Raw genomic sequence first — 72,089 nt, 5'->3', positions numbered from 1 at the left:
GTGTAGCAATTGAATAGCTCTTCAATCCCTGGTTAGATTTACCAATGCAGTGTTATATAGAGGAAAGTCAACCCTACGTTATTGACACTTTTTGTGAAGCTTGTTTAGTCCTTGGCATCCCCGCTGTTTACATGCTGAAAATAATGTTTTACCATTAACAAGTTTATAATTTATTCCAATGGGTTAGCTCTGGCTATTAGCATGGTCTCAGCATAGATTCAGGTGCAACTGGAAGAGCCCAAACAACAGTGCTATATATATGCTATTGTATTTTTTTTATGTTTTTAAAGCACTGCTTCAGTCAGTGACCATGTGCCCCTACTCTGCTAGTGCCACAAGCACAAGACAGGAACACGCACGGAGAGATTAAACGTGACAGCAGATCACTGCTGCAGTTTTGGAATTCCAATAAAATGTGTTACTCTAACTTGCAATGGTTGACACTTTGACTGCCTAACTGTGACTTTTAAATTGCCCTCTGCTACCTGTGAAGGTGGCGTGCTGCAGCAATGTCGGTTTGATCCCTGACCCTGTGCATGTACTGATATGTATTCTTTAATCTGGTCTGGAGCATTTGAGTCGCTTACCCAGCTCCGCTGAAAACAGGGCTATACATCACATTATCTGGTCACATGTGCACCCCACCCCATCATCGACAAATACATTCCCCCCAAACCTCTACACACCTTATTGTTTAGGCCAATAATAGCTCACCCACAGGCGAGACCTATTGGCATGGCCAATGCTTGTTATTAATTGCTTTCTTTCTTTGACTCCGTTTCCTACTGTTTCTTCCTCTCTCCTGCTATGGGTCCAAATCCCGAATAAATCTGTGTTGGTGCCCACGACCTGCGCACACCGACAAAAAGTAAGCACAGGGCAGATTTACGATGACTGGCGCATCCCTGCATATCAGCAGGGATGCGCATGTAAAGATGCAACACGCAGGAATACCCTTGGGCCACCACTGATTTTTCGCATTTACAATGCAACGCACTGTGGCGCAAGGATAGCCATATGCATGTCACATCTTCTGGCGTAAGGGCAGTGCATTGCTAAAGTCGTGTTGCAAGCGCAACGTGACTCCAGAAATGCTCGTGGGCGCCCTATGCTTAACATGCTGCATCACTCCTGACGCCTGCTTAAAGCAGGCGCAGGGTTTTGACGCAGCATGGATGTAAAAGTGACTCCGTGACATCCACTGTGTCACTTTTAAGGGGCTTCCTTGCGACGGAACGCCCACCCTGCACACATTATACCTGATGCAGGCATAATGTAGCACAGGGCTTTACAACATGACTCATCTCGCTAGGTGCGCCACATTGTAAATCTGTCGCATAGAGGTGCATTGTTTACGACGCCGTTGCGTCACAGAAGTGACACAGCAGTGACATGAGCATGTCGCAAGGGGCTTGTAAATTTGCCCGTGGATTTCTATTTAAAATATATTTAAAGTGGCCTTTTTCAGCAGCTTCCCCACTACTTGCAGAGCACAGTGTAACCAACAGCACTGCCTTTGGTTGGTTTTAAAGTGTGTGTAACCTTTATTGTTTTCAGTGCTTTCAGGCGGAGACGTCAGGTAAAAATAGAGCAACGTTTATGCCAAAGAACAAATTGGAGCTTTAAAACTGTCATTTTCTTTCATCAACAGCCCCCGAAAAGAGATCCATCAACATCAATCAGATCAGACTAAACCATGCAGTCGGGAAAAGTGCAAGGTGTGCTTTCCTCATCTCCAGATACTGCGCCTTGGCATTTGGACTGCTTCCAGGAGGCAATTGCCTATGTAGGTGAATAATGCAAGTCTGCTGCTACGAAGGTGACTAACTTTGCTGCTAAGGTTACAGCCATAGTATTTGTGACACAAGGTCACGCAGGCGTTATTTAGATTTGATTAAGGAAGCAAAGGATTTAAGATTGAGACACTCGTAACAGAGAACGAATTAATCGGTGGAAATTGAATTAAGAGATCAAAAAGCAGATAGAAGGCAGAGGTTATTGTGGAGGCTAGAGCTGCATTTTAAATAGGAGAAGGAGAAGCTCTGTTTAAAGGGACCATAGCTGCCTGACGTCTTATGCACAAAGGCGGCTGTGTCACTGCTTCATTATGCTGATACATGGACATGCGACGTAGTGAAGGGAACATGAGTCTGCATGTTCACATGCAGTTGGAAGTCCATGTTTGTGTAAGTAAGCAGAAACTCTTTTCTTTTAAAATCCCGTGCGTCACATCAGACGTTAGATTATTCAGATGACATTTGGTTGCATGCTACGTAAAATGCAAATCATCCATATAGAAAAGCAATGTATTTCTTTCAAAAACTGTTTAATTACCGTCATTAAATTTTGACATATATCATGGTATGTAGGGAGATCGATGATCCCAACTTTGTCAGTTTATCAACCGGTGTTCTATGTACAACCCGATGATCTGGGCAAAAGTGTTTGTGCCCGTTACATGCAAGGATGTAGTAATAAAAGGTCCAGGGTCTAGACCTTATGGTTCCCAGAGCAGCACTTGTGTCACGTCAGTTATCTGCGCAAGCATGACCAGGGCAAGGTATACGTGGGGCCTATGAGCAGGTCCATGTGCAGAGAAGCTGAGGCTGAGCACACATCAATTGGAGACATAGGGGAGTGAATACGATCCTGTGGCTGCTTCCAGCTCCCCTCCCCTCACGTTTCTGCTCTCTCTGCCGTGGTCCCTCTCACCTACCGCCAAAGCGGGCCATCTTGCATCTTCTGGTCTGAAGTCATGGAGTTTTTCGCATCGCTCCCAGCGGCATTGCCCACTGCCCATTGCAGCTGGGCGTGTTGACTCTCCCTCTCCTGCCCGGCCACCCGGCAGCTGGCTTCGCTCCCAGCTGTGTCGCAGCGGCTTTGAAGTTCTCTGGCCGGCAGTCCCACTGGGACCCTGACTGCATGGCCTTGCCACCGGAGATATTTATTCATTTATTTATTTATGCATTTTTATATAGCGCGGACTTTACCCGAAGGCGTCAGAGCGCTTCACATTCGTAACAGAAATGAAACATAATGAGAAACATTACAAAAGAGCAGATTACTAAAACATACGTTACTTACATAAGGTAATAGTGACAATTGTGAGCAAACAAAAAACATGAGGTAGTAAAAATTGTGAGCAACCAAAAATACATGAGGTAGTAAGGGTAATAATGACAATTGTGAGCAAACAAAATACTTGAGGTAGTAAAAATTGTGAGCAACCAAAAATACATGAGGTAGTAAGGGTAATAATGACAATTGTGAGCAAACAAAATACTTGAGGTAGTAAAAATTGTGAGCAACCAAAAATACAGGAGGTAGTAAAGGTAATAGTGACTATTGTGAGCAAACAAAATACTTGAGGTAGTAAAAAATGATGAACAACCAAAAATACATGAGGTAGTCAAAAGTGCACAAGAGGAAAAGTGACAAGTGTGCAGTTATAAGAGAAAACAGAGTATAATTTGAGGTATAATACTGCAATAAGTGCTCGGCACAAGAACAGGCGTTACGTAGGCAAGGTGGCACTTGTGCAAGTATCAGAGGTAAAAACATGTGAGATGTAGCAACCGTGTGTTACAAGGGCAAAGTGTTGTGTGCATGTTACAAAAGGGCACCGAACACAAGTACATGGAGAATACTGCAAAAAGGCAGACACTCCCATCACAGGAGAACACTGGGAAGGCACTCCCATGGTCATGGAAAGTAGTAAATATCAGTAGTGGGAAGCCTTCCTCCAAATAGCAAGAGGACGTGAATTACTATTGGAGGTGTCTCTGGAGGAGGAGAACTTTGAGGTCCCTTTTGAAGGCCTGGGAGGAGGTGGTGGTCCGGAGCTCAGGCGGAAACGAGTTCCAGATTCTCACTGCGTTGCCTGAAAAGGATTGGGCCATTGTTCTTTCCTTCTTGAAAGTGGGAGGTTCAAGCAGTAGATTCTCGGCATTGCGTGAAGGTCTAGAGCCTCCAGAGAGTTTCAGTTTATTCGCCAGGTAGCGGGGAGAGGAGGAGTGCAAGGCTTTGTGAGTGATACAAGCGGTCTTGTAGATAGCTCTAGCCTCGAAGGGAAGCCAGCGGAGGGTGGATAACATCGGTGTGATGTGATCGCTTCTTTTGGCCCCATAGATGAAACGAGCTGCTGAATGGAAGACAGACTTAAGTGGGGACAGGTGAGATTTGGGGAGGCCAGTAAGAAGAGAATTGCAGTAGTCTAGTCTGGAGAGGACCAGCGCTTGCACCAGGGTTATAAGGTCCTGCTCCGGGAAGAAGCGACGGATTCCCCAAAGAAGGCGCAGTTGGTAGCGAGCAGATTTTGCAATAGAATTGATGTGGGGAGTTAGATTGAGTTTTTTGTCTAGAATGACACCAAGAGATTTTGCGCTGTCGACAATGATGGGTTTGTTGTTTTGTAGATTCATCTGATCCATCCATGATTGAACCGGGGGAGGAGAGAGTGAGGAGGAGGAGAGGAGGAATAGAGGAGGAGGAGGAGAGATATGGCAAATGCCTTGGCTGGCTGCTCCAGGCCCATGCTCCCGCCTATGCTGCGAACAGCATCTGGTCCGCTCACAAGTGAAGGTATCAATGGAAAGGACCCCGCGTTATGCCTCAGCACCTGGCACTGGTTTGGACTTGATCGCTCAGGGAGGCGCACATTACTCGTGTTTCTTGTCTGCTGCGGACCGCTCACAGTCATGTCTCCTGCCAAGCTACACTGACGGTGAAGCCTGTGCGTGAGTTTCCCCCTATGCTGAGGGCTGTATGCTTTCTCTCTATTGACGCTGCAAGTGAGTGTGTATTTTTCATCACTCTGGCCCATTCCTACCCATGCCGCGTCTGCCTGGTGGGTTTCGCCGTGGGTGACCTTCTGCCCGGATGTGCTGTGCTGCCTGTAGGGCTGTCCCAGGCGGATCGTCACCTGCTGGGAGGTGCAGTGTGCGCTCTCCGAGGAACTGTGTGCTAACTTGTTTCTGAACCCCGCCTCAGCACAACTGTTGCCCAAGCATACGGTCCCCATGGGGTCTGTACCTGCCCTTGAACCATTTGTGGTTGATGGCTATCCGTCTTCAGAGGCGGCAAGGTGGAAGGATTGGGTTGAACGTTTGGAAACCTACTTTGCTGCAGTGGCGTTGGACAAAGCAGGTGCTCCATGCCCCTACATTTGGGGTGTGCCACCATTCACAAACTTTGAAAGTCAGTGGTAGAAGCGGGCACACCTTTCATGTATAATACCCTAAAACATGCACTAACTTTGAGTCACTCACAAATCCCGATTATGAGAGGGTCCTGTTACCATAGGCCAGGCAGCAATCTGAAGAATCCCTGGACACTCTTTATGCTTGCCTAAAAGACCTGGCCAGCACATGCACACTGTTGACTTTGATGCACACTGTTGGACTTTGATGATGAGATTACGGCCCAATTTACTCAAGGTTGTTTTTTCGCCAAGATAAGGGAGCATCTTCCAGGTCCTGGGACTGACCATGGCCAGCAGGCTCCAGATGGGTCATTCTAAAGAACTCTCTAAAGTATGTGCTGTGCACTTGGAGGCTGCCTTACAACAACAGGTAAAGACGGAGCCAGTCAAAGCAGTAGCAGCAGCTAGTTCTGAAAAACAGAAAATATGCCTAAAATCAGCCAGGGCTCCCAAGGTGTGTCACTGGTGTGGATGACCCTATACACATTAAGGAACATGCCCTGTGCCCTGCCCATTAAATAAGCTAAGGTATGCTGATCCTCTGCCACCCAGAAGAAACAAAAGCCCAAGTCAGTGAATTCCATGGACACCTTATGAGTCTCGGATGACAAAGGAAACATGGACGATGATGAGTTGGATCGCACAGTACATGTCATACATGCCATGCAACCTGGAGTGTGCCACAGGAGACGTATACCAAACTGCAGAGTCCTCATTGTGGGCCATCAAATCCCAGCTCTGATTGGCATGACCACCTTGGTTAACATATTGACGGTTTTTGTCCAACAGACTCTCCACAACAACCTGTTCTGCACCTCATCTTGACCCAAGTGTTTGCTTTTGTCTCATTAAAAACCGTCCCGCTAAAGGTAGTCATCACAAATGAGATCACTTGTGAAGCACGTACAACATGAGCCAGAGTATACTCCACCAAAGAAGGCCAGAATGCTTCTGAGCTTTTGGATGGTGGAGCGTCTCCACTTAGTTTCATTTGTATTTAGTGTGCATTCATGGAGTGTGGACTATTTGTTGACTTAATTTGCGCAGCTGTTTGAGGGCATTGGATGTCTGAAAGACCGCATGATACATCTTCACATAGATGATTTGGTTCACCCAGTTGCTTTGACACATCACTGAGTGGCGTTCCATCTCTGTCTAAAGGTAGAGGACGAACTCCGAAAAACTCGACCAAGCTGACATCTTTGAGAGAGTGGAGGGCCGACCCCCTGGGTATCTCCAATCATTTTGGCTTGAAAACCCAAGCAGCTCAGAGAGGTCCAGATTTGCATTGATATGTGCTTTCCCAACATGGCCATGTGACGTGAAAGACATTTGACACCCACTGTCAATGAAACCATAGCAGAAGTAAGCAGTTTGAGCTGGCTCTCCAAAATTGACCTGTAAGCTGGTATCATCAGCTGAAGCTGGCTCCAGAATCCAGAGCAATCGCAATGTTCGCCACCTGAGTGGGTTAGAGTAGATAGAAACGCCTCAGTTTCGAGGTGTCCAGTGTGGCTAAAGTGTATCAGGAAACAATCAGAGAGGTGTTGGCAGGACTGGATTTGATGACATTCTGGTGCACGCACCCTCACTCAAAGAACATCTCGACAGACAGGAAAGGATATCTGTTTTTTTGGATACAGCTGCTCTGAGAATGGAGTTCACCAGATCCGGTGATGATCCAGGACATTCAATCCGGCCCTGCTCCAACCAGTGTCACGGGAGTACGTAGTTTTCTAAGGATGGTCACATATTGTGGTTGGTTCTTTCAGCTTTTAACTTACCTCACTGCCTCATTTCGAGAACTGACAAAGGAGAATGCTGTCTGGGGATTTCCCCTCCCCATTGATAAGCCTTTCAAGTGACCAAGTAAACTCTCTCTGAACACACTACACTGGCCTAGTTTGACTCTGAACAAACTCTCGGGGGATGTCAGCCCCACTGGCCTTGGGGTAGACCTGTCCTAAAAACAGAACAATGGTGAATGAGCTCCCATAACATATGCCAGTCATCCTTTGATGGACACAGAGCAGTGATACTCTTACATTGAGAAGGAGGCCATTGCTATTCATAGGAGATGCTGCCATTTTCACATCTATCACTATGGTCACTAATTCACAGTTCACACCGACCACAAACCAGTGATTTCTTCTCGCTAGAACTTCCTCACAACTACCACTGAGAATTAGGAAGTGGATTCTCCAGCTGAAGGAGTTACATTTCTCTGATATGTACCAGACTAATCCTGCAGACTATCTCCCTAGGCATGCGAGACCAGCCACAGTTTATGAGGTGTCAGATGCTGATGAAGTGGAGGAGTATATGAAAATTGTGGTTGAGAGGTCTACCCCATTGCCTATTTCATTGGGGGAGATTGTTTAGGTTATCTCAATAGATGAGGGACTGCAGCCAGCGTTATCAGCTGTGGCATCAGGAAACTGTAAAATGCTAACTCACAGTTTGTCCCATAGCACTGAGGAGGCACAGCAGACCCCTCTGTCTCTGCATACTGTCTGTCATGAACTAGCTCTGTCTCCAGAAGGAAATTTAATGAGGGCTCTCAGGTTAGTTATACTGGATGACAACATCAGCAAGTGAGGGACCTAGATGATACTGCTCACCAAGAGGTTGTCAAAACAAAATCTAGGCCAAGGTGTAAGGTCTGTTTCCCTGGGCTTGAAAACGAGGTGTAACAAACAGTGCACTAATGCCTTCTGTGTCAATGTGCCAGCCCAGTAGAGCCATATGCACCTCTTACCTCTTACAATGGAGACCATTCCTCCATTTCTCTGGCACTGAGCTGCCATATTCGATATTGGTACCATAATATAAATCTAGGGAACGTTGAGCACTTTCCCTACATCAGCTCCCGTCATTTCATATGAACAAGCCTTATAAGGACATAACTCCAAATAAGGTAAGAGTGCCTTGTATGGACATAACGCCTTACAAGGTTTGCAGCCTTTTATGGACTTAACCTTTCACCGAGTTCATGACGAGTGTGGGTTCTGCCCGATCGATACTGCTAAGACTTCATCCTTAGCACATATGAATAATTAATGAGTGCACTCTCCAGGAGGTACATGTCACCTCTCCCATCGACGAACAAGGTTTAATCCCCAAACGTCATCCTCATCAATGGGTAACACACATACATAGACTGTATAAATACAGCACCTCTTGCTATCAGTAAGCAAGGAGGGAACCAAGACTTCAAGGCGGACACACTGACTAGAGACGCTGCGGCTCCGGCATGACTACGCTCCAGCTGACAGTGGTCTAACCATCCCTTGCGGGGTGTCCAACTCGAGACCAGGACGGAGTCCCACACTCTCACTATTCAGGTATGGGAGTTGGACAAAATCCTAGCGGGATTATTGTCTCTTAGATTCTAGGCTCTTAGGCTCTTAAGCTCATTAGCTCTTTCACACCTACTCACATGCTAGGTACACATAGATAAATCGAGTCAGACATCCTAGGAGTACACACTTTATTTTATAAATGCATTCTATATTCATGTATAGGTTCATGACTGTTGCAAAATGGTAGAACAATACTATTCCCTCTTATTCACTGTACTGCTGGCTCTATATCTCTGTTACTGTGTTACAGTCGTAACAGAGCACTTATTCTACATGAGAAGAACTACTGTACAGTAAATTCCTATAGTAAACACGTTCAACTGTTTTTTCTCTGTATCTTCCCGAGAGAAAAAAAAGCAAGCACGAATGACTGGGTGAAAAGTAATATATTGTTTCCATGAGTCTGAGATTTCTGTGTTCTAAAGTTGCACAAAATATTCTCTCTACTAACAGGGGATTCTAGTGGCACTGCAAGCTAACTAATGTGAACCGTAGGCTCATATATGCGGCGGGGTGTACACAGAGTCAGTCTGGCACCAGTCCCACAGTATATGTTATTCGTAATCGCCATAGGTCCTGCATGACAGCGTACTTTTTGGGACTACACTACATGTGGCCCAACTTGGTCTAATGGCACACAACGTGTCAAACATGTTTTGCCCAGCATGGTAAATACATGGCGCACATACTCAACAGTATAATCTGAGTAGCTCAGTCATGCTTATTCTCAGAGACCTTACTTACAAAACCCAGAGACGTCTGGAGTAGGTGGAAAAAAAACTCTGCCACAGCTGAGGAGGCGAGATATCCTATGTATTGGCTGTTGGCTAATCAAGCTTGAAAGGAAATATTCCAAAATTGTACTTAAAACCTGTAGAGTAATTCCTATTTCCCTTATAGGCTCTGGGAATTGGAATAATATACACTATAGTTTTAGCATAGGACTGAGGTCAATGTGCTCCTATTGAGTACATTAAACTTCGTTACTTGTGTGTGCCAGCTAACTCAGAGGTCACTAGAAACTTCTTGAATGAACAAGAAGGGATTAGTTTCTGACAACCGCATAAACATGACAACTTTGTTTCTCTTTAGAATCGGAACATGTCTCAGAATCGTGGAAACAATAGATACAATTTTCACTCAGTCAATCATGCATGCTTAGTTTCTTCAGAAAGAATAGACAGGCGTTTCAACAAAAGGATTTATTGAACAGTCTTATTTCTCATGCAAGAGATATGAGCTGTTACGATTGTTAGACTGTATGCAAGATATAAAATGTACAGCGTGAGAAGTAAGAAGAAACAATACTGTAAAACCAGTGTCTTTTACCTATGACATATATTCATATCAACATACATAAATAACACAGGCTAAAATGTGGATACTCATCTGAAGCTTCTAAATAGTTCTACCCCAGTGTACCTAACCTAAGTGTAGTAAGAGGTAAGAAGTAGGTGCTGTTTTCTATAGTATGGTAATACTAAGTTTAAGATCTTAAGTTTACTTAGTGCCAAGAGTCCCTCTAGGTTCTAGTCAGCTCCACACCTTAGAATGAGAGAGGTGGGAATCTCTTTCCGGATCTTAAACTCCAACACCCAGCGAAGGGAGTCAGAACACTGGAATCTGGAATCTCTGCGAGCAGGGAGGACAGCGTCTGGCCAGTGCGTCAGGCTGGAACTCGAATTCCTTCTGAACATGCTGAGGCAAGCTGCGTTGTGCAAGCATGCAGCCCGTAGGTAGCCAAGCCGTGGTTTGCCATGGTAAGTGAAGGCATATTTAGACCTGGAAGGTACTTAGGAATGCTAGCAATGACGTAAAGTTGGGCAGAGGAAGTCATCATAAATGAAGCCTTAGGGTATAGTGGTTCATGCATAATAAATGAGTTCTTGGAGAAATCAAAAATCCAAGCAGGTAATGTCCCAATGGCTTAAGGGTCTGGTTTCTAAGTACTCGTTGTGACATGAGATGGACGGATGTAGGTGACTATGCCTGTATTTGGATTGCATAGCCAATGCCTAAATAAGGACTAGGATTCTATGCCTTAATAAGGGCAATGCGAATTGTGCCTATATAAGGACAAGATTCAGTAAACCTAGGTACGGGCATCTAAATCGACACACAACAAACCTTTGTATGAAACCTTTGGGCAGTTATTCTGTGTCTTAAACACGATGTCTGTCGAGAACGGAAATTTAAATCCACTAGAGCAACCACTTTCCTATGATGAGGAAGATGCGGAAGCAATCACCCAAAGTAAGACAAATACTTACATATAAACTACTCAAAGATGGGTTACACCCCAGAGGAGGTGTAGTAATATTCGTGATAGAGGCACACAAAGATTTCAAAACAGAGGTATTTGACTCTTAGTTTACATTCCCAGAAGCAGATGCTGTAACAAATACCTTTCATTACTACACACATGAAGAAGGGCTTACTTTCCAGGAACATATTTTCTGGATAAATGGTGGCCTACCCCAGACAAGAACAAGAGCAAGGCTTGGTCCTTTAGGAGGACCAGGAGCAACATGGCGCCGATATTTGTAAGCATGGGCGAATTTTGCGAATTCGTGGTTCGCAAAGTGACACAAATTCACAAAAAAATCCGCGAATTCGCGGATTTTCTCGCTAAATGGTGGATTTTTGGGCAATTGCACTATACTCAACTGGAGTAATTTCTACTGGCTAATCAGTAAGTGCTACCTCGTTGGGTAAATGTACCATGCTTTTCCTACACTACAGCTGCGTAAAGGCCCAGAAGAGTTGTCTCCAGTGACCACGTGTATCTGTAACTTTGCCCCCGCGCCCATAGGCGCCGAGGTCCCTCGAGTGAGCTGTCCATCACAGTGGGGGAAAAGGCTGGAAGAGGTTGCACAGCCTGGTGTTTGTGGGGCCGGGCTTCTGTGCGAGTTCACATGTCTCTTGTTTATAAAGGTCAGAGACCGATAAGAGCAGCAGATAAGGAGAAAGCAGTAAGTGCTACCTTGTTGGGTAAATGTTCATGCTTTTCCTACACTACAGCAGCGTAAAGGCCCGGAAGAGTTGTCTTCAGTGACCTCGTGTGTCTGTAACTTTGCCACCGTGCCCATAGGCGCTGAGGTCCCTCGAGTGAGCTGTCCATCACAGTGGGGGAAAGGGCGGGAAGAAGTTGCATAGCCTAGTGTGTGTGGGGCCGGGCTTCTGTGCGAGTTCACATGTCTCTTGTTTTTAAAGGTCAGAGTAGAGACCGATAAGAGCAGCAGATAAGGAGAAAGCAGTAAGTGCTACCTCGTTGGGTAAATGTTCGTGCTTTACCTACACTACAGCAGCGTAAAGGCCCGGAAGAGTTGTCTTCAGTGACCCCGTGTGTCTGTAACTTTTCCACCGCGCCCATAGGCGCGGAGGTCCCTCGAGCGAGCTGTCCATCACAGTGGGGGAAAGGGAGGGAAGAGGTTGCATAGCCTAGTGCATGTGGGGAGTTCACATGCCTCTCGTTTATAAAGGGTCAGAGACCGATCAACGCAGCAGATGAGGAGAAAGCAGCCTCCTGGTCACCGGAAGTACAGGGGATTGCACTTAAGAAACTCGTGGATGCCTAGAGACCCCTGTCATGGATTGCAGCTAATTGTAGACGGTAGATCTGGGGAGAAAGCACACCTGCTTAGCATCGACCGTGCTCACTAGATTCTTTGGCTGATTATAATGCGTTACTGAATTTGAGCTTCAACTCGGGAACCTGCTTTATTTATATCTGTAAGTGCTTCCTGCTGAGGTTTAATTTTTGTGACAGGAGCCTCGTTGCCTAATTGTAACTATTCTCTGACTCTGCTTCGAGGGTCAAAGCAGGGTCAGAGAATAGTTGCAAGTAGGCAACGAGGCGACGCTCAGGAAGCACTTACAGAGTTACAGCAGGTGCCCAAGTTGAAGTTAATTTCTTTGTAACCATTTTTTAAATGGTTACAAAGAAATTAGCTTCAACTTGGGCACCTGCTGTAACCCTGTAAGTGCTTCCTGAGCAAAATTTGTCCCGCCTGCAGATTCGCAGATTTTGCTGTGATTTTGCGCAATTCGCGGATCGTGAAATTGCGGAAAATCCGCAAATTCGCGAACGGAACGAATTTTCCGCCCGTACTTAGATATTAGCGACCTATGCACCACATCCAGACATTGACACAATGCCAAGTGTTGAACTACTTGTTCAACTCAAAGAGTTAATAAACCTCTACAGAAACATGACACATTTTGTCCTCTGGACACTTGCAGTGCAACCTACAGTAATTACAACTACTGCAACTCCTACACAGAGCTCAGGCACTAAAATTACTCCACAAACATTACACGAGGTAATGGGCAAAGTGCCCACAAAATGTGAACAAATTCCATTCGGGGTAGCTCAGAAAAGAACCCAGTTAGAAGCAGTTTTTCCAAATACAACACCATTTAAAAAACAAAGAATGTTAACAATTTGTTTGCCCATGGGGATTACACCACAGTTAGATTTTTTGCTGCCATATATTGTATTCCTTCATTAGTAGTAGTACCAGATGTATTTAGACAATACAAAATGACTATGGAGCAGAACCTGCCCTAAACTTAGGGATTAAGTTAATAAATAACTACAACGAGGTGTCAGCCATAATACTAGCTAATATTAAAGGGGAAGCAGCAACAGTGGCAATCCGCCAATGCCTAAGGGAGTTCTCTCCATTAGAACAGGAGAATGAACTACCCAAAATAATTGACACTGCATATGTAGAATTAGGCAGGGATAGTTTGGGGGGGGAAAGCTTTAAAACCTCAACTACAGGGCAGTCCTTAGAAGGGCCATTTTAAACAAGCACCTACTTCTTCCAAAAATATGTGGGATAATAAAAAAGAAAACTCAAAAGACAAGAGATCTCAGTCCAGAAGTAGGCCTTTTAACTGGAGCCCTCTGAAAAGAGGTATAACCTCAGGAATAGGGATACTATTAGGAAACCTGACAGGTATCAGGATACTGATATACGTTCCTATAGTTCCTTTCAGGGCTCGAAGAAAATCTCCAAAAGGGAAGGACGGTCAGAAAATAGAGAGGAGCGCACACAGTCCAGAGACAAGAAGCACGCTCAAAACTTTACTTCTAAAAAAAAAGATAAGAAAAATCCCAAACCTCATTTTAAGAAAAAGAAAGTTGTTGGTCTGAAAATCAGACATGCCCAGAATTCTGAGGACACAACTTCTGAACGAGAAATGGGCTCTGACGATGCTGGACAGCGCAACAGAAGTAATAACAGCTTGCCCAAACCTGAAGGAATTTCTGGTGACAGTGGAGTTGAATGATTACATCACGGTGGAAACACCACATACCAGGGTGAGCTTCCCACATAGGTTATACGAAGTAACACTCTGCCTGAAGGGGAACAGGCCCAGGAAAGTGAAAGCTTTTTTTCGGAAGAACTTATCATCTGGTTATGACATCCTGTTAGCAGAACTAGATTGGCCACGTGCATTCGTTATGGAGTGCCCCATTGGAGAAAGTACAATTGTTCCTGCATTTTCCAACTATGTTCCTGTTTCACTTAAAACATGCTTATGCCCAGGAGTGGGCAGTAGCCTAAGCTCCAGCCCTGTACCACGACTGGCTTGGCTGCTAGCCAGAAACCAGTCCTACGATGCTTGATTCTGGTCCAAGGATGACATGGCTCGGCAGTTCGGTCTGGACTGTTCCCATGAGGCACAGGGTCAAGACTGATTTGCATATGGCTATGTCTGAACTGGTGTGGCTTGGTGAGCAAAATAACGATGGATTAAACCCAGATCTGTGACTGGGGTGAATGTCTTGCCATTGTGCAACATTCCGTCCATCATCTTGTGTGTTTTGCAGGTGTATTTTCAGCAAGAGTAACAGAATTACTTCACAAATTTCATGAAGAAGCGTTGTCCTATGTGGATGATATTTATCTGACAGACAACAACTTAGAGAGACATTTGACCAGGGTAAACACCATTACTATGGGATTTGCCGCAGAGGGCTACAAGTTCAACTTTAAAAAGTCAAAAATCGCCCACCTCAATGTCCTATTTTTGAGATATGAGTTGTTAAGTGAAGGCAAAAGTCTAGCAGCTAACTTTTTAGAAAAGTGTGTGCTGCTCCAGCCTCCAAAATCTTAAAAAAAGTGTACAATCATTTCTAGGATTCCTAAATTTCATCAGGACATACATTTTAGATTACGCACAAAGGGTAAAACCTTTCTATGATTTAATAAAACTTGACTTTTCGGTCAAAGATTGGACACAAGAACATTCTAATATTCTTCCTTTACTCCAGGAAGACATGATTGCTTCCAAACACTTACAAGTACTCGTAAACGTATGCCACTTGGTGATACGAATAATTGCGGGTCAATGCGGGTACACTTATTCAATAATGAATGAGAAACTATGCCAATCGCATACAAATCACACGTGTACACAAATGCAGAAATGGGTTTCACTTCAACAGAAAAAAATCCTGACAGCAGTTCAGACTGCCGTAGAAAGAGAAAGATTCAGAAAAGGGGGTGGTGATAAACAGAGTGTCTGAATTAAGCAGACCACTCTTACCCAGTCCAAAGATCAGGGCTTTATCCATCACCGTTTTTTAGCTCACTGCACCATCCCAGCTCAGAACTTGGCTATATGCAAATTAGTCTGACCCTGGCCCAGTGCATCATGGGAACAGGGCAGACCAAACTACCAAGCCAATTCTTATACTGGGAAGGAAACAAGCTACCGGGGACCGGTTTCTGGCATTTCAGCCGTCTTCGGCCCGGCTTGCTTGAATCCTGATGGTGCAATGAGCTAGGGTCTCACATCTGAGTATACCCTTCCACGCTTATGGTGGACAAAAAGAAAGGGCACTGGCTCAGGGGAAACACATTATTTTCATAACTCCAGTGCCAGCTTTAGAAGCTGTTACAAAAGCCAGCATCATTAATGGGAAAGTCTTCCATCCCAGGTGGATACAATGGGCTAATTCTCTTACTGCAACAGATGTTTAATACAGATTTGATCCCAGTTTAAAAGCACAGGCATTCCCGCAATATGAACAAGAATATCCTCTACCAAATGAAATCTTGCCTCTAGATCAGTATGAATATATAATTTACAATGACGGATCTGCTCAACCAGCGATAGGAAGTAGGCAGCAATATTTTTTCAGTGTATGCAATCGTAAAAGGTTGCATGCTTGATGGCAAGTTCCATCCTACTTGCAAAAAGATGCAATGGCTAGGAGACTGCATGGCTCAGTTGGCAGAATTAAAAGCACTGATACTGGCATTTGTAAATAGAGATCATGAACTCCCCACACTAATCATGTGTGATTCCTTTTACTGTGTACAGTCGTACAATGTGTACTTACACAATTGGGAGCAAAAGGGGTTTAAATATGCAAAAGGTGGCACAATAAAGCACAAAATGCTATAGGAACATAAATCCTAGCTACCAAGGACTCACGTGATCCACACACTGAGTCATCAACCTGACGGCATGCACATTGAAGGGAATTCATTGGCTAATGAAACTGCAAGGGGGGCTGTGTTGACTCGTTCAAAAACGAAGTTAGACAGAGATATAATGATAGCTGTCATCGCATCATGCAAAGGCAGCACAGCAGTGCCTAAAAGATTTCCACTCAAATACTCCTACAAGTTAGATGCACAAACATTCCATATGCTCAGATTCCTCGAGTGGGGGATAGAGTAATACCAAATATGGATCGTAGGCAAGTGTTAATATTAGCTGAACACGAGGGTTTGGGCTCTGCGCACCCAGGCAATACATCAACTATTTCTTTACTGAAACAGATCTATTGGTGGCAAGGGTTAACTAAGCAAACTAAAGACTATGTCTTGAAATGTGACATCTGCCAGCAAAAGAAAGGCTCCACCGTTGCACGCCTGGCACAGACGCCATTACTGAAGTCAGACAAACCTCTCGCATGTTTGTACTTGGACCACAGGGGCCCCTTACAAACGGAGGGGGTTTACAGATATATCATGGTGGCAGTGGATTCCTGCTCAATATTCCAATGGGTTTGGCCCCAGCGTTCTGCTGACGCTTGAACTGTTATAAAAGATTTGCGAGTCTTTATCGGTACATACGCAATTTGCACATTACACTCTGACCACGGCCCTGCGTTTAGCTCTCAGGCTTACAAAGAGGCTAGGGAAGGAATGGGCATAGCATTGCGGTTCTCATCTACATATCATCCTGAGGACAATTCTGTTGTGGAGAGAAAAACTGGAACTAATAATAGTAAACCACATTTGTAAAGTGCAAACAATCACCGTAAGGGTCTCTAAGTGCTGGGGGCCATCAGGAAGATTAAGCAAGCATTTGCCCAGAGTCACATGGTGCTGGGCTAATCTGCCACCGGAGCCGGGGATCGAACCGTGAGCCCCCGGGTTCCGGAGTCAGTCAACCTGGCCGCTGCACCACACTTCTTCCCTCTAGTCTTAACGCAGTCTTTAACAGCTAGGGTATTAGGCAATGGCGGTACTTGGTTCATTCACCTTTATGGGGTCCAGCGTGCATTAAACAACCAGCCAAGAAACTCACTAGGACATGTCACTCCATATGAGGTCCTCTTTGGGACAAGAATGTGGGTACCTGATCTTGACTGTGAAGGTGCAGTGGAAATGTAAAACCATTTGATATCCATAATCGTTTAGCTATTTTACAGGATCTAAAAGAATCCAGGACTAAACAAAGCAATGCCCATCTAAAACAGACTGCCACAGAAGAAGTCACGGTAAGACCTGTCTGGATCCCAAAAGTTGGGGATCTGGTCAGAGAGAAAATTGTGGACAAAAAGGAATTTGGACCTTCTTACAGAAACTTGCACCAGTCCTTGTACCACACAGAACAAGAAATGTGCTGCTCCCGCCTCTTGCCGGAAAAAAGGAGAAAAGATTTGTCTCAATTGACTTACTCAAACCACACTATGTGGCTGATACTAAATAGTAGGCCCAGTGAAGTCCGATGTAGCAGACATCCTCTTTTAGCTGCAATCATAGAAGTTCAAACAGAAAGACTCATCATGTTTGAAGAGCCACCTGTAAGGAATGAAGGACTGAGCAACAATGCCATGGAACTTGTTCCACTTGAACCGAACATTCAAATTCAAGATGAAAATGGGAATAGTTCACAAGTTGCAATTCGACCAAACACAGACCTCTACATCAACTTGCCTGATCAAGAGGATAATAACATTTGAACCAATCCCGATGCAATTCCTACAATTGATCAAACAGCATCTGGATATTTCATTAACTTTGATACGTTTTCACTGGATCCAAGCGAGCCGGAAACGACGCCAGCCAAAACACCATTCAAGCAAGAATGCAAAAACTTTCTTCTCTTTCTTCAAAAGATATACCTGGTATCACCTTGGATTGAACTCTGGGTAATTTCTGGGATAACGTTTTTCTTTTATGGCTAGGTTTAGTATTGACTTTTAGCATGCTTAATAATGGACTTTATCTTCAACAAGATTCCACAGCCCGAAAGGCCAACATCCTCCTGAAGCCACACTTTGTCACATCGTGAACAAAGAGACTTGTCATCAGTTAACATCACAGCTGTTCCTATACCTCATGATATAGTATGGAACAAAGTTGATTTTAACATTTTCGGACCGACAAACTTTTAAAAATTAATCATGTCTTTAAAATCTCATTAAGCGATTTCATTACTTCCAGTACATTTTCTGATGACTGGGACACTGAAACAGTTAATAACATGTAATCTGATCCAGAAAAGAACTGCTGCATTTTCTAATACTGAAATGTTGGAGGGTTCATCAGACTATGACATATTGTACTGTTATCAGCTACTAAAGTACAATAGATCAGACCCCAATTGGAAGGAGTGGGTGGTTTGGCCCTTGGCACAAACACATGTCATAAACAGTACCTGCACATCACCGAAGGACTTAGTTTACATAGGCCAGACCCACAATATGTACAGAGAGAACATGAAGGGGTAGTGACATCCAACAGGGTTGAAAATTTGTGTCTAGATTGGCTAGAAACTGTAACACATACAGAGGTAAAACAACACTTAGTTTTACTTTAAGAAATCTTGGGATTTATCATATAAATATTGAGGCCGGAATGGAGATAGAGAAGTGTTTCTTAGTGGTAAAAACTGCAAGATCGCTTTAAGCGGTTCTCTCATACGCCAAGACATTGTTTTACACAGAGCCTGTAATGGTTCAGTTTAGAATCTGTCTTGCCACATGAAAGGAACACCAGCTGCCATGATAATGCCAGCGTTTGAGCTACTTTCGAATGGAAGTTGCTTGATGCTGGGTGATCAAGGTTGTTGTGGCATGCTTCAAGGCATTGCATATATTGTCACTGTGAACACCAGAGTGACTTGCTGTATGCAAGAATTGTTTTATCCAACAAATACAGCCAGGGAGGCGCTAGTATGGCCTTCGCTGAATGTTTCATTGATACAGTTTGATGCTTTGAGCAGAATGAAAGCCATGCTTTTACAGAAAACCGTGCCGTTAGCTTCCGCTCAAGAAACCTTTGAAATGCACATTGCAAGGACCACGACAGAGATACAGGCACTAATCTGCACCAACTGCCCCCTACATTTCGTAGAAATGGTGGTACATATATTTAACATGTCTGATACGAGTAGCATTATACACCTATTTAAGACCATAGGGTCTGGATTCCTTAGCACTTTCCAAAAAATCCTCTGAGTTATTCCTAACTTCATACACTCTGTGTTTGAGAGCATTTTCGGGGTCCACCTCTGATACTACTTGCTGTAGCTGGCATCCTGATTGTCGTTTACCTGCTTCACAATGGACAGACCATCCGACAACGAGATTGCGAGAGCTCTCCTGGAAAGCTATTACCGCAAGCTCAATGTACAGCATCTGGGTGTACCTCACCTACGGGAACTAAGTGCTTCTTGGTTTCTATCCTTCAGACCAGTCTTTGAGAACTGCGTCGTACCTGTTTTCCGATGCCTGTTCTGCGGAAGCGAATGCGAGTTGGACATCTGTCTGACACTTCTGATTGAGATGCCAGCTGACTTAAACTTCAGGTTGGAGCCACTGTGGTCCCATGCTCGACTCCGTCCCCAGCGTATTCCCATCTTGATGCATGCCTTCCTTGAGGAAACACAGGTGCCTTTTTCGACTGAATTAAATTTAAGCTCCAACATTGACACTGAGGTTTCGAATTCGGCAGCCGAAGCCCACATGCAAGCTTTTGCCAAAAAGGAGTTACATTGATGCACACTTCATGTGCTATGCGAGGTACTACAATGTTTTTCCCCTATGACAGCAGGCAGCGGCAATGTTATGTTTCCCAGCTAGGACATTTAATCAAATCTGGCTCACCATGTGGTAGGAACAAATATTGAACTTTTCCTTTCTCTTCCTTTACTCTCGAATTTTTTTTTTTTCTTCAAATTGACAATTTCTATCTCAGCGCATGGTCTTACGTTTACAGCAGTTCAACTTGTATGATCAATCTCATTTAAAACTGTGATTTGCGGAACTTTACCACAATATCAAACACTACCAAAGAAACTTTTTCCTGTTTTTTTAAACTGTTTTTTAAATGAAAATTCGATTTTTTTTAAAAACATTTTAAATGACTGCTTGATAATTTTATGCACTGACACTCTTATCAATGTGTATTTCGACCCTGTTTATTGTTATTGTTAGGTATTAGGTGGAGTGGGTGTTATATTCAATATCGGTACCCTAATATAGGTCCAGGAAACATCGTACACTTTCGCTACATCAGCTCCCGTCATTTCATATGAACAAGTCTTATAAGGACATAACTCCAAATAAGGAGAGACTACCTTGTATGGACATAACAGCTTATAAGGTCTGCAGCCTTTCATGGCCTAAACCTTTCACCTAGTTCATGACCAGGGTGGATTCTGCCCGATCAATACTGCTAAGACGTCATCCCTAGCACATATGAATAATTAATTAGTACACTCTCCAGGAGGTACACTTCCCCTCGCACATCGACGCACAAGGTTTAATACCCAAACGTCATCCTCATACTGAACTATAGGTAACACACGTACATAGACTATATAAATACAGCACTTCTTGCTATCAGTAAGCAGGAGGGAACCGAGACTTCAAGGCTGACACACTGACCAGAGACACTGCGGCTCCGGCATGACATCGCTCCAGCTGATAGTGGTCTAACCATCCCTTGCGGGGTGTCCAACTCGAGACCAGGACAGAGCCCAACACTCTCACTACTCAGGTATGGGGGGTGGACTAAATCCTAGCTGGATTATTGGCTTTTAGATTCTAGGCTATTAGGCTCTTAGGCTCATTAGCTCTTTCGCATCTACTCACATGCTAGGTACACTTAGGCACATCTAGTCAGGCATCTTAGGAGTACGCACTTTATTTTATAAATGCATTCTATATTCATGTATAGGTTCATGACTGTTGCAAAATGGTAGAACAATAATATTTGTTCTTATTATGGAGAGTGTGGCTCACTGGTTAGAGCGGCAGACCCTGATGCAGAGACACGAACCGGGAGCAGGGTTCTATTCCCGTCACAGCAGGGTCTTGGGCTCAATGTCCGCGGACCCGATAATTCTCGCCACGGTGCCTACTCTAATCATGGGTCCCACTCTGCACCTCTGGGCAATAGCCTGCTTAATCTTCACACCGGCCCTAATAGCTAAGGATGCCTGGCTTCCCCTTGGGGTGCCCATGGGTGGGCGCCTCACAGGAACAGGCCAGGATGGGTTCCTCAGCCGTACGGCGCGGGGACACACTGGCTAGTGTAACCAGGCGCTTTATAAGCTCAGTTACTACTACTATTCACTGTACTGCTGGCTCTATATCTCTGGTACTGTGTTACAGTCGTAACAGTGCACTTATTCTACATGAGAAGAACTACTGTACAATAAATTCTTATTGTGCACAAGTTTGACTGGTTCTTCTCTGCATCTCTCTGAGAGCAAAAAACAAGCAAGCACGAGTGACTGGTTGAAAAGTAACATCTTGTTTCCACGTGTCTGAGGTTATTGTGTTCTTAAATTGCACAAACTAATCTCTCTGATAACAGGAGATTCTAGTGGCACTGCAAGCTAGCTGATGCGAACCATAGGCTTATATATGCGGGGGGGGGGGTGTACACATTGTCAGTCTGCCACCAGACCCACTGTATATGTTATCCGGAATCGTCGTAGGTCATGCATGACACAGTACTTTTTGGGACTACACTACAGAGCCAGTGCTAATTTTGGAAGCTGAACTGATGGCTGGCACATGCTTCTTGTAATCAATATTTTTTCAAACACTCTTGAGGTTAAAATTCTCGAGTCCATGACCTCTAGCCAGACTGTACCTCAACTAGAGCAGATCATGGCTAATTACAGTTTGCTGAGCAAACCCTGGATAGATAATGGACCTCATTTTTCCAGTCAGGAATTTGCTGACAATATGACATCCAGGGCTATTCATTACTGGAGAATCAATCCTACGTGGCCAATGGCCAATTATTTGCGATCTAGAGCCTCCTGATCCGCCAATACTACCTGATCAACAGGAAATGGCATGAGATGTAGAGTTGAAGGAGGTGCCTAAAAATTCTGCATAGTAACCCCCTTTGAGCCGAAAAGTTCAAGGGTATCGAGTTGAGCAGAATAATATTATTCAAAGCTTCCAAAATTTGAAATTCTTCTTGCAATATATCTAAAACAATGTTTCAATATTATTTTTCTTTTTATTTCCAAAGTATTTTTCAAAATTATCTTGCAGTATCATAATATTTTAAGTACCCTTTATTCCGATGAAGTCTTACCATGTTCCAACAACCGACACCTGTTTCGCCCCCTGCATGGCTAGCAGGCCTGGTGCTTTTTCAAGGCTTCCAGGAGATTGTTTACTGTTCATTCCTTAATATTATATAGCTCCTTTCGGTAGTTCATGAAATTCCTCCTGTGTCCGAACCGTCAGACATAATAAAATCGGTCTCTGGAAAAGTCCTCAAGTACTGATCGGTTCCACAAAGAGCACTTATTAGCTATAGAAGCAACAGGAATCAAGCCTGAAGCATGAGAAGTGTCCTTTTAAATTTATTACCTGCGCTCTTGATATAATCCTTTGTGGCATAAATTATTTCATTCAAAAGATGCTAATGGCTGAGTAGAATGAAAGATTTGAAGCATTATGTTGGCCTTTGTTACTTGAGGTAAAAATGCCCCATTACTAGAGCAATCTAGGTAATGAAACCCTTGTTATGTAGTGCTGCCATTTTGGTTGGCCGAGGACTTCATCATTTGAATCTGTTCACAGAAAATGAATTTCCTTCTTCATCAGAATAGATGAGGGTTGTTAAGGATGTCTTCCGTGGAAAGGCTACCAGTGAATTGATAAGAGCAAAAGGTATTGTGAACTAGTGACCTCCCTAGAACAGTAAAGTAATAACCCTGTACAGAATAGTGTGGGCCTTATATGCAACTGAAGCTGAAACAAAATGTAGCTAAAACTGCATCCGTACATACAGCATACACACAGTAGAATAATATGTTAAAAAAACACTTTTCCTGGATGTAGTAAAAATTATAATAAGGTGCAAAGAAAAATGTTTTGGGAAAATGTTGCTAATGAATGTGTATGTTAATCTATTCATGATGATTGAGTCAAGGGAAAAGTGCTTCTTTCCATTAGCCCCATAATGCTTGTTAAGTCTGTAATAATATAAATAGAAGTCTGACATTACAAATAAACCAATTATGAGTGGATCTGCAGGGCTAATGGGTTTATTTATTTGAAATACAAAATATGTTTTCCTTCTAAGGCAGAGAACGGCAGATCATTCTCAGATTCAACGAGGCATGTTTTGGTGCATGGGTCCATCTGGATATTAGGGGTTTATTCGGTTGCTCCTAATGCATTGTGGGTATTACAGGATTTTTAAATGTAGTCGAACTGTTTCCTTTGCATAAAGAAAATAAATATATAAAAGATGTCATATGTATGTATATATTATATTTATCAGTTTGTATAGCATGGACCAGACAAGAAATTGGCAAAGCGCTTTTCATGGGATCAAGTTGGAAAAACAATCGGACTGGTATGAGGTAAACATCAAACTGAGGAAGGAAGAGAATTACAGGAAGAAGATATACATGAATTTGGGAATGTATGCATGTTGCAAGATCACCAGAAGCCAAATTATAGATGGGTCAAAGATAAGTTGGTTCATCTTTTCATATAAGTTATGTGACCTTTGCTTGTGACAGGCTAGTGCCAATGTGACAAACAAAGCTCTCGATAAAAAAACGATATTAAAACATTAAATCATTGGTAATTTAATCTTCAATGTGCCTTTTTAAAGATTGGGTGAAAAACAGATGGAAATGTCTAGTTACTGTTAGGATGATATGGGAAAGGCAGGACTGTTTACTCCAGGCGCCGCATTTTTCATGACCCCACAGGGCTGCAAAATGAATTTAGTTTGCTTGCTTTCGTGATATATAATCACAATAAGGCAGTTAAAAAACGGTCACTTCTAGGTGGCACTATGTGGTAGACGTGCCTCCAACTGTATTTTTTTTTGGTTCTGAATTGGTGGTTACATTGCTGTAAGGCCACGCAAGCCCACTGTCCCACAAAACCTTCTGACAAGCCTGTTTGCAACACATTGATAGTGTTTATAGTTTCCCAGATAACCAGTTATAAGGCATTTTAAATCACGGCGCGTGTTTCATAATAAATGTACCACAGACATTTGTCTGCAGCATTGCTCCTGCTTTCGCATTATTACTCTTTTATGTGCCTTTCATTGGCCTTTCCCCACTATATGTTTTGATTGTTTATGGTCCTGTGACCTCTAAGTGGTCATTCCATTAATTTAACAACTGTTCTTTGACACAAAAAAGGGCAAACCGTATTGTAAATTGAACAGCTATCAAAATGCTACATTTTGGTTGGCTCCTAACTGGTCAATATGTACCCAGGAGATTCATGGGTAGCACCGGAGACATGTCCCATTACAGTATCAACACAAAAATCATTGCATCTTCTTCCTCAATAGCTCCCAGTGAAGTTCGAACAATTATAATACATAACTAAAGTGTTCACTGCTATATGCCAATGGAATGTATTGGTACTGGGAGATATGCTGATGGGGATGACAGCTTTAGAGTCATTCACTTTTCTGTGCTCAAGAATAAACATGTACTTGAAAATAGTTTGTTCTTATCTCTGCTGTTGATAATGCCTGAAATACAGGAGTGGATAAAGCATTCCTTTCCATGTGTCTGTATTATACTTAAACAGTTTCCAGGCTGTGAAAATTGAGTACTTTATGACAATTGGTGAGGTTTCAATATAGTGGCATCATTGTTTTTTCTGATTTGCTATGTTCCTAATTTTAACATATTTTTATATATACAGTAGATTTAATTTGCTTATAAAAACAGGTTTTGTACATAATAAGTACATTTATACAAATATGACATTTTCCTAAATTTAACTAGTAATGAAACTGTTATGGAAGCTTGTGCTCATTTATGCAGGTAGATGCAAATGTTGGTCAAAAAGAAGTCCAAAGAGTAACTAATTTGGAGATTCTCACTATCAATAGAGGCACAAATCTATTACTTTTAAATGTAAGATCTGTCTCAAAACACTTTCCTGCACCTCTAAGAAGTCTTTGAAGCTTAGATGAAATAATATGAAATCTCTCATTGTTAGAAATTGGGGTCTCTAGTTGGCAATGGTTTGCACCGTTGTCCAAGTAGTGACCCTTTTTCATAGTCAGGGTAAGGGGGGTACACTTCTAAAATAATCCCTGCTCACCCCCTTGATAGCTTGGCTTGAGGAAACAGGATTATCTCAGAGGCAATGTGTAAAGTATATGTGCACACACAGAGTAATATAGTGAAAACACTACAAATGGACAGCACACCAGTTTAGAAAAATAAGTAATTTTATCTAAACCAAACAAGACCAAAACAACAGACATCCCCACTACAGTAATGAAAATATGACTTTCAAAAGGTAAAAACAGTTCTGTCCAAAGCAAATTACAGATGTTACACTTTCAACATGAGGTACCTTGGATGCGTCAAAATCCAAAGAAAGAACAGCTGCCGGGAAGGTGATGCGTCGGTTCCCAACGCGCAGGGAAGGTGATGCGCCAGTTCTTTACACCTGGGGTGGTGACGCCTTGGTTCCTTACTGCCGCACAGGGAGGTTATGCGTCGGTTCCTTACTGAAGGGGAAGTGATGCGTCAAATTCTAACTGAGCGAGGTGGTGGTTCATCGGTTTCCTACTGTGGCCCCAGCGTCCTTGTAGAGTTGGTGCCCCAGTGCAATACGTGTGGATCAGGGATGCAGCGGTTCTTGAAGTAGCGGCAGCAACAGCGCAATGTGTTGATTTCTTTCACCATGGTCCCACAATGCATTGGTTCCTGCAGGTGCACAGCAGGTCCTGCGTCAGTATGGGTGCAGTGAGCTCGGCCTTCGTAGATGAGTGCACTCGATGCGGCATGCTGCGATTTCTCGAGCCGGGGGCAGGCGCAGCATCAGTTTCTTTGGCAATGCAACAGAAACAGGTACTGATATGGCACGCTTCTCCTTGTTGCGTTAGTTTTCCAGCTCCCAACAGCAGGAACAACCTCCAGAGGCCCAGAACAGCAGCAGGCACCTCCTGGCAGGTCAGAAGCAAGGAAATTCAGGGAAGCGGGGGTCAAGTCTTTGTGTTCCTGTGACTTCAAAACAGGCAGCAAGCTTTAAGCCCTTGGAGATCTTCCTCAAGCAGGGACACAGCACACATCAGACTCCTTGTCCTTACCTTGGCAGAAACAGCCACTGCAGGCCAACCCCGGACATCACACAGCAAAGGGGTAGTACTCCTCCTCAGTTTCTCCAGCTCTTCTCTTTGGAAAAGTTTCCTCTTGAATTCCAGAAAGGATATTTGAATTATTTTCTATCCTGGAGACTTCTAACAGGAGGCAAGCTCTACTTCAAGCCCTTGGAGAAAACTCTAGAAGCAGGATGATGAAAGTACAGTCCATTCCTTTTCCCTGCCCAAGACAGAAGCAACTACTGCAGGCCAACCACAACAGCACACAACCCAGGGGCAGAACACCTCCTCCAGCTCTTCCTGGTAGGTTCCTTAGTTCAGCAGTAGTTTAAAGTTCCGGTGTCTGGGCCCCACTTTTTATAGCGCAAATTCTTTTGTTCTCTGATGGCAGAGAAGCTCTTGGCCCAGCCAAAACCAGTTTTGTCCTCTCTGGTGCCGCTGCCGGCAGAGTTTGGAGACAGCATTGTCCAAGGCAGACCAGGCCCATTCAGGTGTGAAAGAAATCTCCTTCCCCTACTCTAAATGCAGTCAAGATCTATTCAGCCTTGCCCTCAGGCTTACTAAACTATAACGTACTTCATTATTTCAATGGTAAGTTAGATTTATAAGATGTTATAAATAAACTCCTATTCTATCCTATGGGACAGATAGCCTTTCAATAGTGAAAAATGCAACTGGAAGTATTTCACTATCGGGACATGCCACAAATCAGGGCACATCCTACCTTTCACATACACTACACCCTGCCCACAGGGGTTCCTTGGGTCTACCTTGGGGTAACTCACATGTAAGAAGGAGAAGGTTAGGGCCTGGCAAGTGGGTGCACTTGCCAGGTCGACATGGCTGTACCAAACTGCACAGAAGACACTGCAGTGGCAGGTCTGAGTTGCATTTACAGGCTGGTCATGTGAGTTGCACAATCAGTGCTTTAGGCCCACTAGCAGCATTTGATTTACAGGCCCTAGGCACACACAGTCTGGACTAAACAGTGAATCAAGTTTGCCAATCATGGAATCACCAATACATAAACAACATTTACAGGGAGAGCATATGCACTCAGAACTGATCAGCAGTGGTAAAGTGTCCAGAGTCATAAAACAGGGTCCACAACAGGAGGCCAGTAAGAAAAAAGTCTGGGGATTTTTCTGCTGGACAAGCCAGGTCTAACAGTCATTTTCTAACAGAATATTTACTGTATTAAAATTAAGGAGCTATTAAGCGACCGAGATGATGATGGCCAGAATAACTGACTAAGAGCCTGATTATGAGTTTGGCGTGTGGGAGTGGGGCAGCCCACCACCGTCCCACTCCCACACCGCCAAACCTCACTGCCACCCTCCCACCAATTATGAGTTATCCCATTGTCTGGCAGGAGGTCCTTTGGCATTCCCACAGCGGTGCCTATTAAAAAGGCACAGAAATGGCAATGCCAAAGACTGTTCCTGTAGATCATGGACTGTGCAGTCCATGCTGTGCAGGAAAAGGGGTACATGAAGATAGAGGGGCATGTCATGTGCCCCCCTGCATGCATCTAAAGTCCATGAGGGGACAGGAGACCCTGTGGGTCCCCCTTAGTGTCCTCACCACCACAGCTTTTATGGCGGGCTCATCCGTGGCATTGAGGACATTTATAATATGCTTGGCAGTGCCACAGTGGCAGAGCAGACACTTTTGCATATACCGCAGAAGCAAGTGAACGGATATATTCCTTAATACAAACAGAGTCCATGGAACACACCTTGACGAAAAGCAAGGAACAACAGATTAAACACCTAGTATATCTTACACGGAAGGAAATCAACCAACGTCTACAGGCCAACACTATGATTAAATATCATACGGCACAAAGGATTCCGAGAGGCCTCGGAATATCCTTAAGACCCTCACTATGCAAAAGTTCCAAACCAATCACGGAAAAATGGTTCGCCATTCTTAATAAGTGTAGCTTGGATTTAATTCTCTTAATAATAGAGGAACTATCTAAAATACTTGAAGAATTGAAGACGGACATAGACAAAACTATACAGGAGTTGGATAAAATGGTTACACCAGAGGAACTCACTAAAATATTGGAAGACATCAATAATCAACTGCTGAAACATACGCAGAGGTAAACGAAAGAAAACTTAGAAAGTATAGGAGGGATACGCTGGATTACAAACTGGAAGAAGTGTATACGTGGGCGGAAATATACGCAAGAAGAAGACAGACCAAAACATATACATCACATCCTGATACGTCATCCACGGACAGTGAAAAAACACCCCAGGATAGAGTTCACGCACAGAAAGTAGCCACCCCACAGTAAACAGCAAGCATATCTACCACAGGGCCTTTTTAGAGAGAGGCCCCGGAGAAAACGAAGACCCCGGAGGGGACTCGGCAAAAGAAAAAGAGAGAGGACAACCACAGACCAGAAATGTAACCACAAAGAAGGACAAAACCAAGAAACATCAAACCTATATGATCAAAGCAAACAAGTATTAAATATATCAGACTGTGAGTTAAGTCCACAACAGATTAACATCTTACAAAAAGGAACATCATATGTGCCAACGGCACATACTAACACATTGGAACTCGAGGTCAGTCTCTTCAAATTGACCAGAAAAATAAGATTGAGACACTTCTTTGACAATGTAGTTGGTGAAACCCAAAGAGAAGGAATCGACCAACTAAAAGGCTTGAAAACACCTAGCACTTACATGCCACCGGTTAGCCACAAAACAATCGACCTCTTTGAACAGTTGTGCAAAAAAGACATAAATCAAATAAATACAAGAAAGAAATGCAAATTAACAAACATGACCAGTAAAGAATTTGGAGTACTCAAGTCCATAGCGAGCAATGAACGTATTATTTGCCAGAAAGCAGACAAAGGGGGAGGGTTGGTAATTTTAAATAATTCATATTATCATTCAGAAGTTACCAAACACTTGGAAGATGAAAACATATATATGGAGATAAATTTCAATCTGACCTTGGAGATTAAAACAACATCACAGACCATCCTACAAAAAGCCCAAGAGAGAGGGGTCATCAACGACAGAACAAGAAAGTATTTAACACAGGATCATCCAGCAAGCCCCACGTTGTACATGGTACCCAAGGTGCATAAGGATTTTTAAAAAACACAATGTCGTCCAATTGTATCCACAAAAAAAAGTCTACATGAACCAGTTGGGAAATTTTTGGATAGATATTTACAACCTTTGGTCATCAAAACCAAGTCACATATAAAAGACACCACGTACTTCCTCAACAAATTAAAGTCACTCAAGAGAAAGAAAGATCAGCTGATAATACTGGCCACCATAGATGTAAAAGGACTTTACACGTCAATTCCACACATGCAAGGCTTAGAAGCGGTTGAAAAAGCACTGTTACAAAGCGATTACACAGAGCAGTTGCAAGTGTTCTTAATGGAACTCATGGAGTTCACATTGATGCACAGCTATTTTGCCTACGACAACAGGTGGTTCATACAAAAAAGCGGAACTTTCATGGGAAACTGCGCCGCACCTGCATATGCGAATCTCTACATGACAGCATTTGAAAAGGAACACATATATGAAAATGACATATGGAAAAGACATACAGAGATGTACGTTTGATTCATTGATGATATGTTCGTAATTTGGAGTGGCACCAAAGATTCTCTATTAAATGAAGTGGAAAAGTTCAACACAAAAGATGACAGGATCCAATTTACGTGGCAAATCAAGGAAGACAGTATTCAATTTCTGGAAGTAGAGATCACCAAAACCAACGAGGAATTTGCAACTAACCTCTAAAGAAAACAAACCAATAGGAACAATCTTTTTAGATATGAAAGTTATCATCCTCCATCGTTGAAGAAACACCTCCCCTACTCCCAATTTCTTAGGGTGAAAAGAGTAGTCTCGGAACCAGACCAACAGCATCATCAAATGACAAGTATGGCAAGATGGTTTCATGAGAGAGGATACCCAGACAATATCATAGAGCAGGCACTAAACAGGACCAACACCAAAACTCGAGAAGAATTATTGAGTGTCAGAACTCGTCACACGGAGCAACGAATAACATGTGTTAGCAAATATTCCAACGTGAGCACCCAATTTAAGTCCATCATCAAAAAACATTGGTCCATATTAAAATTGGAACAGGAATTCAAGGGCATATTAACCACTGAACCTTTGTTCGCTTATACCAGAGCTAAAAACGTAGGTGAACTTTTAAAACAACCAAAGGAAGGCATAGCAAAATCTACATACCCGGTCACCACACCATGTCTAAATTGCAATAATTGCAACAATATCATCAGAGTAACCAGATTACACACCCCATGAAAGGTCACAACATCAACTTTAAAGGTAATGCAACATGTGATACAACAAATGTAGTTTATATGTTGAAATGCCCGTGTTGCTCAGTATATGTTGGACACACAGAAAGAAAATTGAAAATACGACTAAATGAACATAAGAGTAACATACGAACAAAGGCCTTAAAATCAACTGTAGCGGTTCATTTTCATGAAGCCAAACATCACATAAGCCAACTAAGAGCCTGCATTTTGGAGGTAGTTCTGAAAAAAAAAGGAATTGACAATAAGAAAAATTTATAAAAGAGAGAAAACCACTGGATCTATTTTTTAAATTAGCTTAAGCCGAATGGTTTAAATGAAAGGGTTGAATGTACTTGTTATTTGTATAGATGTAACACATGGACTGAGAAATGTGATTCATCTCAAAATACCTATTTTCATACAGAAATGATATAGCTCAATGTATCTATTTCATAGGAGGCGACTCGTGTAGCCAAAGGTATTTAAACATAAATCCATAGCCTGAAAAAGTAGCCATATAGAATTGATTTAATTTAAAGCATTTATATCACAGGAGCCGTGTAGCTAATGGTATACAACACAAGCTTATATCCAGAAAGAGTAGCCATGTCAGATTGTCAACAGCGCGTTATATATAGCGCGTTATATAGCAATAAAGCTCGTTCAATGCAAAAAAAAGTTTAGATCCCTCGTTTTCAATCCGCGCATGCACGCATAGTCAAGCAACGTAGAGTAGAAGTGGAAATAGTCGCGGGAAGCTCACATTTTACAAACGCTGCATCAGAGAGACAGTGAGAAGTGTCCAGAGATAACGCTTGCAGCAAAGGGGAGCCAAGAAACATAGAAGCGCATTACAGCGTTTTATACTAAAGGCGGGAGGGAAATATAGCTGTTATTGCATAGGTAACCGTTTTCACATTATCAATGTAACGAGTCACACGTAATGAGAGCATAAGGCACGGCGGGTAAAATAAACAATCAAGAAACACTGATGTGGGGACATCCCATAATGAGCTACATGTAAAGAAAACCTAAGGCACGGTGCGTAGATTAAATATGGGCGCAGCCATAGCTCGACAACAATCGACAGTAACGATCATAATGCAGTTTAACAACAGGAAACACAGTCATATGTAAGGATAGGTAAAGATATGGCGTGGAGTCAACTCACTAGTAATCACGAGCATAGCTGAGAACGAATGAAGCTAGGACTTGTAGTGCAGTATATAATTAGAAAGCATAAAATGTAATAAAAGTAAACCATGGATAAGTGGCATAAACCGTATGTTTATATTTTAGAACATTTCCCGGATGAAGGCCAAAATGTATGTGAAATGCATTGGTAAGAAGAATGTTTGTGATGCATAACAAGAAAGCTTTGTCAGGATGATATACAAGAAAAGTTAATGTTATTCGAACATTTAACAAAGAAGATATCGAACGAATAAATGAAATTTCGCAGCAAACATTGAATATAATTTATTGAAACACAAGCTGGATATTACAGCACATAGCAAAACAGTAGGAACCCAATATACTGGATTCAGAGACCTAGCTTGTGTAATGGTCACTGATCAGATTTTGTCAGAACAGACCAATGAGAAAGAAAAATTTCTTTCTAGTGTCCCCTCACTCACCGGGGTTTCCCCACGGTGACATGCTTCATCATTGGGGCCATCCCAGTTCTCTACGAAAAGGGGCGTGCTGCGACCTGCGAATTACGTAGGAGCACTTAGCTGTGAAAGACTATGTGTGGTGTGAGTGAGATAGTGATGGAGTGGGTGTGAGTGATTAAAAATACTGTGCTAGTGGGCCTCAACAATTTTATTTAGCTCCTAGGTTGGTATATTAAAAAGGGGTGTGACACTGCAATTTAACCTGTAATGAGGGTTAAATCAGTGTGCAGTCTACATGTTTCAATCTCCCCAAAGCTTTTCATCAAGACCATACAGGGACCAGCCCTGTATTTACCACTCCTATGAGCCCCTATTTGGGGTGTGCGAATTGAATCAATAAAAAACATTTAACGCTGTTCATTCTAAAACATGCGTGTTATACATACTTTTGTACTGTTTCGTTGTTTCTGTAAAAAGAATGACACATGGTTAGTGGTAAACTAGCCCTTTCTTAGGAAGAAAGGGTGTCAAACATTTTTCACGCCTCATATCCGAGAATATGGTGTCCGATCTGCACCTTATTGGTGCGTGCAGGCTTTCAAGTCCAGTGGGTAAAGAAATATAAAGGTGTAAAAAGTGGTTGTGAATTCACAGATATAAACAACACAGGACTTAATGTGACTAAGGACAAATAACACACAAAACATTTATGTCATTATGGCAAAAGTGGCATATTTACATGATTGGTGCCTAGTAGCACTGCATGGTCTCTGGTAGGGGGCAGGATCACCTCATGGAAACATTGCTGCCGATTTAAAATGAAAAACGGGAACTCCGATCAGTAAGCGTCTGCTTCGTTCCCATGAGAAAGGTAATGATCGTATTCAGAAAATCGGGACCTTCACGTCGTACAAAAAAGAAAAGTACTTACTTCCTTCACGGTGAAACCTCACAGAAATACCTAATCGTTACCTCTCCGGACCGCATCTTGAAGCTGGTCGGGCGGGGAATTTTTTTAAGTGAAAAACATTTCAGGGTCCGTGGTGTAGACACTAGACTGCATGTCAGTGGCGGCCATCTTGGGAGAATGTAATCTCGGTGTATAATAAAGTTGTTGAAGACAAACTAATCGTACTTTGTACTCGTTTGTTGTTCTTAGCTTCTTAATCTTAACCAAACATCATCATTCGGTTTAATCTCCTATTTGCATCTATTTATCGTATTTTGCTTTTTAAAAAACGCGGGTGACCATGTTTTTTAAAACGTTTTATTGGGTGGTATCTGAAGAGTTTTGATAGTTTGTTGATACAGAAAAAGGGGATATCTTTTTAAGCAGATTTTGATAGGTTGTAGGTGGTATTGTATGGACGGAATATTTGGATGGTACTCATATGGACCCAGGCAGGAAAACAGATAGATATGATTTAGTTTCATCACTGGTAGGGCAGTCCTGATTAATGCAGCCATACCGGTTTAATAATCCGATTGTTCAGTTCTTTTTAGGAATGACGGAGGACCTTCCCTACGGTGTTATGTGAACCTGTGCACATAAGTTGGTGGTAATGTTTATGATTTTATAACGTCGCTTAATGTTAGTATTTTGGCTCATTTTGCTCAGTTGTTCTAGAGCAAAGGCGACTTGTATTTGGAAAAATTCATTTATGTTCTTGAAAGGGGGGGAAGCATATCAGATCCGAAATGTTAGATGCTTACTGAGATGCCAGAAAAAGTGTCATAGATCTCTTGTACCACTTTTCTTCGGTTAGTTTGGTTAGTTCCCAAAAGCACCCCAAGGAATGTCATCATTCAGCCCCTGTGTCAGTGCGTCATTTAAAAACCCATCTCTATTCTCGTTCAGGCAGTATCCTTTCCAGGTTCTCTTTATTCTTAACACTTTCTAACACCACCCATGTCAGATCATTGGGTGTGTGGTTTTTCTCAATGAAATGGTTGGTCATCCGACTGGTGGCACGTTTACAGCGGATGTTGCTCCTGGGTTCCACTATGCGGGTACTGACCTTTCTGGTGGTCATACCCACATAGTGTAGGTTGCAAATACATGTGATCAAATAGATCACCCCGCAGGTATTGCAATTGGAAAAAATTTGTAACTCCCATCTTGTGTTGTTGTTAAAGATGACAGATTTTGTCACCGATGTCAAGTGGCATACACTGCAATTATTGCAGGGGATTGTGCCCCATCGGTAATGGTTGTAGTCTCAGAGAAGAAACGGTGGGTAGAAGTCGGGTATGTACCAAATAGTCTTTTAGGTTTTTTCCCCAGCGGTGACTGAACATAGGTGTTGGTATGTTTAATCCACCACTGTTAATCACAGGCCAATGTTTTTTGACTATCTTAGTTACAGTGTCAGATACTTGGTTGAAGGTTGTAATGCAGATAGGTCTTTTGTTTTCTGTTAGGGCTTTCACTTTAGGTTCTAGCAGGGCATCTCTGTCATTATTGCTTGCTCTCTTTTTCGCATCTTTTATTAGTTTCTTTGGGTACATTCTGGATTGTAGTTTCTTGCTAAGGTCATCTGGTTGTGCGAGGTAGTCATGCTTGTTGCTACAATTCCTTTGCAACCTTAAGAATTGGCCAAAGGGGAGGTTTTGTCTTAGATGTCGCGGATGAAAACTGTCATAAGTCAGTAGACAGTTACGGGCCGTTTCCTTAAAATGCGTTGTCGTGATAAGGGCGCCTGAGTCCGCCCATATGTTTAGGTCCAAAAACACTAGATGTGATCTGCTCATGGAATTAGTAAATTTCAAAAATCTATCTTGCTCGTTGAGCCAGGTGAAGAAGGATTCTGCTTCCTCTTCAGTCCCTTGCCAGATCAGGAGGACATTGTCTATGTAGCGCTTCCATAGTTGTATATGGTGACTGTATGGATTGATGTTGTTCATGATTTTGTTCTGCTCCAAATGATGGACATACAAACCAGCTATGCTCGGCGCAAATGTGCTGCCCATGCTGGTCCTATGTTGTTGTTGGTATAGTGTTTCCTCAAACCTGAAAAAATTCCCAGTGAGTGCCAAATGACAACATTCCATCACCACATGTCGAGGAGTGTGATATTTCCAGTCATCCTCGAAAAGAACTTCCTCCAGTATTTGTAGGGTCTCCATATGGGGGAGGCTGGTGTATAGACTCTCCACATCCAGACTGGTGAGATTGCTGGATGTGGGGTCGAAATGTAGTTCCTTCAGTAAGCAGAGAACATCTTTAGTATATTTTAGGTAGGTGTCAGTGCCCTGTACCAGGGGTCTCAAGAAGGCATCCGCATATTTTGATAGCGGTTCCAGAACCGATCCAATCCCCAAGACTATCGGTCTCCCAGGAGGATTGTCAAGTCACTTATGAATTTTAGGGATCGTGTAGAAGTAGGGGATTGTTGGTTTCTTTTTCACCAAAAAGTCTGCTTCCTTTTTATTTATCCAGTCATCGACAAGGGATTCCTCAATTAAGTATGCTATAGATATCCTCAAACGTTCTGTTGGATCCTCTTTTATGATGGTATAGTTTCTAGTGTCTGCAAGGAGGCGTAAGCATTCCTTCCTGTAGTCTGAAGTATCTTGTAAGACAATCGCCCCACCCTTGTCGGCTGGTTTGATTGTGATGCTGGATGAGAACTGAACCTTCTCGCACACAAAGTTCTAAGTTTTGGGTAAGATAGTACAACAAGTGGTTAGGTGCTACCTGGGTTCCTCCTTCTGAGTCTTGAGGTTGAAATAATGCTTATGATAGCGCCATTCCAGTCGGAAATGGCGGCCCCAGACGCACACTGGATCGAAAAATTTCTTTGAACTTAGTATTTTTCAAAATAAAGTTTTATTAGAACATTACGTTTTTCTTGATGTAATCCTTAGTTCTTCACATGATTTATAAATCAAAATTATAATTGGCCCAATGCATTTCGGGCAATGCTGCCCTTCATCAGGGGCATTGATTTGCTTCCAAATTGATGGAAGTATTTGGCAATGTGTTAGTTCGATGCGTTTAAACCCAAGACAGCTAACCTGAAAATGTAGAAAGCCACCATCAGGCTAGAGACGTAAACTGTGTCGCTCGGGTTTGCAAACCATGCTCTAATGTCTGGCGTATCGTTAGACACCGGAGTGGTCCTGCCGTGTATGTTGACCGCACACTGATTTAACCCTCATTACAGGTTAAATTGCAGTGTCACACCCCTTTTTAATATACCAACCTAGGAGCTAAATAAAATTGTTGAGGCCCACTAGCACGGTATTTTTAATCACTCACACCCACTCCATCACTATCTCACTCACACCACACATAGTCTTTCACAACTAAGTGCTCCTACATAATTCGCAAGTCGCAGCACGCCCCTTTTCGTAGAGAACTGGGATGGCCCCAATGATGAAGCATGTCACCGTGGGGAAACCCCGGTGAGTGAGGGGACACAAGAAAGAAATGTTTCTTTCTCATTGGTCTGTTCAGACAAAATCTGATCAGTGACCATTACACAAGCTAGGTCTCTGAATCCAGTATATTGGGTTCCTACTGTTTTGCTACGTTCCTTGGAGGCCGACCTAGCCTTTGCTTTCCTCCTTCTCCCTCCCTTTTGCTGCATTTATTACAGCACATACCCATTGCCCTGGGAGACAGTCCTACATCCGATAAGACTGCTACCTACCAGATTCAGTGCCACAGTGGCACCATCAGCATTTGCAGGCCTTAGCTCACTGCACCACCACCGGAGATCACTGATCCCTGGCGGTTGTGGCAGTCCTATAGCAGTCCATCCACAATAGATTTAAGATGGTGTTCAGATCCTTGGTGTGGCAGTCCCCGAACACCACTGCACCTCCACCGTGAGTTTGGCAGTCCTATGGTTCACCAACCTCATAGTTATGCCCTAAAACACAATGCTTACCCTTATATTCTTTAAACAATTGGTTTCATATCTTCATTCGCCCAATAATACTTGTTTACTTCAGCCTGCTCCTTAAAAAAGAATTCCCATTCAAAAGCTCCTCTTCTAGCAGTATGATTTTGAAGAGTGCCTCACTTTTGTCATACAATGTTAACATTCTATTTGTTCATTAAACTCTGAGGGGAAACTTTGGTAGAGTTTTGGGGAATGGTGATTCTCCAAATGTAATAAACGGTGAATCAAGATATTATTAATGACACAGAGACTAGCATTATGCATACCCAGCCTGCAGCAACTTAAAAGAACTTTCTAACAATACAACACCATAGTCCGTAACTAATTCCTTCAGAGAAAACCCTGCCTCTTTAAATGCATCAAACTTTTCTTCACTGGAGTTCCTCTTTTCATCTGTGAACTGTCCTCATCTAGCTTCCTTTCCTCTTCATCCATTTTTATTGTGCATTTAAGAATTAGAAACAAAAATCAGCATATATCCACTCCCATAAAAGTTTACCCTTTAGAAATCAAAAATGTTGATACTTGAATACATTCAAAATCCTAAACATCTCCCTCCACCTTCTTCTCATAATTTTCTTTATTGTTTTGGAGGGGTTCAGTGGGGGATAATGTTAATCTCTCTGTCTTTAATAAAATCTTGATTCTCTGTTCATAGCATTTGGAGAATCACCATTTCATTTCAAGACTGGAGGCTACGATTATGCCTGTTGAAAGCCCTTCAACACCACATTTGCCATATCATTAACTGGGCTAATGCAGTTCATTGTAAATGTACCTGACCAAATCAGCTGCTTTCAGAATCTCCTCTCATCTGTTATCTTCCAGCAGGCAAATAGGCTTTACTTGCCATTGCACATCTTATTGAATGTGCTTTAAATTGCCTGCACATCTGTACCTGCTTGCTCCATTGCCCATTTTACCCATCTTGCTATAGTAGCATTACTCACTGCCTCATCTGCTTTTACATATGAAATCAACAATTGATTCTAACCATCTTTTTACCATTTCAACATTTTGTTCTCATATTTATTACTGCATTCTATAACACAAATGTTTTACATTCTGAGAAACGTGGATCAAAAATAGACTCAGACAAAGGGCCCGGTTTAGATCTCAGTGTAAGGGTTACTCCATCACAATGGTGATGGATATCCCATCCGCAGAATATACATTCCATTGGATATAGTGGCATTTATATTTTGGCAGACGAAATATGCATCACTGTTGTGACAGAGTAACCCCTCTGCCGAGATCTACGTCAGGCCTATAGTCTTTGTCCTTTTCCAGATTTCAAAATATACTCTGTCTTGACTATTAACTTAATTACTTACCTCCAATGCTTTCACATCAGAAATCCTTCTACAAGATATTAAACATAGTAAAGTTGCTAACTTTACTATACGTTTTTTCAAATCCAAACATCTATTCACAGGCAAGATTCAAATAAGGACAGCATCAAATTCACATCCCACAAAACATCATACCATACACTAGGAGGCCTTCTCCACCTCATACTCTTCAAAAATCTGCACACCATAGAATTTCTCCCCACTGTTCTTCCATCCATGTGAACATGTCCAGCTGAAATAGCTGATCTATAACAATTCATAGTGCTATAACTCAGTCCTTTTTCATATTGCTTCACTATCAACAGGAGCCTCCACAGCATCCAAACACCTCACCATGAAACGTAGTACTCAGCTATGTGGAATGGAGAGCTGTGTGTTGATATGAGAAATGCCTCTGATTGTGTATGTTGCAGTGGTGGCTAAAGTGAAACTGTGAGTCCTCTTTGTTTTTTGCTCTGCCTCAGAGTCTTCTTGGTACACTCCTCATGAAGCTTACCTTTCTTTGGTATTTCTCTGTTGAATCTGCAATACAGTTTCTGTTTTACAATCCATAGGCTTTCTCATCTTCTGCATGAATGAAAGGCGAAAGCTGAGCTCAACACTCCTGCTTACATGGCTGACCGGTTCAGACAGGCACCCAATAGTGACGGACATTGCCGGGGAGAATGTAGATGGAACGCCCAATTTTGCAGTACAGTATCATTTTTCTTCTACCAATCATATTTTTAGCATTGGATGGGCTAAATTCACTCCGCCACAATTTGATTTTCTCCAATCTAGAAGACAAAACATTTAGATATAGAATGATTTAGGGAATCTCTGAGGAAGAAGACCTGTTTGCAATGCATTTAACTGAACTTTGTCCTACTCATTTTTAGGTTGAGCATCAGCGCGCATGTGCCTTCTGCAAGAACTTTAGGAATCCCTCGTACTGAGTGTAATCCTGCCTGCTTCTGCCATAGGTTCATTCCTCTGTCCCTCTTCTTGCCTACCTCCTAACTCATTGGCTCGACCGATCCTCACATCCAGGTTCAGTCCGTTGCCACTCTTCTTGCCTACCTCCTAACTTGTTGGCTCAGCCGATCCTCACTTCCAGTTAAGGCAGAGGAGCACCGGCCAAGCACAGGTTTCTTGCACAATTTATCCTTATCTCCTTTGAGAGAACTACTTTTTAAGTACTTCTTTCCTCCCATCGCCATTGCGGACGTCTATTGACTCCGCTATATCATCTGCTTTTTAATTATTTATTTCCACTTAGGAACACACAGCTATATGCTTTGGCGTCGTGCTTTGTGTTTTGCATGGCACCAGATTTGCTATTGCACCCCTTTTGCTTGTTTTGGTTTGCGACAGTCACAATATCGAAAGCACAGACTTTCAGTGCCTGTTCAACATCAGCGACGTCTGTGCCTCACCCATCCCCATCACTTTTTTATTTTAAGTGATTGTGCAGGGAAGAGCAAGATCACTGCAAGTTTGGCTCACACTCTTGACTGTACTAGCCCGCTGCATGATGTAACAGAGTAAGCCCCAACTCTTGTCTTTGCTCCTCGAGGTTCATATGTGCACGTTAAGAACATTTATCCTCCACAAAGCTAAAAGAAACAGAACATTGCAGGGTCAAATCTGCTATGTGTTCTGCACACACACCTTTGCTACTGGCTTATGTAGCCAATGTGTTTTTGGTTGAATAATTGTGTGTTTTTGTGAAGTGTCATTCCATCATAGTTTGATTGTCTTTACACATTGAATACAGGAAATGCTTCAGCGCAACCACTACATTTCAATGGGTGGTTTGTGTCCTTAAATCTTAGCCCTCTGTTCCTCGTTTGAGGTGGTGGTTATGGGATGTGTTGGTTACGCGGCTCACTGTCATGCTTCCTTAACATGGAGAAAAGAAACCTATCAAATTATGAGCCTTGCTGAGGAAGTTAATTAGAGGCCAACCCATGTTACATGTTACATGTTACATGTTGCAGTGATAGCGCAGTCTCGGGATTCAAATCTTATCGAGAGATTATTTCACGCCATGTCCAGGGGCGTACGCGTAGCACAGGCCCCTGCAGCCCCCGCAGGGCGGGGAGCCCCTAAGATCCAGCGGCCCCCTCAGCACAGCACTCTGGCTGCAGAGCTCATTATTGGGCCCCTCCTCGTGCCTTGCAGGGAGCCCCCCTCAAGTTTCGTTACACCAGCGGCCATGTCTCTTATGGTAGTTTTTTACTATCTGTTTTTATTATGTAATAATTTCAGCGAATACGTTCTCTTGTTTGAGGTCTGAAAGGTCGGAGTAAAATTTCCATAACATGGACCAGTTCACCATGGCACCGAGAGGGTGTAAACTCGCGTGATACCCATTTTGTGTGTTTATTTTCTTCATTTTTGTGTGAAATTGTTGTTCCACCTAAAAGGGACATATGTTGTTACGTGCCAGCAACTCCATAAATTGTTAGTAATTATGTGTGAGTTGTCTTCCCTTGGTAATGTGCATTGCTGTAAATGTTTTTTGTTGTTAATTGATTCGGGAAGAATGGCAATTTCTCAAGATCCCTATTCAGATTAAAGCATTTCCAACTTCTAAAATATATTATTTCCCTAGAATTATCGTATTGACGTGCCACAGCATTGTTGGCAAAATATCACAGGAGTTAAAGGTTGTTGCAAATTCTAGCCCTCACCGTCACAGCCTGTTTTATTTTGCGGGGGGACGGGCCAATATTATATTAATCAGAACCTTGCATCAACGCAGATGTTTTCAGGACACTGAAATATAGAATTTTAGCTTAATAAGACACTGTTTCTTGGTTTTAGTTAAACATTTCTGCAGATTGTAATGTTCTGCTAAGCAATACCCTGTAAAACAATGGGAACACATTTTGATTTTCCCTTGCTACAAAGTGATTTCAGTCTGATGTGTACCGGTACTGTTTTGGGCAATCCTTTAAATAATATATATAAATATTTCTGCAAACTCTCTCAGAATTACCCTAGTCAGTTTCTTGGCTATGTCTGAACGTAGCAGTCTTTTAATTTGTCTCGGTGTAAGAGTGATTTTGTAATGTTTTATAGCATTGGTTTGATCGTTTCACATAGATTCCTGTTTATCAGATCAGAGAACCGAGAGTCTCGAATAACTTGACCTGTCCAGGTTCACACAATGTGGTCGGGTGGAGACGCAGTGAGTGCTTGATCTTCAACAAGATAGACCCTACAGATAGATTCTTTATATGCATCCTACAGGTATACATTTTAATTATCAAATGTTTGACCATGATTAAACGAGGTATCCTTCAATTTCTTTTATGTCTTGCTGTATTCAGTGGTGTTAGTTGTGTTGCACAGCAACCTGCTGAAGGGACCTGTTAATTTAAGATCTAGTGGTGCTAAATATTTCATTAACTTTCATGGACATGGCTCTTTCACTTTTTTATCTACAGTTTGCATGTAATTGTTGTAACAAGTGTTGCCTCTGGGTTGAGACTAATTGGTGGCTCTCCATTTTCATAAATGTTCAGTTGCGTTTAATTCGTAGATTTCTCGGATGTGTTGGGCCAAAAATTATGTGGTGACATTTCAACGGTGGAATCCAATTTGCTTCACTTGGTGATATTTAAATTTTTTAGGTTTACTCGGTCTCTAATTCCACATTGCAATTGAAGGAGCAAAGTGATTTCCTTAGGAACCTGACACTGGTACTATTGGAATGAGAGGGTTCATAAATGCCTGGACTGCAACTCTTGCTTCCACTTTAAGCTCTCACCCTCCATGTTCATTTCATCTCTGCTGTCTTCCACACTTTTTTTCCGCTCTTTCTCCCTTTTCTGCCTGTCTCTGTCTTGATCTGGGTTAAAGGCTAAGGATGAAAAAATAACATAGGTACTTGTCTCCAAAAATTAGTAACCATCAGCCAGCACATGTAATCACCGGCACAAATTAAGCACTGGATTTTCAAATGCTAGTATTCTGGTGACATTTTATTTCTGGTGTTGAAATAGCTTTAATTAAACGCTGTACTTAATGTAACATGACTATATTGACTGCATTTGTTCAGTCTACTTGTAATCCCTCTTATTCACATAGCATTTATTTGTTTGCCCCCTGCCATTGTTGCTTCTCTTGTTGTATTTTTTACTCTTCTGCCATTTGGGAGTTAGGAAATATTGGATCCAGTTGGTAATTCCACATCACATGAATCCACTCCACAAAAAAGGACATGGGTTAAAGACACTGTCATTTACAATGCCAGTAGCTCAAACTCTCGTAAGTGCGAGACCTATTGCTTTGTAAGTGCTTGTTTCATTTCCTTCCACAATTGATTGATGATGATGTTGTGCTGCTCATCCCCCTGGTGAATATTGTTCTTGTGTTGTGTTTATCTTTGTCACCCCTTTCCCAAATCCCTTTTCCCATCCATTCATCAAACCCTTAACCCTCTTCCTTCGGGCTGGGTGAATTTTTTCTGGAGGTGTGTCTGTATTAATTTACATCAGCTAGATCACACACTTGGTGGGGCAGATGTGGTTAAATGCAATACTAACTCAACGTGGGATCTTCTATTACCTGAGCAATAACCCACTCCAGCTTCCCTTAGCCAACCACGCATAATTATAACTAAGAATGTTGGGCCTTTTTTACTAGCCCTTTGCGCCACCAGTGCTTCACTTCTTGTGATGCTGCGGCTACCCACCTTCTGCCCCAATTTCACAAGGACATGTAAAGCCATCCTGTGTGGCTTTTCTTGCCAATGTAAATATGGCCCCTTTACATGCAACACTTTGCTTCAAAGGGGTGTGCCATGGGTGTTGCTGTGGGTGTTCTCACACAACACCCAAAACTTCTACCAGATTTCCAGATTTACGAGAAATCATCAACCTGGAAATGTTTCAGATTACTACTCCTCGCCAGGGGAGGGGTAGGGAGACGCAACGAGGTGAAATGTTTTAATTCCTCCTAATTTTGTTTCCTCTTTCTATGTGAGCCGCATTCCTCAGCACACATACAACAAGGAAACCACATCTTGTGATTGTTTATGTGCAGGAAAGTGTCTTTTCCTGCAAATGAACGATCATTGAAAAAATACAGTTTTTCAAATGTATGTGTGCTGTATTAAGCAACATACATAAAAGTTTAAAAATGAAATGTCAGATGCACAATCATTCTCCTCAACTAAGGTAACCTTGCACTATGGTGCAAGGATACCTGTATCAGCGCACGGCAGCAAATTGTGCACCATCACAGGGGAGAGCATATGGATCCGTCATATCATTGTAGATATGATGCATCCCTGTGCTTCAGAATCAAAACAGCACCTTTGCTATGTGTAAATAAAACTATTAACCTTTTCGACTAGAGAGTACAGACTTTGAGTATATTTATCCTGACTAGAGGATTTCATAACTTTGGTTTTCAAATGCCATGCCCACCGAAAAATTTGCTATTGCTACTGTTTGTTATAATATGTGGAATTCTTTGATGTGTCTTGGTGGAAGTAGTCTGTCCTCTTTCTTTCCAAAGCTGTAATATAAATGTATGTGTATAACATACTAACTGTCGTTTTTTTTATCAATTTAGTTGTCTGTGATCCTTTTGATTAATCCTATGGCTGGACATCACCCAGGTGGGAGTGGCACCTCACTGCGATGCCTTCCCTGTTAGCGCCCTACCCTGCCATAAAGAAGTTACCTTGGGAAACCCAAAAGTAAGGTGTTTGGAAAATTGAGAGAGGGAGCAGCCACCAGCCATCATTTCATCTATTCAGGTAAGAGAACTATGGGGTGAAGTGAACTACTTTACTTAGTCCATAATTAGCTTCTCCTGCAGATGAGATTAATGAGATAAGTAATTGTTTGTCAATGTTTCTGTAGGCAATATAAGAAATAGCAGAATACTCTCCGAACTGGCATACACTTTGTGAAATAGGTAAAAATATAGGCAGCATGAAAAGGCATTAGTGCAAAGTTAAAGTAAAGCACAGAAATAACTTCAGGCATAAAGTGGATTTCCCCTTTACTAACATAGATATAGCATATAAAAACCACCCTCTCCACCCACAATGGCCCCCTCACATATTTTCCAATCCTCAACAAACGTCTAAAATAAAAATGTCATGTCCATGTAAAAAGGTCCAAAAATGCCCCAAACAAATTCCCCCCCTCTCCACCCACAACTCCCCCCCACCAAAATAAAAATTTGAAAAAAGAGCTAGTAGAGGACATTCTCTACACGTGTCTCTAGAAGTTGAATGTGGGCCTCAATATGTGCCATCCTACAGTCCAAGTGCATCATTACACATTTTAGATGCCGGATACACCTCCCCCTTTCCAGTGGCGTAGCTGGGGGGGGCGGTCTGCCCCAGGAGGCACTATTTTGGGGGCGGATCCGGACGCAGTCTCAGCTGCCACAGGAAGCATGCTGCAAACAACTGCCTGCGCAGGCTGCTCTCGTAGGCTTGGGTCACTTTCAGCAGCCGAGCAGGCTCACTCAGCTTCTCAGTGGCTGGCAGCCAGTCAGTGCTGCTACAATGCATCCAAAGTACGATTTTCGCGGCGCTGCAGGGCTGAGTAGCACAGTCTCAGACTGCCCATAGCACCACAGAAGGATGTGACGTCACGTCCTCTGAACAGCGCGGGGAGTAATTAGATTTTAGGACTGCTGCAAAATGGCTCACCCTGAACGAGGGCACTAAGAAATAAAATATTTCACCAATATTATTCATACTTTGACTGTCCCTATGCAACGGCAGAACACACAAACGGAAGTAGTTAACCTGCCTCCCCCCAAGCGACTGCAGAAACTTAAACAGAAAGAGTTTGGCAGTGGCGTAGCTAGGGGGTTGGGGGGGTTGGGGGAGGCCGGTCTGCCCCTGGTGGCACTATTTTGGGGGTGGACCCGAACGCAGTCTCAGCTGCCACAGAAAGCATGCTGCAAACAACTGCCTGCCCAGGCTGCTCCCGTAGGCTTGGGTCACTTCCAGCAGCCGAGCAGGCTCACTCAGCCTCACAGTGGCTAGCAGCAAGTCAGTGCTGCTACAATGCATCCAAAGTACGATTTTCGCGACGCCGCGGGGCTGAGTAGCACAGTCTCAGACTGCCCGTAGCGCCACAGGCAGACGTGAGGTCACGTCCTGTAAACAGCAAGGGGAGTAATTAAATTTTAGGACTGCTGCGAAATGACTCACCTTGAAAGAGCGCACTGAGAAATAAAATATTTCACCAATATTATTCATACTTTGACTGTCCTTACGCAGCCGCAGAACACACAAACGGAAGTAGTTAACCTGCCTCCCACCAAGCGACTTCAGAAACTTAAACAGAAAGAGTTTGGTGCAGCGTCCGTTTCCCTAGCAGCAGATGTTAACTTTAGAAAGGAAAACGAGTGCAAGTGAAGTTCGATTATCCCAGCGGCTGCAGGTCATATCATGAGTTTAGGCCAGTTTTTGCTTTGTAAGCCTGCAGCACCAAGCGTTACTGGGATTTATATAACCCTACAAATGCGCGTGAATCCTGCCCACTCACATGAATTTCTATATTGAAATGTTCAGTGCCGTGGTCCTTCTGATATTTATTTCACCTCATCCCTTTTTCCCCTACAAGTTGGACATGGGCTTAAACTTGTTATAATGCGGACGTTTAGCTTAATTACGTGTCTTTGAACACAAAATTCTTAAGACCATCTCACTGCTCAAATGGGTGTACTTTCTGAATTATGTTTCCCTCGTCGTCATTGCTTGATTTTGCTCACAACAAAGTGTCACTCATAGTCATTGAAATGTCACTCATAATTTCACTGATTTTAAGGAAATGTCACACATTGCAATCTGAAACCTTGGCAGCTATGCACCTAGCGTTGTGGTGGTGGTGGTGCATTGCATGCACGACGTACTCTGTGAGTCCCAGGGCCGTCAATCAGCGCGTGAAAGCGCTACCAATGACAGCCCTGGGCATCATTTCTGGTCAGCACTCTGGTGAGTGGAGCTGAGTCTAGGGCAGAAAGTCGAAATATAAATGAGGGGTGGGGATGTAAGGTGGGAAATATAAGGCAAAAAGGGAAGACGGGCAGAGGAGGATATTGGAAAAAAAATGAAGTTGAGACTGACACTGTTAAGTTGGTTTTGGGTCCCCAGAGCACATCACCTTTGTGCACGTCCACACTGCTTTGATTGGGGGACCTTGTTTGGTCATTTAATGTCAGCTGTAGATGATGAATCCCCGAATAGTGTCATGTATGTGCATGTTTACATTGTGCTGAGGGGATTACCAGGTAGATCATGCAGTCTATGTGTTCCACTTTGTACAGTCGGTGTATTCAACTGTGTAGCCTTGGACCATGTCATGTATGTGCCTGTAACTTGCATGATCGAGGTAACTATTAGAGGCGATACTACCTGTCTCTCGGACCATTTTCAATTGCCCGCCGTCCTTTTTCTCCAGCACCCCTCCCGCTACCTGCCAAGGGCGGCAATCTAAGGGATAGCCCCGGGTGCCAGAAGCTGTAGCTACGCCCCTGCCCCTTTCTATTTATTATTTAACAAAATACAACAGCAACACAAGACTGCAGTTCAGTTCACAGTATCTCCTAGCCCATCTAAAACATTACTTTGGGAATTTTGCTGGTTGACAATGTTTGAAAAGCTAGTCGTCAAGTCAACTGTAATGAAGGAGCAGAGATATGATGCTGACTATGAGTCATTTGAAGTGCAATGAAGGGGTAGAATAAACTGGTCATTGAAGGACATAACGTTTTGGGTGGCAAATGTAAGGGGACCGTCATCATACTATTTTCCCGCCATGCTGCATTGTGATCAAAACTGCTTGGACACTGAATACACACAACATTGCATAAGGGGGTCACCACGCCATGGCCACTTCCTGGTCAATTGAGCATGAGCAAGAAAAAGAAAGTCTTCTCACAAAACAAGCGTAAAAAAGCTTGCTTTGTTCTGCAAACTCTGCAATCTTCAAAGTACACTACCTAATCTTATGTCTTAGTCTTACAGTACCAGTCCACAGGGTTTAAGGTTAGGGGAGAGAGCCAGCATAACCGAGGAGAAGAACGCTTAAGCTACAGATTAGTACGGACACAGGAGAAAGCCAGCTACAGAAACAAGAAATATCGAAAAAAGGATAATGCAGGGAGGGATAACAAGAAGAAATATTAAATAGAATGAAGCACATTTGAAAACAGTCACAGTATAAGAGAAAGGAGAAAATATTAATCTAATGGGGAGAGGCAAAAGCTGGAGAAATAAATAATATTAAAGAGAAATAACTGAGCCAGCAGAGTCATCTGGTGGTGGAAGCAGAACTTCCACCCTACACACACTGATGGTGGCGCCCTCCTCGGCTTGACCCTCGGATGCCCTCTTCTTGCCCTTGGGTGCTGATTTACGAGATAAAGAAGATAACTAAATTAGATTAATAGTACAGGTAAACTCTCCTTGAAAATATTTTGACAGGCAAAGGCTAACGCAGTAACATATTGACATTATACTTTTTTTAATCAGATATATTATCTAGTTGACCTATTACTAATTTCCAAAATCTTACCTAAGCTCTCTTCCGTATTTCCTAAACTAAATTTGGAAATACTAATGCATTGCAATGAATGATATTTGTTTCATAAATTGCACACTTTTGATGGGCCAATTCAGTTAGTTTCCCTTTTCAATGCATAGATGAGTATTTTGCATACTACATTACAGGAAGATTGCTTGGGACTGTACAAGCTACATAAAAAGAAAGACACAGAGAAGGCGAGCTCACTGATGTTATATTACTCCTACTACCATATTACCGCTATCTTAGTAATAGGAAGACAGAGGAGTCAGCATAACTCCTAAAATAATCAGCCCAAGTGAGCGCATACAGCAACAAGCAGAACTGGGTAGCACCAAGCACCTGGCTTGCTCAAAGTAAGAATGGCAAAGATATAAGGGGTCATCACAATGTCAGGGAGACCGCCACTGACAGGCCATCAGTGGAGGTCCATCTGACATCCTGGGAATCAGCCTGAATACCGAATTACAATACCAGCGATCGGAGCCTCTGACAGGATTAAAGATCCTGGTGGGACGGAGGTTCAATCCTTAACCCTACAATGGGAGCAATACCTGCGCAGGCACCTCCACAAGGATTAGGATGTCCCTTCCTGACTGCCTGGTCACACCGCCATGAAAAGACAGCCATAAGGAGACTTTGGGGGCCCCAAGAAGGGCACCATCCCCTGTAGGCCACTGCTAAGTTGCCTAGGGGCACAGGTAGTGTCCCCACAGATCCATTCACTGTGTGCCAGATGCCACTTGGTGTCTGCCATACGGTGCATGGTTGTGCACAAACTGTTGTTTTCCACTGCGGCTTAAGCTGCAGTCCTTTTCTTGGGTCGCAGCACAAGTTGCAGAAGAAAAAGGCAGTTTCTGACTGCCTAAACAGCAGTCTCATCATACTCCTTGTAGACCAGTCTCAATCCTGCTGCTATGGTGGTCGGTTGTCTGACAGACTGCCATTGTAATTAGGCCCTAAGTAAGGATTGAAAAGTAGGCCCAGCACAGTGCACAAATTAGGAAAAACAAAATGAGCATATGCACAGGCATCTGTGTGGTGCTGTTTGCGCTCCAGTTGCAAGGCGGAACATGCTACTTACACCAATTAGTGCAAATGGGCAACCAAGCACAGCTCAGCCCAAGCGGAGTTAGGCAAAGTTCGCAGATTTATTTTTTCACTCCACTAATTTCTGCGTAGCAGACCTCGACAAACTCCGCCCACCCCTAGTACATATATAAATATTGCCAGTCTATTCCACACTTCCATATTGTGCAACCACCAAATAAATTATTCTTTGGCTTCCTGATTCAGAGTTACTCTGTTCCCAAACCACAAACCTTTCCTCAAAGCATCTCCCTTTATTATCTGTAATGCAGAACAAGCTATGGACCCAGATAAATTGCCTGAGTGAAAGATGATAACAATTCCACTACACAAGCCAACATGTCCTTCCTTAATAGAAGTAAGATTTCCTTCCTTATCATTTAAATTTTTCTCTCTGGAAGTTGTAGCATAACCTTCACTGTATCTACTTCGAAACCTCAAAATTACATCTTTTGAGCAGGAGTCAAAAAACAACTCCATCCGGTCCTTCACCAATAATATTTCATCTTCAATTCCTCTATATATTTAGACATAATCAAAATATCATTCAGATATACTAATTCTGCTCTCTCATAAATAAGCCCTCACTGCCCTTATAACTTTCCTGAGACACTGTGGGGAAGAATGCAAATGAAAAGGAAGGTACTGAAAATGATATAATTTCATTTTTTAATGGAATTGTAAAAACTTCTGAATCCCGAGCCAGCAGAATTGTAAAGTGCGCATCCTTCAAGTCTAACTTCAGAAACCAATCATTTCCTATTCACATATCTCTTAAATATTAAATTCCCTCCATCTTGAAATGTCTCTACACCAAATATTTGTTAAAGTCCATGAAATGTATTACTGGTCTCCATCCTTTGTCCTTTTTTTCTACTGGAAAGAGAATGCTTACACACGTTTTGGTGCTTTCCTCTATATGCTTTTTTGAACCCTTTTGGAACATAGCATACGTCTATAAATCTACTACAGACTTTTGCTCTTCTAATAAACATAAGTCTCTTTGTTCCTTCACTTGTTGTGGTTGCTCCACAAACTCTATTTCTAAACCTTGTACTGTCTTTAAGGCCCATGGGTCGAGGGTCATCTTTTCACACTCTTCCACGTAATATCTTAATCAACTTCATATTCTTTCTTGGGAAAAAACGAAAATAGTCTCTGTACTTACCCTGAGATCCTTGGTAACTTGAACTCTTCTTGCTAGTCTTCCTCTTTCCGTCCATCCGCCTTTACCTCTACATGGGTAGAAACTCATTGAAGCCTGGAAACCTCTACCATACCTCCCATACTGGTCATTGTAATGGGACCATTGTATACCCTAGCCAGGCAAAAGTCCCCATCTACTGGCACTACCAAAAACACCTCCACCGAATATTTTCCTCATATTCACCTGAGCCGGACCTAATCAGGTAAATATTGAAACACATTCTCATAAACATTTCATGAATCCTTCACAAAACATTAGGGGCCCATTGGGATGTCGGGCGGATCGCCACCGCCATATGGGCGGTGGGGACCTGCCCAACATCCGTGACCGCCCGCCACCCATCCCCCGCCATATTGCTATGGCAGGGGGGACCAGAAAGGACGGAAACACCGTCCGCCACTTTTCTGCCCGGTCGCATTGCGACCGCGGCGGAAAAGGGTTTATATGGTGGAGGTGTCTATCAGACACCGCCAGCCATATTAGGATGGGCTTTTGCAGATGCCGCCACAGAAAGGCATGCAGAGTCTACTTTGGGGGCCTGTTGCGGGCCCCCAAGGACTCCGGGGGGTGGGGGCCCAGCAGTTCCATGCACAGCATGGCAGATCACAGCATGCCTTCCTGCCATTGTGGCCGGAGCTGCTGAGTGCACCGCCCGCCACAATAGTTGGAATGCTAGATGCGCCAGCTACTGTGGCGGGCGCATCCTAATGATGGCCATGGGACCTCCGCCCTTATGGCGGGTGGTCCAGATCACCGGTAGGATGACGGGCGGACTTCCTAATGGCCACCTAAGCCATTTGCATCCTCATTTGGTTCTTTATCTGCCATTTTCCCCAATTTAGGGCTTATCTTCATCAAAATTGTCTTTCTCCTTTCCGCCATTAACCCACCATTTGCATTGCCTAGTAGAAAGATCACCATCTGACTCCATCCTCGGAGCAACTGAAGGTCCACTACTGTATCATTAATATGTTCCTCTTCTGCCACATCAAATATTCTTGCTATAAGACCAATGGCATCTAACACCTTATCCTGGCACTGTTTCAGTGATCATTCCAGGACTTTACGTTGGTTTCTGCCCAACTTAAAAAAACAAAAACGAATCATTGCCGGAACTAAATTAGGTGTGCAACACACCTTTTCATTTTTCACAGGCTTTGAGCACTCTGCCTTTAACATCCTTCTCACCTCTTTCTCCAAGTGGTTTGCCACCCATTCTTTAATACAATTACTAGTGTACTCCACTCTGTGGGTACCTAATATTATATGGTGAGAATATACCTCAGCATACACCCTCACTCTACTCTCTGAATACTTCAAACCAAACCATAATACCTCCCAACCAGTTGGGTACTTCCTCTACTAAGTTCCCCCAAACCACAAAGATCCTAGCACACATAGCCTCAGGACACTACAGAATATACTCTAAAAGTTGTGACTTTACAAATGTTATGCACCTGAAGATAAAAGCTGTGACATTATTTTGAATGAATAAGATAATGACCTATAGACAAAAGACTGAAAGCAGTCTTCCATACTGTGACAACAGAGGGCGAATTTACAGTACAAAAGCTATTTTTGACTGTGACTGTCTACGGTTAGTATAACATACAACAGATTGCTCTCATGATCTTAAAACCGTTCCACCTGGGAGGGCGTGGCCAAGATGGCGGCTCGGTAGGACGTGCTCCGCGGTGGCTCCCTGAACCCGATCCCCCGACAGGGATTTTAGCGGACCATCGCCCCCACCGAGCCAGCCACCGTCGGCGGACGGGGTCCGCATCTGCCGCAGAGTCATAGGGGCCAGAGACGAGGCTCAAAGAAGGCGAGAGGCGCCGCAGAGCGGAGACGACCCGCTGCCGCTGGTAGGCGCGAAAGCAGTGACCCGGGCCCAGGCGTACAGCGGCCCGGGGAGGCCTCCCACGGCGCTTCCAACGCAGGAGCTGAGGAGTCGGGGGATTCTGCGGCGACCGCGGAGACCTGGGCGCGGGATTTGGCTGCAGCAGACAGTGAGTCCGGCGGATCTGCGGCGGACAGCGGGGTGCCGGGTCCGCCGGCTCCCCAAACTACCCGAGGCCCCGGCTTGGGCCTGGTCGCGGAGGACGCGGCCTAGTCTTTCTGGAGGCCGGAGCGGCCGGCGAGCAGCACGGTGAGGGGCCCGGGTGACGGCAGCCACAGCCTGCAAGCATATTGGCGGGGAGTCAGGAGGGCGGACACCCCCGCCACACGCGAGAGCTAACAAGGCCCAGGTAGAGGGCTGAAGACACCGGGCAGCAGTGGGGCCTTGGCGATTTGGGCGTGGAGGAGCAAAGTGAACAGTAAGTGGCCAGGAAGAGGCCCGGGAGCCCCCCACCTCTGACAGGGGAGAAGCACCCCACGAAAGGTGTCCTCACGTGGCCCCACGTGGCCCCACACGGAGTGACCTCGCCCGTGGCAGCGCCCGGCACCTCACAAGGGAACTGCAAAAAGGTGCAAGAGGGGGACAGAGGCCCCTCGGAGGAGGAGTGAGAGAGCGGACCACCGACGGGGCCGAAAGGGACCTGGGCCATGGCTGGCAGCGGAGCAATCGGCTCAGCCTAGGGCATAGGGGCACCTGGAGCCAGGGATGTGTGACGCAGAGGTCCCGACAGGGGACGCACGAGGCACCCAGCCGGGCCACAGCAGGGCCTACGGGAAGACCTCGAGGAGGCGACGAACCACAGGGGCAACGGGCCCTTGGAGGTGGCGGCCCGGGCGGGTCGGCAGAAGCCTGGGATTCGACCACGTGCGCCACGACCTGCACAGCACACAGGTGGGGGCTGCAACGCGAGGCCCCTCAGCCGAGGCACGGAGGGCACGGAGACGGTCAGGGCGCGGAACTGAGGCGCTGGGTGTGCCCGGGCCGTCCCCCCCTCAACCGGCCCAAGCACGCCGAGGAATTCTGCAGTCTTACCAGGAATTATGACCCAACTGAGGCCTCCAGCCGGGACTAGGAACACTATGGCGTCCCACAACCGCAAGGGGAACCGCACCATCTCTGATATGCTGGTCAAGGGATCCTCCAAGGGCGACAAAAGCCCAGACAAGCCGGCCCCGGTGCCCCCCCCAAGGGGAAGGACCACACAGAAGGCGAGACTCCGGCGACCAAGGCATTCATGGAGGCCTTCTTCACCTCCCTTAAGGAAGACATCCAAACATTCCGGCAGGAAATGACCGGGGAGTACAAAGAACTCAGGCGAGATGTCGACGATCTGGGGGAGAGAGTGGCTTCCAACGAACTCTCAGGTCAAGCCAGAAGTGAAGAAATAGAACTCCTCCGGCAGGAGATCATTCGCCTCCACGACCAGCAGACAGACCTCCAGTCCCACACGGAGGACCTGGAGAACCGCTCCAGACGTAATAACATCCGCGTCCGGAATGTGCCACCCAAGGCAGAGGGAGACGACGTGGCAGGGTACCTACAAGCGCTCTTCCGGATGGTGCTGGGCGAGGATGATGACTTTGTGATTCGCATTGACAGAGCCCATCGGGTGGGCCTGGCCCGCCGGACCCAGGGCCCCCCACAGGATATCTTGGCCTTCTTGCCGGACTATCCCCTAAAGGAGCGCATACTGAAGGCGGCACGTCTCAAGCAGCCCCTTCGTTTCCAGGACCATACCGTGGAGCTTTTCCAGGACTTGTCGGCGATCACCCTACAGAAACGGAGGTCATTTAGGGTTGCAACCGCCTTCCTACACAAGGAGGGGGTCTCCTACTCCTGGGGGCACCCTTTCCGTCTCATCTTTAAGTGGAATGGCACCCTGCACCAGCTGCCCTCCTTACGCGACACCTGTGCTGTATTGGACATCCCATATGAGGAGCCGCTACAAGACGATATGGACGAGGGGCGGTCTTCTGGGAATGCGTCTGGCTCCCCTCGGACGACAGGGGAAGGCTGGCAGAAAGTGCGACGAGGCAGGCAGCAGAAGAAGACTCTTAAACCCAACCCCGAAACAGTGGCTCAGGAACAGGCCACAGCGATCCAAGTAGTATCCAAAGTCACTGGTGCAGACTCATGAGACGACTTCAGCGACGGTCGCCATCAGCTAAGTTTTGACTCCTGGTCGGGGGGAGGGTCTGGGGGCCAAGAGCCGCCACGGCCACACACCCTTCCATTGACTCATTTACCACAGGCCTAGACTGTCAAATGATTGGCCTGGGACTATGTTCACCTGTTGGGGGGGGACGAGGGCAAACGTTGAAGGGGGAGTTGGGGTTAGGGCGGGCACGGGGAAGGGAACTCGGTGTGTTCATTCGAACTAATGACAGAAGTCCTGGGGAGGAGTGGCTCGGGGTTAAGTCTAGTGCAGGCAGAACGCTCGTACTCCCATGGCAGTTGACAGCATTCGTATCCTCTCCCTTAATGTGAAGGGACTTAATAATCCCATCAAAAGGAGGGCAGTTCTCTCATTCCTCGAACGCTCTGGGGCGGAAATTTGTCTGTTACAAGAGACACACCTGCTAGCAAAAGACTGGCACCGCATGAAAGCCAGAGCTTTCCCCCATCAATTTTACTCCACAACCACTGAGAAAAAAGCGGGAGTAGCTATACTAGTAGCCAGGTATTTTAGAGGGCGGGTGGGGAGCAGGGTGGCTGAGATCAAGGGCAGACTCCTTGCGCACACAGTTCATATAGGCCCTTCTTCCTTCACATTAGGCTCTATCTACGCACCCAACACTAAACAGGAGGCCTTTTTGAGAGGGGCGCTGTCCGAGGCGCTGTCGGGAGACGTGAGGCTTGTTCTGGTAGGAGGGGACATAAATCTGGTCATGGACAATGAGATGGATAGGTCCGGGAAGAGGCTTGGGGACATGGGGGCACTCTCGGCGACGGGGAGGCAGTGGCTGAGGGATGATTGACATTTGGCGGGAATTGCATCATACCGCCCCGGGTTACACCTTTTATTCACATGTGCACCACACATACGCCAGGATAGACCACTTTCTGGGCTCTACAGACATGATCCCCATGATTCAGGACATAGACATTACACCAGCGGCGCTTTCAGACCACGAAGCGGTAGTCCTCCAACTGACAGTCCCGCGCACACCTCCACACAGGGGCAGGTGGCGACTCAGAGAAAGCCTGCTCTCCCGCAAGGGGGTGGTACAACAACTGTCCCAAAGCATCACCAGTTACCTGGACCAAAACGACACCGGGGAGGTGGCCCAGGCGACACTGTGGGGGGCGCTCAAGGCGGTCATTAGGGGCGACATCATGGCAATAGCGGCAGCGGATAATAAGGAGCGAAAGGAACGGAGGCGGGAACTAGAGACACAGGTGCTGGAGCTGGAGCGGGTTCACTGCCGGACGGGCGCCCCCCGGATCTGGGGCAAATTGAAAGCGGCCAGGGCACAACTGGCGAGTCTGGACCTGGACAGGGCAGAATATGCGGTGCTCCGCCTCCATCACACGTACTATGTAGGGGGAGACAACGGCGACGAAGACCGAGAGGACGACCGCATAGCGGAGGCATTTCGAGCCTTCTATGCACAGCTCTATGCTGCGGACCCGGCCCTGGGGGAAGAGGCGGGGAGGGCCTACTTGGAGACCATGGATGTCACCGCTCTCAATGAAACGAACGCCAATGCGTTAGATGCCCCTTTCCGCCTGGAGGAAGTTATATCAGCCATTGCCCGACTCAAGCCCTTGAAAGCCCCGGGCCCAGATGGCTTCTCCACGGGCTTTTACAAGACCTTTTGCTCTCTCTTGGCGCCGGTCCTTACAAAACTATTTAACTCTTTTGGGGGCCCGGGCTCAATCCCGAAGGAGATGCTAGAGGCAGAGGTCATTGTCCTGCCAAAGCCGGGCAAAGACCCTTCGTGATGTGCGGCGTACCGGCCGATATCACTCCTCAATCTCGACCTCAAGCTCTTCACGGGCATTTTGGCCTCTCGGCTGGGCCCCTGCTTGCCAGGCATCATCGAACCAGACCAGGCAGGCTTCGTCCCCTCCCGGCAGTGCGCGGACAACACTAAACGCATAATGCATGTCATAGACAAAGCTAATTTCAATGCCTCTGATGCAGCACTACTTTCGGTCGACGCCGAGAAGGCGTTCGACAGGGTGGACTGGAGATTCTAGACCACACGCTGACGAAATTCGCCGTGGGTCCCCGCTTCCACTCCTGGGTGGCAGGTTGCTATACGTCACCAAGGGCGACAATCAAAGTAAATGGGGTTAGCTCCAAGCCATTCGACATCCAAAGAGGCACGCGGCAGGGCTGCCCGCTCTCGCCGCTCCTGTTCGCTCTCTACATTGAGCCTTTTGCCCAGCGTGTTCGGGACAATAGCACCATCACGGGGATCAGGTTTGGGGGAATGGCGCAGACTCTGAGCCTGTACGCGGACGACATCCTTGTGGCGGTGGATAGTCCGAGGGTTTCCTTACCGGCCTTCCTGTCAGAAATGAAAGCGTTCGGGCGGTGTCGGGCTTCAAAATGAATGTACAAAAGTCTGTTGTCCTCCCGCTAGGTAGCAACACCCGGCCGGCTAACAGAGAATCGCTGCACATAGGGGGACTCGAGGTCAGCACCACAATACAGTACCTGGGGATAGACCTGACGCCAGCGACTGCTCAGACGGTCGACCTTAACTACACTAAACTCTTGTCACGCATTCAGGGGGACATAGCGAGGTGGAAACAACAGCCGCTCTCGTGGCTGGGACGGGTGGCAGCCATCAAAATGTCCCTTCTGCCGAAGATCCTCTTCCTATTCCACACTATCCCAGTCACCCCCCCACTGGGGATGCTGAAGAAACTGCAGGACATCCTAAACCACTATGTGTGGGCTAACAAGAGGTCCAGGATGCGGCGCGACTTGGTCACGAGGGTAACGGCTGAGGGGGGCTTAGGTGTCCCAGACTTGCGGCGCTACTTTCAGGCAGCACAGCTCAGATTCCTTCTGGAGTGGTCCATGCCGACTTCAGAAAAGCATTGGTTATTTCAGGACAGGGCCATGGCGGGCCTGCCCCTCTGGAAGGTCCCCTTTCTGGCACGACCCGACAGACCGACATACCTCAAGAAATCCCCTATCACCGGGACTCTTCTACAAGTATGGGACGCAACTGCGGTTCCGAGGGGCCTGACGACTTTTCCCTCCCCTATGAGATCTCTGTTAGATAACCCGGCGTTCCCCCAGGGCAGACCACCGGGCTCGTTCCCCCAGTGGCGACAGTCTGAGTGCCGCTCCGCAGGCCACTTGTTTGATACAGAGGGCTTTTTGACATGGGACATAGTGACAGCGGACTACACACTTGATAAGCGCACCGCTACCAATACTTCCAACTTAGGCATTGGCTGACGCACGCCGACGTGGCGCCTCTGGCCAGTCGTCCTCTCACCCCCTATGAATGGTGGATCATGACTAAAACATCGGACTCACGGTCCATCACAGAACTGTATCTAATGCTGTCCCCGCCTCCTCCTACCGGGAGATCCGCCGGGCAGAAACGATGGGAGAAGGAACTAGGGCGAACTCTCTCTGACAAAGAATGGCATGACATATACTACCAGGCTCACCACACGGCCAGGAACACAGCTAGCAAAGAGGCGGCAGTGAAGATCGCCTATTATTGGCATTTGCCTCCGGAACGCCTACACCAGTGGAACCCGAGCAAAGACCCCAAATGCTGGAGAGGGTGTGGACATACGGGGACCATGCTGCACATTCTATGGGAGTGCACCGAGGTACAGGAATATTGGGAGGTAGTGCTTAAGGACATAGATACCCACTTCGACACCGACATTCCCCGTTTCCCTGCTTATGCGATCCTGGGGCTCCCCAACAGACTGATGTTCCCACTCAAATCAATACGGGGGAAACAGATGGGATTGGCGATGGGGGCAGTGACCCAACACATCCTGTCATTATGGGGGACCACAAGGAAGCCCACTCACATGGGGTGGCTACACAGATTATGGTATATCATGGGGATGGAACAGATACAAGCCTCGCTCACACAGACATCAGAAACATTTAGAGAAGTATGGCAGCCACTCATCTCCCTGCTTTCCCAAGAATTCACGGAGCTCACCTGTCCGAAGTATCTCAGGGTTCTGAAACTGGCGGAGGGATTCCGCGAAGAGACGACCAGAGCAGAACACAATGTTTAGCCTGAACCCCGTATCGTCACCTCTAGGCGCTCCAAGGAACACACCGAGTGGGGATGGTGGGGAGGGTTGGTAGGGGTCGAGGGTTGGATACGGTTGGGGTAGGATGGGGCGGGTGGGGATTCTGGAGAGGTTGGTGGAAAAGAGTTCTTGCGGACATTGCGGGCTTTGTCTACCACCATACGAGCATACATGGACACCTGGTTACCCCCTGTTGGACAGATGGACGGTTGAGAGGTGTAACGCCCTTGGGGCGGGTGCTGTAGCTTTGCTCATTTCGTTCAATGCATGTATGGTATCGCTTTGTGGAACTCAATAAAAATACATTTGATAAAAAAAACGTTCTACCTTGTGTTCAGTGCCTTTCTATCTTCTCTGCTGCAGCACTAGAGTATCTGGAGGAATCATTGTGTTATGTTATGTTTGTTATGTTATATTATGTTAGGTGGCTTATCAACCATGAGGGTATCCAGGAGCTGTGTAATAAATATGCTTTAGGAGTGTGGAAACTCAGATTTTCTTCTGTACTGTCATGACTCTGCTGCCACGCCTTTCACCTCAAAGGAGTCTAGTCTGTGTTTTGCACTCATCTGCTGTGATTGATGCAAGCATTTTGTCAAGCATGCCACTTTTTAGACCTTTTTTTACAGCACATCTGTCTTCAAGTCCTATTAATTGTAAAATTCATATACTTTGAGTCAGAGCCTTTCAACCCTTGCCTTGAGACCGCATTAATCGCATCTTGGGTCATCTCAGAGTATTCACATCTCAACTGAAACTGTTGCTTTTGGATGAATCACTACGAATCCTAGAAAGCGGATCCAGTGCAATGTATTTTATATCTGAAACGTACACTTAATCATTACACATTTTGTCATATTCAATTCTATATTGCATACATGCATTGTTTATAACAAGCAACCCATTTTTCTATGTTATTTTCATTGCAAAACGCATTGTATCACTCTACCCGAGAACATTAATTGCACGGCGAAGGCCTGATCCTCTAAAGGTCCTCATTAGAGAAAGACATTTTGGGATCTGCAGCAACCACATTTAGCCACCAGGCAATTGATAAGATTCAGAGTGCTGACAACTACCCTGTTCTTGTCACGAGGCCACAGCTGAAATACACATTCAGCATTCCCAGTCCTTAGCATAGCCAATAGGTCTGGCTTATGACTGAAAATACAAGCCAGATATATTGACTTTGCCAATGATTGTTTAATTAACTCTCTGGGTGCAGGTGCGTTCTGCACGCAGTCTTTCTGGCTGAACAGAATGCCAGGATGAAAGGATTGAAAGCACATAAAAGGAATTAAGTTTTAAATTAAAAAGCACTGTCTGAGCACCACTATCCACCAGGACTTTTCCTGACATCGTCAATAGAATCATATATGTGCTGCAAAATGGCATAAGAACTAAAAAACAAAAGGAGATATATTTTTTGGCAATGCAAAACTACTGGGTGTACTTTTTGCACTTGACACAGTAACAGGTGAGATGATGTGCATGTTCAGTCTTTGCGACTAACTCAATTTTCCTTTTCCTCCTAACCACTGTTCTTTTTGTAATTCCGTCTTCAAATTTCTGCTGTAGGCTGGGGCATTCCAAACATGATGAGACCAATGTTTTCTGTAAAAATATATGTATTTTCTTCTTGACTCAGGATTTATTATTTTAGTTCTGTGTGAATAAGTAAGACTAACATTTAGCAAATTGACAACATAATAATGCCTAGCTCTCTGGATAACTGTTGTAACCGTAAAGCACAGCAGGGGCCCTATTATACATAGGGTGCACTTTCTAAGTTTGAGCCAAGGCGCACCTTAAAACAGGTGCACCAGGTACAAACAGGAAAATGGCACCCTGTTACATTAAATGCTCTGCCCCAAGGAAGCTGCAAAATTGTCCTGTCTGGGGGAGAGTATTCAAGTGAAATATGGAGCTTCTTTGGCAACCGCTTTGTGTTTCACTGTGCAGGTGGCAACCTGCTTGTACTTTTAAGAGGGGAGAGAGATTCCCTTGCAGGTGGGAGCAGTGAGTGAATGCATCCGCCTGCAAGGGGATGTCAGGGCGGTCATTAGGACCCCTTACCCTTTCCAGAGGGCTGCCATCAGGAGGCTCACTGACAGTGCTCCACCTTTTCAGTGGAGCACTGTCAGCACGCTTATTGACAGTTTCTTTGCCTCTGCAGCTGTGTCTATAATAAGGCGCAGGTGCAGAGACAAAGGGATTCCCTCATTTGTATGGAGCCATGCCCCCATGCAAATGACGGAACACACTATGGTGATAGCGCTGGCGCTATATGTGCGCCCGCACTATCTGTATTACAGAAAGGGCTGCACAAGCATTTGCAGCCCTTTCTGTTATACCAAAGTGCTCTGCAGCACGCAAGGTGGGCGCATATTCCCGTTGTGCCCCAGGGCACTTTAATAAAAAGGCCCCAGGTCTTCTTCCTTAGGGGTGAGTTAATGCATGCTAATTTGCGCTGAAACTTTACAGTGGTTTTGCAGAGCTGTCTCATAAAAGTAAAAGAAACTTCAGCATCAATTTTCAGGTTTAGACAAGCTCAAATCCATAATATCTTTTAGTTAATAAACTTGCAGAAAGGCCATATAGCAGTCAAAGCTTTAAAGGGCACACAATCTAATCCCCCAATCAAGATTGCAAATTTAAGACACAGATTTACTAAGATTTTGGTCCGGGTTCTCTCACAGCCATTTTGGGATTTAAAAAGCCACGTGAATCTCGATTTATATGTCTTTGGCTGGCTATTAAATCCTAATAATGTAGTGCATAGCTCTGCTGTGCGCTACCTTGAGACAGGTAGGCTTTACGTGAGTGGTGCGTGGGTGTTCCTGTGCATCCACCCATGTATTTTGAAACAAACTCATATTTACAAAGATTTATAAATGTGGGTTTGCGCAAAAATGGTATGCCTAGCCGAGACTGGCATAAAAAGGAGAAATATCTTTATTTCTCCTCATTATTTGTTTCAGTATTTGTGTGCAGGAAGGCGCACTTTCCTGGCTGAAACCTATCCTGACCACAATGCAGACATCTTTGCATTATGACACAAGGGTTCCCTCATTGGAGCTAGGTACGTATAAAAGGGGGTCCCAGTATACAGTCTATATGGCAAAGGAAAAATTAAATAATCATACATGTAAATACACACATAACAATTGTATGAAGTAGGCACACTGTTATTTAAGCACAATCGGTAAAGAGAAACAAGGCATATATCATTAGCATAGTTAGATATAGTGACATTCGTGCCCCAAGGTGTGAGAGAGTACTGAAGTGCAAGTGAAGACAAGGTACGTGCAAAATGTCCTATGTGAACAAGAAGGGAGAGGCTAGTCTTTAGCTTCACGATGATTATTCCTTGTTGGCATTATCAAAGGGCCAACAGTCAGAGGAAATAAATGTCCAATAAAAATTCTGACAAGACCATGCTCATTGCGCATCAATATATGTCCTCAATTTGGGATGGCGTAAGCTGGTAAGGGGGAAGGGAAAAGTTGAAGTTTCGACCCCAAACGTGGTGCTAGGTGACCATGGGACCTTAGAGCGGGGTCTTCATCAGGACAGTTACAGGAAGGGGAGGGGCTTCCGGTATCCTAAAACAATAAAAAGCAATGAGTATAAAAACTAATGAGCGTGGGAAGTGAATTATAAGAATACGGGGTGCCAAAAGATATTTACTGTGAGAGAATCATCACTGGAAATGGGCCGTCTGGCTCCATAAAGTGAGGAGTAACAATCTGTAACCTATTAAAAGATGACGGGCATTGTTGACACTATTTAGGGGGAGCAAGTCATGCTAAAGATTAAAATTAATTATAGGAATGTACTCATGACTGGTAGTGTCGATGTCAAATCATAGGGATATGATTCAGGTAGATCAGAGCTGCCGCATAGGTCAGTCATAACTGCATATAGCAATATAAAAACACGGAGGGAGCAATATTGTAAGGGGGTTGAGATAGAAGGTATTGCTAATTAGTGAGACTATAAGGGTGGCCGCAGTAGTAAGCACTCACTTTAGGTAACGTTGTGGATACATATCTGGGAAAGGTAAGACTACATCTGAGGTTGCCGCAGCCGCGGTCGGTGATGTCTAAAACGAAGAAAAGGAGCAATAAATTGGCGGTTCACATAATGTGTGGCTGTAGCGCTACGTTAAACTAACGGGCTCAATTGTCAACAGAATACCTGCTTTCAAGAAGCCGCCTTCAATCAAACCAGGGGGTCCGTGGTGATGCCGCACGAATCTGCAAACTAATTGTGGCTTGACCACGTTGGTCATATGGACAGGCGCTGCACGCGTGTACGTAATCTAACGCAAATTGCGTATCATAATAGTAGAAAGACGTCACCGCTCATGTCGAGAGAGCAAAGTATAGTGCTGACTTTTGAAGCAGTCTAGACTCTGAATTTGGTGGTGTAAGTCCGGTCGCGGCTCTCCAATGGCCGCGGCCACCAGTTTGTTCTCTTCTCCTCCTCGCGTCAGCATGATGATTTTGCTCTCCTCTTTGCCCACGGACTATCCTATCTCCTTTAATCATTTTTAAAGGCCAAATAATGACTATCTCTCGCACCTTGGCCCATCATTTTATTTTTCTGTAGCACTGTTGCCCTTCTTTGCCTTCATGACGTTCACAGAGACTTCCTTCTCTTCAGCAGTGACGGCCATTTTAAGCATTGGAGTTTCGATCTACTTCTCCTCATAGCTCCACTTTTTTTTATGCTCCTTTAACCTTTTTTGGCCTCTTTCTTGGACAAGTTCGCATATTAACTCTGCCTCCTTCCATCCACGCTCCTTTCCTCTGCTATATATTATTTCTGCTTCATGGGCGGAAATAGGCAGCCTTCTAGCTCTACAACCAATGCCAAGAGGTTGAAGAAAGACCCTCCTTTCCCGCCCAAGCCTTTAACTCCGGTTTCTGTGGAGTTATTATTGGAGGAAATCAGGGCTGTTCGTCCTTTTCTGTAGGAGAACACCGCCAAACTTCAGGTTTTAACAGATAATTGGTCGAGCATGGATACCAGAGTCACCTCAGTGGAGCAAAGTGTCTCTTCTCTTCAAGAATCATCTGCCAAGGTTTCTTACCTGTCGTCACAAGCTTCCTCTCTTCATCGTCAAGTCGAAGACCTTGAAAACCGCAATCGATGCAATAATTTGCGTATCTACGGCCTGGGGGAAGGAAGCGAGGGGAACGACCCCATTGCCTTCTTCAAGTCATTCCTCCCCAAGCTTCTGCAACTTCCAGAGGGCACAGTGCTCAATATTCAATGCGCTCATAGACTTGGCCGACCTTCCTCCTCCACCTCACCTTCACCTAGGCGGAGAGGAGTCATCATCTACTTCCTGGAATATACAGACCTTCTAAAGGTCTTGTCGGCAGCTAGGGCCTTTCCTCATCTCACATGGTCTGGTTCTTCCCTATTTTTCGCGCAGGACTATGCCAAGGCCACTGCTAACTGACGCAAGGCTTTCCTGGACATGCGACCTGAGCTCCGCTCCATTGGGGCCCGGTATGGCCTCTTTCATCCGTGCCTTTTTAGGGTTACTTATAACAACAAGACGACGACCTATGAAACGCCCTTCGAAGTTTCCTGAACTCATGCGGATCCTCTGATATGGATATTTCTGGATCTTCATCTTCATTCCCTACTTGAATATTGCGGCCAATATTTGTTTGAACTCATTGTTTGTTGTTTATGTTTAATGCATTTCCTATCTTACACTTGTTGTATCATTCATTGTTACTCGTTGTTTTGCATTTATTACATACCTTTTGTTTTTTCTAATATCCACCCTTCCTTATCATCCGTAGATTTTACCCTGTATTTAGTGGTGCTCTCCCAGTCGTCCACGTTCTGCCCTGAAGTCTTGCCTTGCCTGATGTGGCTTCATCCCTCCCTCCCTTCCTCCTAATCTCCTGGTATTGTTCCTGGTCGTATACCCCCGTCCTCCCTCAACTGTAAGTATGTCTTTTTCTCCATTGTTATACCTCCCATCCTCTTCTTGGTTGTGCTTAGGCTTTCCCCTTTCCTCCTCGTTTTTCAGTATTTCTCAGTCAGGTGTCATTCCTTCTTTTCCTTTCTGCTTACTCTCATGGTTCTCCTTACTTCATTACTTTATCTCGTATTGTAGGCATGGTTCGTCACTTCTTCGTTTTTCTCCTAACCAAATCAAGACTTTTCTTTTCTCTTGACTTCTATATTCTGTCTTGCTACATGATGTATGTTAGTACATATATTTTATCTAACTTCTTGTTTCTACTTTTCCTCTTTTTATCTCTTCTTGTTTTTTTCTAGCCTGAGGTTTTTTCTTATTGTATTTGCTATCCTTTATCTTATTGTTTTTAATGTCAGTACGTATCATTTCATGGAACATTAAAGGTCCTAACTCTCCCATTAAGAAACAAAGAATTCTTTCTCTCCTTTCCAAATTGAATGTGTACTTTGCTTTCCTACAAGAAACTCATTTGTCTGAAGCAGAATCTGTTAAGCTTAAGAGAAGTTGGGTGGGAGAGGTGTGTTTTGCTCCTGTAAATGGTAAGCGCAATGGTGTTGTTATTCTAATTCGTAAATCTCTTTCTTATTCCCTGCTGGCTAATGAATCTGATACTGATGGTAGATGGTTATATGTCAAGCTTTCCTTAAGGGGTGTTGCACTCTCTCTTCTAAATGTTTACGCTCCCACGGGCGGTGACCCAATTTTTTGGCGCGAGAAGGCTACTCGCATCACCAATTACATTGATGATAATTTCATTATGGCAGGAAACTATAATCAGCCTCTTGATCCTTTTTTGGACCAACACTCTAAAGCTTCCTTCATTCCGAACAAGCCTCATAAACTTTTTACTCAAGCAGTCATCGCAGCATAAACTTATTGATGCTTGGCGTTTATGTAATCCGACGACCAAAAGAGTTTACCTTTTATTCCCCTTCTCACCATTCCCAATCACGTATTGATTACATTTTTGTTTCCCCTCATCTTTCACAATCTCTCACCCGTGCAGAAAGTGGCCCTATCCTCTTGTCTGATCATGCCCCAGTCTCTAATAATATTGATATCCTACCCAAGGTCATTTGGCCTAAGAGGTGGCGTTTCAACAATTCTTTGCTTTTGGATCCTAAATTTACCACCTCCTTCACTGATTTTTTCAACGAATATTTTGCCATTAATGATACCCCTTCTATTCCTACCCACACTATTTGGGATGTATTCAAGGCCACAGCTAGGGATTTCATCATCAATTATGTGGCTAAGAAACGGAAGACCGCTTGTAAGCATACTAGCGATCTTCTCCAAAAAATTAAGGGTTTGGAGCACTCCTACTATACCTCTCACTCGAAGGAAAGCTTGACAGCACTTATTGACGCCAAGTTGAAATTTAACAAAAAAATCCAAAGAAGACGCTTCTCTCTACCTATTGAAATCTAGTTCGAAATTTTATGATGGAAAAAATAAAGCGGGACAATTCTGGCTAATTACTTCAAAATACAATAAGTTGAACATTGAATCTGTATTTGATGATAATGCTGTTCTTAAACATAAAGACAATGATATTCTAGATGAATTCTCCCATTTCTACTCTGCCCTTCACCCCTCAGAAACTCATCCCACTCCCCAATCTCTTTCTAATTTTTTCTCTTCTATTCATCAACCAGACCATTTCCCTATTGAGTTAGCCTCTTTGGAATTGGACTTTCCCAAGATGAATTACTTTCCGTTCTCCAATCTCTCAAAAAAGATAAAGCTCCTGGACCTGATGGGTTCACTGTTGAATTTTGTCTTCATTTTCCAAATTGCTAATGCCTAAATTACATTCCCTCATAGATTCATTTGTTACCCTTGGCAGCTCTTCGGGTACCTTTTCTGATGCTCATATTTGTATTATCCCTAAGGAAGGGAAAGATACTCGATATTGTAAAAATTATAGACCAATCACCCTCGTCAACATTAATTATAAGATCTATGCTAAATCACTTGCAACTCGATTAGACCCCTTTTTACCTGACTTACTCGGCCCCTGGCAATCAGCATTTGTTAAGGGACGCTTTATTACTGACAACACCAGGCTTCTTTTTAATGTTTTATCTAAATCCCCACGCTTTCAAAATTCTCTGGCGGCTATTACCTTAGACGCAGAGAAAGCGTTTGATAGGGTAGAATGGACCTACCTTTTTTCTGCCCTTAAATGGTTTGGTTTTGGCCCAAAGTTTATATCCTTAATTTCCTTTTTTTACTCCAATCCCAGAGCAGCGCGGTCTGTGCAAATGGTCTGGTTTCCTCTTTTTTTGATTTGGGCAGAGGTGTACGGCAAGGATGTCCTCTATCCCCATTTCTCTTTAATTTAGCTTTGGAACCCTTTCTTTCCAAACTTAGACAAAATCCTAACATACAGGGCTTCCAAACGTCACATTCTCACTTCAAACTTGCTGCCTATGCAGATGACATTTTACTCTTTATCTCCAACCCTACTGACTCTATTCCCGCTTTCCTTACTGAAGTGCGTGAGTACTCACAGATTTCTGGCTACAAGCCGAACAATGATAAATGCGAAATTCTACCTCTCACAAAATATACCTTTAAAACTGATTTTGCTGCCTCTAATTTCACCTGGAGTCCCTCTCACATCAAATACCTAGGATTACATGTCACTCCCTCCATTGCAGACATGGTCTCACTTTGTCTCAACAAATGCACCCAGAAACTCTCTGAGCTTACCACCAGATGGCACCCACTCTATCTTTCATGGTGGGGGCGCCTTGATACCGTTAAAATGATGTTATCCCCAATTGTCCTGTATACTATTTCCAATATTCCGGTTCCCATTCCCATGAAGTTCTTTAAGAAGATTAACACCATTATTTCTTCTTTTCTTTGGTTGGGCAAAAAATTGCGTGTGTCTCTCCTTAGATTAACACGTCCTAAATCAGAGGGTGGTGTCAACTTCCCTGACTTTCCTACCTATCACAAGGCCTTCCTTCTGCGCCAGGCCTCCTTTTGGCTACAAGACCCTTTATGGGTTACGGCAGAATGTCTCTTTCTCTCCCCCTTTACTTTTGCTGAATTTCTATCTTTTTCTCGTAAACCACAGCTATCATCCATTCCCATACACAAATTTACTGTCAAGCTACTCTTAGCCTCCTCTCCAGCCCCTCCCTCCTCCGTTGATGATTTTTTATCGAATACCATTTGGCATTATAAGAGTCTCCTTATCAATAACAAATCTTTTTATTGGATATCTTGGAGGCAGAAGGGTTTAATTTGGGTTTCTCAACTCTTTTCTTACTCCACTTTTTTACCCTTTTTAACACTACGCCAATCTTTTAATCTTACCACTTCCTTGGCCCGTAAATATCTCACACTTAAAGAAGCGGTTATGTCTACTTATTCCCATATCCATCATTCTCACAATCGCTCTACATCTCCTAACCCTGTCTCACAACTACACTCCTTATTAACTGCCCCCTCCAAAGCCTCCCTCATTTACACAGTTCTTCGTGCCATACCTTCTCCTCGCCCAAAGTCTAAGGTTGAGGAACAATGGGATGGCGACTTTGCCACCTCTTGGCCCATTCCTTTGTGGGACAAGTTATGGACCAAGATTCTCAAATCCTCTAGATCTGCTACTTTAACACAGACACTATTTTTCATCTACAATAGACTTCTTTTTACACCACATTTGCTTAGTAAGAAATTCTCTTCTGTCCCTGACCTCTGTTGGTCCAGTTCTTCACCCAATACATCTCTATTCCAAATGCTCTTTTCTTGCAATGTCATTCATGATTTCTGGAAACAAATTTGGTCCCAAATCAATGATATCTTTCACACTCAAATTCCTTTTTCTTTTACCCACATTTTTTTAGGCAGTCTTTCTCCTTGTTGGGATCATGTTACTTTTGATGTGCGAATCATTGATTTATTGATAGAGGTTGCATTCCAACAAATTACTGTTAATTGGAAGAATTTTACAAACATCTCTTTCAAAGCATGGTGGTATAATGTTTGTCATAATCATAGGCTAGATACTGCCTTTGTTTTTCCTCTTCATATGACAATGAAACGCACCAATTTATTGCTTCCTATAACATTACACCTTGATGCTTGTGCTAAAAAATCATTCCATTTATCACCTATTCTGCAAGAAGTCTCAAAACCTCCCTGATTGACCTTATTGTTCCTAAATACTTTACCTTTTAACTGATTTTATTATTGTTGCCTTTTCATTCTTTTACTGTATAGCCTCTTTTATTTCTTTACAGACAGTCTACCTCTTGTTATTCATGCAATGCTTTTCTAGAATGTTTTTGTTTCTTTTCTATATCACCTATGTATATTGTATTGACACCTCTTATTATTTTTCAATAAACTCTTTCTGAACTTTAAAAAAAAATCATAGGCATCCTGCATTAGATTACGTACACGCGCGCAGCGTTTGTCCATATAACCAATGCTGTCGGGCCACGACGCGTTTGCAGATTCGTGCTGCATCACCACAGACCACCTGTTTGATTGAAGACAGCTTCTTGAAAGCAATATATATACATATATATATATTCACTGAAAAAAACATAGGTTATAGACCATATATAGTTAGGAATTCGCATTTACAAAACCTTATTTTACTCACACAAAACCATTGAAATTCCATATATAGTTAGTTGCACTAACTATATATCGCGCACCCGCAATCCACTGCTGATGATGTCACATATTACATCACTGATGACATCACTGATGACATCTCAAATGACATCACTGATGACATCTCAAATGACATCACTGATGACATCTCAAATGACATCACTGATGACATCACTGATGACATCTCATTTGACATTACTGATCACATCACTGATGATTTCATTCATGTGATAATACGATGAACCTCTTCAGACTCTGATATAACCTTAGATACAATCAGTGTAAACAGACACTCACAGACTGTCACTCATCCATGGAGTTACTCACACACCTAGTCAGTCATGCAAAGAATCAATCACACCTCCATTTCCTCAACTATACAGTTATACAAACTTTACTTATTCAAACATATACTAACACATATTTACTCTCTTATACAATCCCTGATACAAGTTCACAATGATCCATACAGCCACTCACACATTCACTGGCTCTTATGCACAGTTATTTATATATGTCAACTCTCACATGTACTGTGTTTTACATATGTACTTACTTTGACATGTAGCACTGAGATATCCATTCACTCACCAATACACTCATGCACACAGTCAACCGCCCATACAGCTGTTTCCACATGCACTTTTGAAACCATACATCTAGTGAATCAATTGCTCACACATCAATGCACAGAGTCATACACCTCCCAGCCACCCACACACACACTCAGTCTCCCATACAAATACTTGGGCAACCAATCAATAACCCATATAGTTACTCATATAGCTACTTATCAACACATGCAACAGTTTACAGAACAACAGACATAATGATGCACAAATTAAGACAGTTTAGTCACTAACCCATGCACTCAGTGAGACACATTTAATCACTCACTCATACAGTCAGTCATGCACCTACTAAATCCTTCATCCAGACACTTATACATCCACTCATTCTTCAATATGTAAGACATATTTTAACTTTACAGAAACATACAGTCACTGGATGTTGTCATCAGTGATGTCATCAGTGATGTCATTTGAGATGTTTGAGATGCTTGTATTTTACTCCTGAGGCTTGAGCCGGGAGGTGTTTTTTAATATTGCTCCGTGTATTTACTTTTTAACTCGTGCTGCTGTTTCCCTTGTGTCCTTTCCCTCCCCTTGACAATTAAATTGATAGCGCGCTGAGCACTAGAGCGCTAGAGCTGACTAAAGGTAATTGATGTTAGAAATTACTACCTTCTCAAAAGACAGATTATTTGTCTCGCCCTATAGGTGTGGCCGAATCACGGGCCGGCATCTGCGGGTATTATTAGAGCCATCGAAGTAAGGATAGCGGCCATCTTAGTGAGGGCTCGCTCTGCACGGCGCTCGGCGCTCGGCAGACAGCATAAATTCAGAGAATCCACGGGTGCCCAGCTCTGCTTGTATTTTACTCCTGAGGCTTGAGCCGGGAGGTGTTTTTTAATATTGCTCCGTGTATTTACTTTTTAACTCGTGCTGCTGTTTCCCTTGTGTCCTTTCCCTCCCCCTTGACAATTAAATTGATAGCGCGCTGAGCACTAGAGCGCTAGAGCTGACTAAAGGTAATTGATGTTAGAAATTACTACCTTCTCAAAAGACAGATTATTTGTCTCGCCCTATAGGTGTGGCCAAATCACGGGCCGGCATCTGCGGGTATTATTAGAGCCATCGAAGTAAGGATAGCGGCCATCTTAGTGAGGGCTCGCTCTGCACGGCGCTCGGCGCTCGGCAGACAGCATAAATTCATACGGCCATGGCTCCGCGCAGCGGACGCGCATTGCGGGCACGCCGATCGCGCGCCGGAGTCAAGCCAGAGTCCTGCCCGTCTGCGCCCGTCCGCGAACGACTGGGACGCGGGGCAGGATTCCAGGACTCTATAAACTCGCTATCAGGCACAGCACGGCCAATGGACAACCACAAGATCCACTACTCCAAAGCGGCCCTACTTAATCTTGGTAAGAAGCCTAATCAGGCCTGCCTTCATACCATAGAACCTGAGGAAGTGCCCAGGTCCTGCATGATATGTAATACTACACTCCCTTCCCATAATGGTACCTCAGAACCTACAGTTACACGTAAGATGTCATTGTTGAACTGCAGGTCTATGGTAAAGCATAAAATGGAAATCCATGATTTGTTGGAAAACAACGCTTTTGACACTATGTTTCTTACAGAAACATGGTTGGAAGAAGCCTCGCTCCCAGACATCTTAGAAGCCATACCCAATAACTATACTCTCCTCAGACTAGATAGGCAGAAACTCCAACGTGGGGGGGGACTGGCACTCATTTTTCAAAAAAATTTGGAATGTACGCTTACTAATCTGGCCATCCCCAATAGTGAATGTGGATTCTTTTCTATTAAATTGGACTCCACCACCACTATCACTGGCTTACTTATTTACCGACCACCTGGCCCCACAGGACTTTTCTGTAATCATCTCATAGAAGCTGCCACCCAGCTTGCAATAAGACATAAAAATCTCATGATTTTGGGAGATTTAAATCTTCATTTTGAAGACCACAACGCTAAAGAAGCGTGCTCATTAAAAACTGCACTTAGCTCATTAGGCTTAAGACTCATGGCACCTTACCCTACCCACCTACATGGGCACCTACTTGACCCGATTTTTGTAAATTGGGAGGGAATTGCTGCCCCTTTTCCCCCGACCCCGTTATTGTGGTCTGACCACTTCCTGGTAACTTGTGAGATTTTAAACAGTCAAAATAAAAGCCCGCCTATCAGAGTCCACTCGCTGAAGCGCCGCAACTGGAAAAAGTTCACTCCGGCTCAGTTTAAAAGCTTC

The sequence above is a fragment of the Lissotriton vulgaris genome, chromosome 3_2 (genome assembly GCF_964263255.1).
Source record: "Lissotriton vulgaris chromosome 3_2, aLisVul1.2, whole genome shotgun sequence".
NCBI lineage: Eukaryota > Metazoa > Chordata > Amphibia > Caudata > Salamandridae > Lissotriton > Lissotriton vulgaris.
Note: the sequence above shows the minus strand (reverse complement) of the source record.